Source organism: Agelaius phoeniceus, chromosome 14 (assembly GCF_051311805.1).
Source record: "Agelaius phoeniceus isolate bAgePho1 chromosome 14, bAgePho1.hap1, whole genome shotgun sequence".
Lineage (NCBI taxonomy): Eukaryota > Metazoa > Chordata > Aves > Passeriformes > Icteridae > Agelaius > Agelaius phoeniceus.
Window position 1 is genome coordinate 7,152,662 of NC_135278.1, and position 72,089 is coordinate 7,224,750.

At 41.0% G+C, this 72,089-nt stretch overlaps 2 protein-coding genes across 3 annotated transcripts; one reads left to right on the forward strand and one right to left on the reverse strand.

Annotated features, from left to right (window-relative positions):
• Positions 1-22,922: 22,922 nt before the first annotated feature.
• LOC129125975 (uncharacterized) lies at positions 22,923-48,081 on the reverse strand. Its single transcript, XM_077186164.1, has 10 exons — positions 48,031-48,081; positions 47,019-47,862; positions 36,029-36,204; positions 31,354-32,260; positions 31,013-31,191; positions 30,504-30,653; positions 30,121-30,199; positions 27,028-27,157; positions 25,254-25,469; positions 22,923-24,706 (listed from the first exon to the last, which is right to left on the reverse strand). The coding sequence occupies exons 1-2, from the start codon at positions 48,079-48,081 to the stop codon at positions 47,068-47,070; spliced, it is 846 nt and encodes a 281-aa protein (XP_077042279.1). The 3' UTR covers positions 22,923-24,706; positions 25,254-25,469; positions 27,028-27,157; positions 30,121-30,199; positions 30,504-30,653; positions 31,013-31,191; positions 31,354-32,260; positions 36,029-36,204; positions 47,019-47,067.
• On the forward strand, positions 46,715-51,507 carry SLITRK2 (SLIT and NTRK like family member 2). Of its 2 annotated transcripts, none has more exons than XM_077186034.1 (2): positions 46,715-47,001; positions 48,043-51,507. In XM_077186034.1, the coding sequence occupies exon 2, from the start codon at positions 48,086-48,088 to the stop codon at positions 50,654-50,656; it is 2,571 nt and encodes an 856-aa protein (XP_077042149.1). In that variant the 5' UTR covers positions 46,715-47,001; positions 48,043-48,085; the 3' UTR covers positions 50,657-51,507. The 2 variants fall into 2 exon arrangements, with proteins under 2 accessions (XP_077042149.1, XP_077042148.1); XM_077186033.1 differs by lacking the exon at positions 46,715-47,001 and adding an exon at positions 47,366-47,503.
• Positions 51,508-72,089: the final 20,582 nt, after the last annotated feature.

Genomic DNA, 72,089 nt, shown 5'->3' on the forward strand with positions numbered 1-72,089 from the left:
TTTACACAAAGATTCCACTTGAATACACTTGAAATGAGAGAAGAGCTTTTTTAGTCCTGCTGAAGCTTTCAGACCAGAATCTCAGACTACCTGTAAATGATTTATCCAATGAAAATGTAATTGAGCTTTGATTGCTGATCTCTCTGTAGGAAATGGAGGCTAATCTCTGGAATCAGAGCAGTAAACAGAGGTGAGCTGGACCCTGAAGCTGATTGTTATGTTTCTTGCTTTAAATAACTTTTGTTTTCCAGTAGAACAGATTTGATAGGAAAGGATTGGACAGGCCCCCCACTGGTTGCTTAGAGTGTCTCATAGTAATAGAAGGTTTTGCATTAAAATGCTCTTTTCTTCAAGAGCCAATCTGCCAGTGGGTCTGTGTGACAGATGATATGTGCACGGGCAAGGATGGTTCAGTATTGAGATTTTGACTGTATTTCCATGTTTATTTCACAGGATTAACAATTTTTTATCAGGGACAGGGGCTGTGGATTATGCCTAGTGCTTGTACTCATCACGGAGATGTGTCTTGTGCTGCATTCCAATGTGGGCATAGAAATGTCCCTCATGATTTCAGAGTCTCTGAAAACCACTCCTTATTTTTTATCAAATATAACCTGGTTGGGTTTTTTTTCTTGCTATTATTTACTGAAAACTCTGAGCTGAAAAATCTCAATTCTCCTATCTAACAGAGCTATATAAAATACTTGCATTTTACATGTATTTTTACTTGCTTCTCCTCTACCTTTCTTGTTAAAAGATTATTTTTTGAAAAAACTGATTTGGAGATTCAGGAAGCAGGGAATAAAGTTTTGCTTTAATTTATGGTTGCCTGCTCCCTGATTACCCCAAGGAATAACCTTGTGAAAGAACTTTGGTTTTTTATCTGATCCTCTTGCCTTTGTGCAACTTCCAGTTTAATGATGAGAATAACATTTTGCTCATTTGGACAAGATGTAAAACCTTGTTGTGGGTGTTTTTCAGACTGGGTGAATTTCAGACAGAAAAAGAGGAGGGCTTCTGTTTATTTTTCTACCCTTTACCATGATCTCAGCTCAAGAAAGCACCTCTACAAGACAGGGTAAAAGGGTGTGCTCAACATTAACCTTGTTCTTGAAATCATACTAGCACCAAAGCCAAACAAAGGGAAGGCATTGTTTCATTTTTAGAAGTTACAGAGTGGAAGTGTCTGCACTTGCATTAATTTTTTAATTTATTTTTTTTATTCAAAATACCATTAGCCCTCTGAGTTCAGATATTTGGCTTTCATCCTTTAGCCAAAACATGCCCATTATGCCTAAAAAGCCCTGAAAAGGCTCTTTAGCAACTGTGCACCCCAATATGAAGTCAGGGGTTTTATATTGCCTATTATACTAGAGATAGTAACCTCATCATTGATCCAGGACAAATATATATTTTTTTAAAATAAAATAAAATAAAATAAAAATAATAATAATAAAAAAAGTAAAAAGCAAACTTGTGTTTGATAATGGCTATAGCTGGAAGGTCTTATAGAAGGTGGCATGATTCCATTGATCATTACTGCAGCTAAGCTCTAATGAAACGCTGAGGAAATTGAATTTGCCAATTTTAGTTACGTGCAACTTAATTATAATTGATTTAGTGCTAATGCTGCATATCTCATGGAAAAGTCTGACTGGGTAAAGAATTTCTTGTAATTCACCAAAGCTCTTTTGCTCCTCCAGTTTTATTTTGCATATAGTATCTTTTTAAAGACAGATACTTTGATTATTATTGCTGTGCCATGAGTATTGTCCAAGTACCACATGAAATGTTGTCTTATGCCTGCAGATCTCTCTTCATCAGACCTGGCTGTCAAAACTGGCCGAGTAATTGGGACAATTAAGGTGCCCCTGAGATATAATTATCCTTTATAATTTCTCTATATGTTTAAGAAAAATGATGATTGGCTCACAAAAACAGGTTCCCCATGGTACAATGAGAAAGAGGATACTGGAAAAGAACAGATCAGCTTTACTCTCCCCCACTTAAATAGTCCCTAAAATAATTATAGCCCAAACTCTTCCTTCTGTGCCAGTAACTTCGACCACAAAGCAACATTTTAAGTATGTGTAGACAAAGAAATGAGGATGATCTCTGTTCAGAGCATCCTTTGGTGTATTAGATCCTGGTAATGACTCTCAGTTGCTAGTGTGAGGAAGATAAATGTGACAGCTGTTTTCCCATGCCCCACTGACTCACTATTCATCTAGTTAAGTACACAGACATTCCTCTGAGATCCTCTGCTGCCTCACAGCTCCTCCGAGGCTGAGCTGCCTTATTCCCACTGCCACAGAGCGAGAACTGACTTGGACAAACAGAACATCTGACCCTCATGATCTGGGCACTTCATGGGCAGAGGCTGGAGGCTTCCGCCACATCTGGCACCAGGACACTCATGAGGCCACAGGCACGAGTGTGGCTGCCATGAAATCACCAGCATTTCCAACAGGGCACAAAAATTGCTCTGGGCCACAAATGTCCAGGGCTCCTCACTCGTTTCATTGTCCAGGTCAGAAATTTTATTCTTCCTCCCCTGCATATCCATCTGGTTATGAATTATAAAATAAAATTTAAAAGTTTTACCTTTTTTTTGTTGTTGTTGTTGTTGTTGTTGTTGTTTTAAGTTTATTGTTTAGATTGAATGACAAGCTGCTTGTAAAATGGCTTTTGAATACCAATGTACTAACACAGCACTCCCTTCTCTCCAGATTTCAAAATACAAAAAGAATACTAAGGAGTTAATATTTCCCTCAGACAACTGAAGTGTAGCATTTACTGAAGTTTCTAAAGAATGCATACATTTAAAGGACAAATATGACAGGAATAGGTGTATTCATGAGGAAAGTGTTTATACCACATTTATTTCCCCTAGGCAAGAACATTGTTTTTCCCACCTCCACAACTCAATTGTATGCATCTACCAATCCACATTTATACAATTACATTACTGAGGAAAAAAAGGTGCAGTGATTATTTTAAAGCCATGTCCATTCAACCCAAAAACAATTTTTACACTTTTTTTTTGTTGTGGCTATCAAATAATGAAATTCCCTGACATGAAATAAATTCTCATTTAAAACACACAGCCCTGCTGAAAAAGTCAGGCTTTGAAGTCATAATAAGGTACTATCCTCTCACAGGGGCTAGATTAGAAAGAGTCAGCCACAGAGAAATCAGAACTTGGTGAGAGGGTTAATTTCAGTCTCCATCCAGATCTAATTTGCCTTCTGTAGACCCTAAATAGTGTAAGTGTGCAGATTAAAGATTTCAGGAGAATTTCCTGTAGCTCAGCCCCTTGCATATTCACACAGCTCCAGCAAAGTGTGTAAATACCCAGTTTACACTGTCCCAGCTGAACAAGATGGCATTTTACATCTGCTTTGCCTGACTGCAGCACGAATCATGAGGCAGCTGATGGTCCAGCTCCCCAGCACATCTGTTATGTTCTAATGAGCAAGCAGAGCAAGAACAGCTCCTTCTTCCACCCTTTTCTCACCTGGAAAGTGTGCAGGCTTGGGTGTGCTGAGTGAGGTTGAGGGGCAATTTACTCTACCAGCAGCAGAGACAAAAGCTGTCTCTTGGCAGCAGAAGAAAACAATGAGTTTTAGATACTGGAGGAGAGCTATGTCCAGATTCAGCCAGCCTGAGCTATACCAGCTTTTGCCTCACTTGTTGCTTGGGTCTGGAATCACCACATTAAAACCACAGGGCCAAAAGGGGCTGATCTGAGCCTTTCTCATAACTTCCAGTCATTAAAGAGGTCACCTCCATTTTCCATGGCAATTATGGCCCCAAAACTCCTTGTCACCACCTATCCACCCACCCCAGAAAGCCTCAGAGGTTTTTAAGGTTTGGTTCTGCAAGACAGAAAATATTTTGTGCTTGTCCTTTGTATTTTCCTCTGTGAGTTTTCTTGGTGTCTCATTCACTTGCTTTCCCTGGACTGAATGGATGCAAACACAGGAGGCACAGAAATGCTGTCTACATTGGTAGGCATGGACCACAGAGGGAAAGAGGGTTACTTGTGCAGTCAGCCAGGCTCAGATGCTGAAAATTTCACTTTTCCTTGTCCCCACACTAAATGTGTGTCATACAATTCATATCTGACTTCAGCACTTGCTTACCTTGGTTACACATAAAAACGTCAAAGGAGGCTCTGGCTGTGTTCAGTTCCTCTGGAGAAGCCATTCCCAAGGTAAATATGTTCAGCATGTTTGCCTTGTTCTGAGCCTGTCCTAGCTCTCCTATCACTTTGTCAACAGAAATACCCTTGGGCAAATTTGACCCATTGTGCTGGTAATGCAATGACATTTAGATTGTAAAAAATATATTAAGCTGCATCAGAGGACTGTGCTCATCTTCATATAAAATATTAACTTTCCATTTGCCTGTGGGAAAGGAAACACCTCAGAGCAATTTCTTGGGTCTTGTAGCAAAATAGCAGCTAAAAAGCTGGAATGATATGTCCCCTGAGAAGTGCTCCAAATGGCTGAAAGAAATGTCCCCCAGTGGCCAGCTCCAGAGGCTTTCTACAGCCACATGAACAAAATATACTGGTGGTATGTGCCCTGTTCAGCTGGACTCTGTTTCAGTTTATTTTGTACCATTTTACTGGAGTTTTGTAAGAATTATTATTCAGAGGGGTTTCTAAAGCCTTTCTTACTAGTTGGCTTTTGTCAGATGTGATGTCAGTTGATACAAGGTGTGAGAATATGTTGACAGAGTGAGGTTTTTGATATGTTAACAGTTCAATTTTCATTATATATATTATATATTTTATATGAGAATGGAAAGGATTTGTTCTATTCCTGTTTCCCCTTGGCAGGGGCTGAAGTTGAGCTGAAACAGAAATTACAGTCAGTTGTCCTGGTTTAAAACAATTAACTGAGCCTGAAGATTCGTGAAGATGTGGACAGAGAAAAGGGAAAGGCAAGAGCTTGTGCTGCACCCAGCAGCAGGACCCATAGAAACCCACAGCAGCCCTTCCTCTGTAATTCCTCAGCTCTCTTACTCTCCACTTACAACTACAAAAAACATTAGAACCTGCTATAAGAAATTTTATTCCTTGCTTACATTTTCACATGAACTCAATTTCTTAGCCTTTATAAGTGGTTTGCAAAATATAAGCATGTGTATTTTGGTGAAGAGAAAATAGAAATTGATGGTTTTTATTTATTTTAAGTTATATCAACTTTCCCCATATATACCACGTTTTCAGAATTGAGGAACAAATAGAATGTCCAACACATGTAAGAAAATAACAATACTAATTCAACAGAAACTGTTAGAAACCACCACTATTGGGTCTTAGCCTGGCTGTGCTGAGCATAATTCCAATGAACCCTCAAGACCAGACTTTTCCTGCTTTCCTGTTTGATGTAACATGGCTGGGCCACTCCAGCCCATCTTCTGGGCTATGTAAATGATAGCAGCATTGCTATAACTGCATGAGCTGGTTTGAAAACTAATAATGGAAGGGTCTGTGAGGCAGAAATGCCTTTCAGGAGTGTGGGAGCACTTCAGCAGATTGCTGGGAAGAATGGGATGCCATCATAGTCACTGAAAAGGCCTACAGGACCCTAAATGTTCTGTATAGAACCCTGATTTCCTTGGAAGGTTACTTTAGATAAACAAAGTCCCCTTCTTCTCTCACTTGTTCGTTAAATGAGCAAATCTTTGAAAAGCCTGTGCATGATAAAAGTATTCCTTGAAATAATCTCAAACAGAATGTAGCCACAAGGTAAAATTCTAACAAGAGCAAAAATTGTTCATGCACGATTACTTTCTGACACACAAAATAGCCAGCTTAGATTTTATGTTATCATTAAATAAATAGGAACTAACAAAAAGTCCCTTTTTCTTTCTCTGTCCTTATTAATGCAGAATATATTTTGACAATGCTTTCTTTGTTGATTTGGACCCAACTCAACCTTGCTTTTATTCTGTATAATGATTTCCAGTAAGGTAAGGAGGTTATATAGTGTTGCATTTTGGATTTCACAGCTTTTTACTCCCACTTGGGTAGGCAGGGAAAGGGGAGGGGAGGGGAGCTGGGTCTCAGAGGTGACCAGAGCAGCTCCTCTGCAGTAACATGGCAGGAATGCTGTGCTGGGGCTGGGCTCACCTCACTCCAGCTAAACGGACACAACCTCTGGACATGTCATTATCATTAATCAGGATAGACTAAGGATAGACACAACCCATTGTCATTAATAAGGATAGGCTGCCTTCTGATTTACTCTGGGCAACATTCTGCTAGCACTAACACTAACCCTAGAATTACACCTTCCTCTTGAGTAAGGCCAGCAAAGCTCTTGCAGAATGTGATCTGCTATGACTGAGGATCCCTGAGTTTTCTCCTTCTCAGAAAGCCACTCCTTTGGAAGCAATGCAGCTAAAGGAAGCCTGTAGGGCCACTGCTTTTCCTTTAGTCCTGGCACTTCTGCTCCACTTTACTGGTGTGTGAATAAGAGCAAATGAGGTGCCTGGTAGAAAAGGAAGTGTTGATAAAGACATTGTTGCATCTTACCCAGGCCATCAGCACAGTACAAAGCGTTCAGTGAGCATCTGTTCCTCCCCCCTGTTATCAGCAGCCAGTTCATCTCTCCTGCCTACATCAGAGTCCCATGGCCCCACTGTTCTCCCTGTTCCCACAGGAGCTGCATCCTCCCCTTCCTGAACAGTCAGCCACTGCCTTCCAGAGTCATTCCCTTTCCAGTTAATTACCCCACTCCTGGGGCTTGGGAGGGAGAAAAGAAAGAATATTCTACTGAAAATGAGAAAAAAACTCCACCAAGTTCTAAAACTATAGTCTGTATGATTCAGTGGTCAAAGGGAATGGAGATCAGTGCTGATCTGTAAATGTTAAATTACTAGGGTACTAATCAAAAGTGTAAGTTTGTCATTCTCCTCTGAGATTCACCATAGAGTAATAAATGCACAGAACAATGCAACATCTTCCACTCTTAAAATTGCAAAATAAGTCTGAAATCTAGGTTCTGATTTGACTCTGATCCTTTTAATCTGAGATTAGTAGTTTAACACTTCCCTAAAGTCTCTGAAAATGCCAGATGAGGTCTCAAATGGAGGGAGAGCACTTTAGGGCTGACACAGTTATCAATCCTGCCCCTCTCTGCATTGAGTATTTGCAAAGTGCATCTTCACCCTCAGATTAGAACAGAGAAAGATTCAGATAATGATTATTTCAGCCACTTGATATTAATTTTGTGTTGTTATCACATATTTGGCTGAACAAACAGGTATTTATGGCAGACAAAATGCCTTTCCCTGGGCTGCTGCTCAGCTGTGGTGTCACTGAGCCCACCATGAGCCCATCAAAGAAGCAAAAATCTGGATAATTCCTCCTTTGCACCCGTGACAGGGAGTGAGCTATTTAATGAGCAGGGGTGAATTGCACCTTATTTAAGCAAGGAGAAGGAGAAAACACCGAGCCACGATTTGTCCAGCAGCTGTAACTGCACACCCAGGGATAGTGCTGGACTGCATCCCACCCCCCTCTCCTTCCAGCTGCAGGAGAACCCTGATCCTAAGAGTAAGAGCAGTTCCCAGGCTCTGGTGCAAAGTAAAGTTGCAAAACCCAGCAACAGATTCCATTCCCAGCGTGACACTAATGGAATATCTCAGTGGTGAGTGGTTGTTTGAGAGCTGGTGTATGAAAGACCAGAGATATAAATGCTACTTAAGTGCTGCAAGCTCCAAGAAAAATGACAAATGCACTGTAGTTCCTGTTATGATGATTAGCTATGAGTGGAACACACAGGTTTGTATGCTTTTTGCTTGCTAGAAACAAGCCCTGAGGGGCTAGGGAGGGGGAAAAGGAAGGTGTGTTCAATATTTCCTTCTTTTTGTTTTTATGCACAGCTGGAAATGGCACAATATGAGATGTGATCTGGGCAAGGGAGCTGTTTGGGTCAGAGCCCATGGCTGGCTTGATGGGACAGAGCACTGAAGGGGTGAGTTCTGTCACTGAAGGGGTGAGTTCTGTCACTGAAGGGGTGAGTTCTGTCACTGAAGGGTGAGCTCTGTCACTGAAGGGTGAGTTCTGTCACTGAAGGGGTGAGTTCTGTCACTGAAGGGGTGAGTTCTGTCACTGAAGGGGTGAGTTCTGTCACTGAAGGGTGAGCTCTGTCCAGGGGGCTGCAAGGCCAGGCCTGGGGGTCTCCCCCTTGGTCAAAGAGCTCTGTTAAAGCAGCTATCTCTAGTCAGGACAAACACCCTAGGGGCTCACTAACCCCTTGGAAATGGAAGTCACAGTTGTGCCAAGCCTTCTGTCTGACTCTTGACATGTTTTCAGTCTCCTGTCTGTGATTATATTTTGTACTCTTGCTTTACAGGCACAGGATTCCCTGTGCAGGATGCAGTGCTCTAATGCACTTTTTTCATAAGGCCATTGGCAGCCTTTGAATGCAGCCTGAGAAAAAAAAATGTACTGGTGCATTTTTTCACCAGGTTTCAAGGTGATCTAAGGTATTCCAGGCTATAAAATGAGAGTGTCTGTGCCTCAGTTTTGGTAAGTAAATTGTCAATGAGATAAAGGCAATATTCTTTTTTATAGTGAATTACTATAAATGTGATTTTTCACTTCTTAGAAGACCAGCATAGCAGGTCAAATAATAGATGATCTAGTAAACCTAATTTATCCTGTCTCTCTCTTTCTCTCTTTCTCGCCTCCTTTCATCACTAGGAGTTAAAATTTCACAAGATGATTATATATACAATTGCATTCTGCCATGATTTGCTATATTTTACTTCACCTTTGGGTAAAGATAGATTTTTTTGCCCCCCAAGGAGGAACTCAGTCACTTCATAGCCATAACTTCTATTATCTTCTTGCCTGGAGAGCTTAGATCTATTCAACTGTGAAATAGCTTGTCCCTGTATTATGCAACCCTGGTAATTCTCTGTTTGGCATTACTCAGAGATGCCCAGGGTGGAAGCATCAGCTCCAGGAAAGAAGGTGGGAAGTTGAATGAAGCACCAGAACTTCACAATCAGAGGCAGGAGGAAAAAACCAAAGATATTAATGTATCTTGGAAAAGTGTGGGATAAAAAACCGGAAAAATTGTCTTTGAAAATGGACTGTCTTTCAATAGAGTGTAGACTATTTCTGGAGAGTAAATCCCAGCTCTTTGTGGAATTTTCCATTATGCAACTGAGAATTTCATGACAGAAAATTTTTATCCACTGTCTAAGCTCACTAAGAGGCCTAGTTTGTATTTACACTTATGCACACGCTCACACATTATGGAGATGTCAGAAGAGATGCCACAGCTAAAGATGGTTGGTTAAAATATACAGATAAAGCACTACTAAAATCAATTTGCTTCACACTCCAATGAATTCAGACTGAATTTGGTATCCAACTGACAATGTAACTTTTTAAAAGAAAATTTAATTATGGCTTTTGTTTTTGGTGAATAACTTAGTGGCTTCCATAGGAAAATTCCTCCTCCTGCTCTTGGTTATGTCTACAGGTTGGATTAAAGCTTTCAAAATGTTTGGGTTTAATTTTCATTTAAGGTCCTTTCCACAGCCAAAGACAACTGTGGGTTATCACAACAAATCCAGTATTCTGTGTTTTGGGATTTTTTGGGGGTACTGCAGTGTTTTGGGGCAGGCTGTGCCTCAATGTGTCTGTGTGGGTGGCAGAGTGAGGCAGCAGCTGTTCTGCACTGCCTGAGCAGCACCTGGGTTTCACCTTGACAGCACATTAAAGAAGAAGGTTTGTGAGTTAATGTGGCAGCTGCGTAAAGTTTGGAGCTGTAAACAGAAAAATCAACCCCTCTGGAATCCCTGCTCAAAAGGATGGAATTTTGTACATTTTTAATAAATAAGCAGAAATGCAACAGTTCTACTACTTTTTTCCCCCCTGCTGAATCAGAATATCCCAAAACCATTAAATATTGATTCTGCTACTTGGGTCAAAAGAGATCCTACAGTCCATATCCTCCCAGGCATTCTCCAGCTAAAATATTATCTTCTTCTCCTGCTCTGCTGTTGATATAATACCCCCAGTTTAATGCTATCTTGAACAGAGTCAAATTTCAACATTTTAAATGTGAACATATTTACATTTTGGTTTTCAGAACAGTTCATAGTGAAACACACAAAGATTAATCAGTAAGTCTGCTCCAATCTCCATCTACTTTTATTTTAGCTTATTCCAAAGCAACTTTTTAGGTCAGGACAGAAGATAAACAGACAAGAAAATGTATGTTCGTTTTTGGAATGACTAGATGATGAAAAATGAGCATGGTTTTGTATTAATTGATGAAAATTTTAGAAGAAAATGTAAATAGCAGAGACTTTAGGAGGTGTATGAAACAAAGACAGATGGGTATTTTTGTGGAGCCTGCAGCTAAGTTAAATTCCGCTTTTTTAAGGGGAAATATCTCTGTGATTCCTTACTCACTTCCTTCCCAGGCATCAACTGGGAATTCACAACTTCAAAAATTTTGGTGGACCTATCCAGAACTCCAAGTCCTTCCTGATTTTGATCCAGTTCTTTTTGCAAGAACAATAATGTATTCCTTAAAATTGTTTGAATGTCAGATGGTGTTGTCTCAGGTGGCTCTGTAGAAAACATTATTTACAATATTTTTCCATTCCCAAAATAATTCAGGTACAGATTGTTTTGACTGTCTTTTTGCTAAAACACAGAGAGCATTGGAGCAAGTAAAATATAAATTTGACAGGTAAAAACAGTTTAAAAGCATATGGTTTCCTATGCTGCATCACACAATGTCATTCTCAATTACAGACACCAAATCCAAACACTTTGAAAGATTTTGAAGGTGTTTGACAGTTTAGAAACATTCATCCACATAAAAGTAGCATAATATTTTAAATTTACTGATGAAGAATGATGTGGAAATAGCTGGTGCTGATTATCTTTGTCAGTGAACTTTGGGAATGTGAAGGATGAAGTTGACTCCTTCCCCACAGCAGTGCAGTTTGGTAGAGGCTCCAAAGGAGGCAAGTGCCTGGGCTGAAACTGGATAAAGAAATTTGCTCTAGGAAAGAATACACCAGAAATGCATGTGCTAAATATCAGTAATGATATCCTAATTGGTTGTGTTGGTGAATATTTAAGTGGGAGTGGAAAGAAGTTGTCTCCTTGGAGAAGATTTCCCCTTTACACAACAAATGAATATTTCTACGTCAATCTTCCCCATCATCAGAAAGAAGGTTGTGCCACAGCACCTCAACACAAACATCCTCCTTTTAATTATATTTTAGACCTGAAATACTGGGAACAAAACAACTGGTATGGTAGGAATGGTAGAAGAACTGGGACATCTCCCCTCATTACAAATTAGGTAGTGAGGTGCTTCAACATGGAAAATTGACTTTTTGCCATCTGCAAGGCATAATCTTACCCTTAATGCTTTAGTAGTCTAATTAACATAAATGCACAAGTCTGAATAATTGCTTTGGGGTCATCTTAATTAGAACTTCCATCTTTTAATTGGCAAAGAGATTAATTAAGATATACCCTCCACTGTCCACTAAATCCCATCCCTTATATTTTGTGAAGAATTTTTCCATCTCTCCTCTAGTGCAGGTCAAGAATACTAATCCTACCTCTCTCCTCCACTCTGCCAGCTACAAAGGGAAATATTCCTCTGACATGCATACTAAATCACATGGAAACACTGGCATCTGGCTCCCTGCATTTCCTGTGAGGGGATGAGCTGTGGAAGAAACAGCTGTCACCACTAAAAGCTCACCTCTGGAATCCAGAGGTGCAGAGAGGGCAGAGCAGAGGGAGCAGAGCTGCAGGCTGGGAGGGCTCAGACAGAGCCCAGCCCACTGGACATGGCCGAGCCTGGGCAGGGCCTTGGTAGCCTGAGGAAAAGGAGCCATGGCAGGAAATTCCTGGGAAGGACAGGAGTGGAGAAAGACCTCAAAACCTTGATAGTGTGAGAGTTTTTAATGCACAACTTTCTTGTATCCAGAATGCAAAATTTCCCATTAATTTCACAGTCTCAACACTAGAAATGAGTTAAAGTACAACTGCACTGGGTTTTCAGGGGAAATCAAGTGAGAACTGGAAAAAAATTGGAAAGTGGCATTTCCAGCCAAGCGCCTCTGGCAGGTGTAAAGATTTCTGAGCTATTTACAGCCACCCCCTGGTTCTGCTGCTCAGTTTGTTTCATCAGATGGGGTCCAATAGACCTCAGAGCTCAGAGTAAATTTCATCAGCTTTTGAGTTTGCCCAGAACTTTTCCAGGCTGGGAAGAGGCAGACTTCTGCTAAAATCTGAACTACTCACCTATGCCAAATCAATTCCTTCTACACCACCAGTCAGGCAAGGACTGTTCAGGATAGTCTGGGGTCATGATGTTAATCATGAGGGATTAACAGTTAAAGTGCTCGTGAAGTAAAAAGAGTAGTTAGCAGATTTATTGCTAAATCAGGTACTTCTTACTTAAAGAGTTGAAGAAAAAGTCAACATTTCCCCTTCAAATTGGGATCCTGTCTTGTCCATTCAGTGTTAGAAGCCTGGAGGGGCTGAGTTATAAATGGTGTCTGTCCAAATCCCAGACACACAGGAGGGGGACATGGAGCTGTAACCCCACCAGAACTCCCCTGCCTTAGAGAAAGCTGGGAGAGCAGCTGAGAGTACCACAGGAAGTTACAGCTTCTTTGAGTATTTTCCTCAGAGGAAAGCATATAGATACCTGTCCCATGGACTGCTCCAACCTGTTAGGAGGGCAGCAGTGATATAAACATATTCATCTTCTTTCTCTTTTATCAAAAAGGACACATTTCTACCACAGCTGCGTATAAAAAATTAGATAAACTAGAATATGGGGTTGAGGGGATTTTTGCAATAGATACAAACTTCAAATAGCTCATAAACTACAAGTGTAAAGAGATTTTTGTTCCTAACAAAACTGTCTGTGCCTTGCCATGAGCTGATGCACCTCTTTGTAGCGTTCCCTTCAAATGTAAATTTAGAAATAGAAAATATTCTACACACCACCACCACCATGGAAAGTGTGCTGCTTCAACCTGTGAAGCTGGGCACAGAGTAATAACAACACTGTATAGCCTAGAAATACTGCACAAACCAGCAGCTGTATATTAATAGAAATATGTTTGCCTCCAAAATTATTTCAGTGATCCAGCAAAGCCTCAAGTTGCCATGATTATTACTATACCAAAGTCAGATCAGAATGTGCATAACCTCAGTTTTTCACTTAAAAAAACCCAAACCACACATTTTCTTGCAATCTGAAATTTAAGATATAAGGTAGTTCAATGTGAGGGATATGACCCAGCTGGCTTTTCCATTTTTTCTCATGGTGAAATGTTGCTAAATGTCTGGGTGCCAACAGATGAAAACAATTGTGTGAGGAAAGTGAATGTCTTTGAAGAAAATCCTGCCAGTTGAAGGCAATTGTCAGTCTGCAAACAGGCATGGTCAGAATGCTGGACCTCCCCAATTTCACAGTTTGGGGATTTATTTTCAACAGGTTTGTAACTGGTGGTCCAGCACAGTTCTTGTAATAACTCTTACAACAGCTTTGAGTTGAAACTGGAGGGCAAAACCACCATCAGTGATGAAAGGTGGTGGAACAACATTTCAGCACATTTCCTGACAAAACAGAGCCTCATGGGGGCCACACTTGACCTCTGTTAACAGAGACAAAGGATAATATGATTGTGTAGGCAATGTGCTTGTAAACCTACAGGCAAATGAGACAGGGAACCCACAGCTCTACCTCTCTGTAATGCTGACTTGAGGAAAAAAAACAGAACACAAGAGAGCACTTTGCAGCCTGGCAGGGCAGCATAAAGAGGCAGAATCCTAGAGCAAAGACAATACTTCTTATTGTTTGATTCCTTCAGCATTCAGGGGAATAGGTCTGTGTTCTCTGAAAACAACAACAGGTCTGCTTCAAAGAGCTGCTGGTGTTGCACACATATTTCTTTCTAAGCAGAAAACCCTGCAAAGGCCTGAACGTGTGGCTGAATGCTCAGGTCAAAGGAGCAATTGTTATTTTCAAGTTGCCTTGAAAGTGCCATCTAAGTGACATCACTGAGACCAGGGCCTCTGAAGGATCATCAGGGAGCTCCAACAGGCCCTGGGAAGAAATCAAAGCACTTGTCCAAGGAGGAGTTCAATATTTCCCTTTCTGAAGTGAGGAGCTCCCTCCTGACCGTCGAGCTGCTCACATTAATTCCAGCACTGCTATAACACATGCATTTGCCCTCGGGGGAAAGAAGGGGCCTTCACTGCAACATTTCCACACAGAGACTCTAAATGCAAATGGTTTGGGCTTGGGAGTGAAAGCCATGCCTTAGAAACCTGCTCATCTACAGCCCTTCCTCTCCTCTGGGCATAAATACCCCTTCTGTGACAGGGTCCTCCCAGCCCTAAATCCTGTGGGGCTGTGTCAGGGTGTCAGAGCTGTGAGCTACAGCCCAGCGTGTGCCACACAGCAGCCAGACCAGCACAGTGCTGAGGAATTGCACTGCTGTGCCCGGCTGTCCTGCAGTGATGGAGCACATCATAAAACCAAGACAGGGACTGAAGAAAAATGGCTCTTAGGAAACATGTCAGGGCTTCTTTTGGAACTTCTTCAGTTCCTTACCAAATGGAAAATGTGTCAAAACTAGAAGAGATATGAGCAGCAATTAAAAAAAATGCCATTTTTCTCTTTAATGAAGGTTATTGACTATTTCTCTATGGATATGCACTTTTATGTAGGCTCTTGTTTGGCTCTTACAGGCCCTGGATAAATAAGTGACAGGTATGTGACAATTTAATATACAATCAACATCTTCATATAGATTACTTTCCTTGATATTGTATAATTCATAGACTTTATTGTAGATCAATTATCTCCTACCTAACCTTCATCAAAAATAATCCTGAATATCTTGCCTACATCAGGAGCAGAGTAAGGCTGAAATAATTTGGGACCCAGAGTCCAAGACATGCCTTCAGGATCAGGCAGGACTTAATAGAACTGGCCCTTGTGTGCTGCTAGGGATGACCTCTGGGCTCTTTGTCAAGGAATGTGGGAGAGCAGAGTGGAATATATCTCAGCCTGTGCCAGGCAGGACAGCAGAGGAGGTGGGGATGGCTGCATCGAGGCCCCACCTGTACAGAACCATGCAGGAGCTCCTCAGCCCCTCCCAGTGGCACACTGAGCTCTGGGTGTCCTGTTTAGACCCTCTGCTCAAGAATCTGCAAGGAAACAGCCTCAAAAATGCACCATTTGAAGTGCTCTCAATATCTAACTCCATTCATCTCTCTTTTTTTAAAAAGTTTTTTTCTAAGTGTATAATGGTGTTTGGAAGCAGAAGTTCAGATTCTCCTTCTGCCAGGACTTCTTCTCTTTATTTTGGTCAGAACTGAAAGCTAATTATTTCCTGCTTCAAGAGCAATAGAGTGTTTATTGGAATGTTCCCTACAAACCTATCAGAAATGTTATAGCTCAGTAATAAATGAGCTTCCAATTAATTAAATTTAGCTCTCCATATAGACAGATCACTCCAGAAACTGTTTCTTTTTTTCTTCCTTCTGTATCAACATGAGTTCCTACAAAGCAAGAGGGAGGCATTCACAGGAGTTTAATATAAAATACCATGATTGCAGAATGTTGCACTCATGGTGAAATTCATCCTCAGTGAATTAATGTTTAAAACTAAATAGATATATTATTAGTTTCACTCCTGAAATGTAATTTCTTTTGGTACAGACTTTGCACTCACTTTTTCTTTTATTTAAGTATTCTAAAATTGGCTGTGTAAAATTGGAGCTTCCATCATCCTATAATTTATGCTGGAGAACATAATTCAGAGCAAAAATTAACAACAGCAGCCCCTGTAGATAGTGTGGTCAAACTGATCCAGATTTTGTTAATGGCTCTCTCATCTGATTTACCATTGTACATGATCCTGTCATTCTCACATGCAGCCTCTGCTGCCTGTCCAGCTGGGAAATTTCAGATTCGTTCAGAGTGGCAGAGTTGGAAGGACAAATCTGCTCAAATTCAATAAGAACAGAACAGCAGCAAAACTAAGAACTGGATGAAAAATTTATTCCAGGGTTTTAAGCATGTGTTCTGTCTTGGTAAAGATAATAGTTGTTGATTACTTGAAGTTTTACTAATGTTGGAGTAACATGGGAAAAATGACTGGATTGCTTTCTGAGATGCAAACTGAGTCACTTGTGGGCATGCTCATACTGTACTAACTGTACTTGCTTTCTGTGATCATGCCAGGTAAAAATAGGAATGCATAAATATTTATGGAGAATATTGCTAAAGGAGGCACAGCCAGAGCCTTGCACAAGCATTTGTATCAACACAAGTTCAGGGCATACTCATCCCATAAAAGGCTGCTGTTTGTGAGATAAAAGAGGAGATTTAGCCTCTGCAATTCTTCAGGTCTCCATTATCCAGGTGTTTCTGCAGTCCAACACCCACAGTTAGCAGGAGTGGTTGTACTGTTGTCACAGAATTTATGAGGCATACAGAGATATTAGTCATACACATAAGACATAGAGCCCTTTATTAAAAGCTGTTAGTGGGCAACTAAGTTATGTGGATTTTTAAAATTTTTATTTTTTTAATCAATGTGAATTTGAAATGCCTGGTACTTTTAGAAGTTATGGCTTAGCTGTGTTGCAGCCCTACCAGCCAGGCCAAAATGCAGAATGACATCTGGGTTAGAGAAGAGCTGCTACTGCACCAATTGTCCATATAGATTTCTATTGAATAAACTCCATTTCAGTGTCTATATACATTGACACCAACTATTTCAACTTTAAATGTTCTGTCCAGAAGATTACAAATGCTGATGATATTTAATATGACATTTTAAAGACAAAAGGCAGCCATGCTGGGCAGAAGTGATGGGTTAGGAGAAGGACACCAGAGTGACACAATTAGTTAAAGGTTGAAAAATAAGAGCTGCTTTGTGACACATGTATGCAGAATAACATGGAAGCTTTTTACCTTCTGAGTCACTGAGTTCATAGATTCTACAAATTATAAGGTTTATAAGGCTTAATCTAAAGCATTAGATGGTTTTGCTGAGTTGAATTTTGTTTGCACTACAGCATGCCTCTAAGAAAAAAAAAAAAATCCAAAATTTAAAAAACCCCAAAGTCCTTAAGAAATCCAGAAAAGGCTGCCAGTAATGTGAAATGTGATAGATATTAAGATATTACCTCTTTTCCTCTGTGTGTCTCTCCCTCCCCCTCCCCAGCTCAGAGGTGTGGAAGGTACCAGAGTCTGCAATTCTCTGCCAGGTATCAAAGGGGAGCTCCCCCATCTGAGAGCAGGGAATGCTGAGCATGATTCAGCTGGGAGGGAACATCCTGTGTGCCATCATCAAATGATGAAAGCTGTGGCTCTGGATTGTACTAGCCTTTGAATCTCCTGCTTTCAACCCTTTTGAGGGAAAGGCTTTGTGTATTTGTGAACCCACAGGCATGTCCTTTTGAGCTAGAAAGGTTGTAGATGATTTTCATGCTGCACAAGTTTTGTGTGACTAAATTCACTACCATGAATGTCTGGGAAGTGAATGCTTGGGACTAGAAATAAAACTGGTGCCAAGAGTCCAGCTAGATAATAACTGTGTAGGGCTTCAAACCTCCAGAGTGTGCTTAGAAGCATCTTACAATGGACCACAATTTTTTTAAATCACTTTCACTTTGTCCCTTGTGCAGCCATACAATTAAAAAGTAGGTTATTATTCCTCTCAAAAACATATCAGAGGTAGCAGGAAGGGATACTCTTATTTAACAGAGTGAATGGATAGAGTAGGATAAAAGAGAAACCCATCTGAATGCTGCTCTTCAGCTCTCAGTGAATGTGAATGGAGATTTTGGGGACTTGGCAGTGTTTTGTTCTGAAGGTCAGCATGCAAGCTACTGGATGATCTTTCTGTTTAATTCACTTGGATATTTTGCAGATCTGATGTTGTACTGAGGCTACAAGAAGCTGAAATATGTAAAAATAAATGGCATATAACCTAAAGCCATGCAGCAAGTGGCTGTTTCCAAGGTCCACCCAGTTTTGTTAGCTCTAGACTGCATTCCTTGCTCCTAAACCATTTCAATGCCACTGTGCAGTCCAACAGAAAGGTCTGACTTGCAGTGCAATAAGACTACATCAAAGTTGTGTTTCATTAAACTAAACCTGGGGATGACTAGAGATAACTACAGCATTTCACATTGTGGTGTGGAATTCATTGCAGATATTTGAAAAAGTATTCTTGATAACAAATATGAGAGAGAGATTACTGAGCAAGCAGATGCAAATGTTACTTCATTGCTTTCTTAAGCCTTGGTAGTGAAAAGTCAATAATACAAGTGCAATTAAAACTTGGGAGTCATACTTATCAAAAGAGTGAAGCCTCCAAAACTGGCATCAAAGAAGTCGCTGCTCAGTGGGTGCCCAATGTCAAGGACTCAGCCTTTGGACATAAAACACAGAGTAAATGGGATTGTAAACAAGTGGCACACAAAGAACACAACAGGCAAAGGCCAGAGTGTCCCTGACCCAGCTGGAGATATGTGCAGAGCAATGTGGCCCATAGCATTCCAGCACAGTTCTATATGTTTCATTGATTAGAATAAAAAGAAAAAAAAATCCTAAGGCTTGTGATCCTGAGTTTTGAAATGTTTCAGACTAGAAACACTCTTATTTGAAGGGGAACTCTGCTGCAACACTTCCATTTTTGTGGAGTATAACCCAGTGTTTCTTGGATGTCATAAAAATCATTTTGTTTTTTCAAAATATTTTTCAGAGATTCAGCTTGAAACTGCAAGCTGATGTTCAGATATTTTTTTCCTCTAGAATGTGGCAGTTATGAAGAAGCAGAGTTTATTCTGTGTTCTGTTGATCACCATAGTAACCTGTGCTCTCTGTATTTAATAGGGAACAAAAAGTTATTTATTTGACAGGGATGGAGTTCTGGGAAGCAATGGTTTATGAACACTGGCAAAATATTTTAATGGGACTATTTGCTTCTCAAGTTGTTAATGTGTACCAGTAATTTGCTCTTTATCTGTCATGAAGACCTCAGAATGTGGAATTGATTTAGTTAAAAGGTGTTCATTACAGTTACAGCTATTTTCTACTCTCAGCAGTTTTTAAACAAAGCTGGACAGTGCCCTGTTCAGTCCTGATTGTTTACTTATATGAAAAGCACAATAAAGGTATCTTGCTTGCTTTTGGGCTTCTTTTGTGTTCTCAGGAACCAAAGGGATTCCTAAACTGCAAACAAAAGAACGACTGACAGTTATTTATTGAAATCATGCTGTTTCACATCAGCACAGCTTCATTTTTTTCAAGCCCAAAGGGTGAGATTGCCCACCAGTTTTTAATTGCTCCTTTATTGGTGCAAATTGATTTATTTTACGAAATTACTTTCAGCGTGCTAATTGATCTTTTTGCCTGCTTACTTTTAACAGGGATCAATCCATTGATCTGCCTCACAGAAGCAGCCCCACAAAATGCAGAGGGGGCACAGATGGGGCAAAAACTGGTATCCAGTGTGGGGCAGAGGAACCTGAAGTGGTTTTTTTAGCCATCCCCTTGTTTTTAGCCATCCCCTTGGGACTGGCATCAAATCTGCCTTTGTGTTGAAACTTTCCTTGAGCAAATTTTGTCCCGGGGGAAGCTGTAGGAAACCAGGGTGGCTGCCCATGCAGGTTTCCTTTGTGAAGAGACTTCCTGCACTTTCAGTACCCTGTGGAAACACATTGTGATGTGACATATTCCCCAAAAGGTTTACAAAGGAATCCATCAGGAAAAGATGAGCTCATTAAACTTCTCATCTCTACCTGAAATGAATACTTCATTATCAAATATCATTATTGTATAGCTATAAACCACTTAATTTTTCCTACCTTTACAATTTACCTAAAGCACAATTACAAACACATATTTTTAGGCAATGTCCAGTCCCTCATATACTCTTATATTCTACCTATCTTTTCTTAAGCATTTTATCATTCTGCAGTGAACCATATTTTACAGTGAACAGAATTTTAAAGCTTGAATTTCACCAGTCCTATAGGAATTGTTTTCCCCAGAAGACTGAATTTATTTCTTCTAACTCAGGAAGAATTTTGATGTTAACTCTGAGATATTAAATGTATCAAAAACAGAAAAGGAAAGTACAGCTATTAATTCAGAATTTTCATTTTATTGGAAGCACAGGTCCAGTAATTAATATACTTATTTTATACAGTTAAATATACATTATAGCCTGCAGAAGCAGATGCAATCAATACCAAGCAGCAAGCAGAATGTGAGTATTGATTGTACAAAACCCCCTTTCACACTCATGTTATCAAGGAGCTTTTCAAACCTCTATTCTTAGGAACACCATTTGGAGGATTGTGCATATGCATGTGTAAAATGAACTGCTATTATGACTTCATCTGTGTGTGTGTTGGCACTGCAGAGAGTTTTGCTGAAGTAATAATTTGAGGCAGAAAATTGGATCACGGAAGCACAATCCAGATGGAATTGCTGAGTAAGTGCATTGTGTTTTTTCTCTCTTGTAAAGATATTAAATACTATACCTGGATAATATTTCATAAATACCACACACAGAGTACTTATGAGACAGATAGGGCAAGGCTGGTAGCACAAGCAAAAATCAGAGGAAATGTTACCTGTGATAGATGCATTTTCTAGCACAAGGAGCTCACTGGGAACGCAGAGGTTTTGCCTCAAAAACCAGGTAAGTAAAATTTTAGCAATGCTTTTTAATTCCAAAACGTTCAGAATGCAGGGGGCCTGGGTATGATGTGATTGATGCTTTAACTTCAGAGACCAGGTTCAGAATTTTCAGTGGCTTTATAGCAACCTAATACTGCACCAACTCCACTCTAAATGTTCAAAGATACAGAAGTCTCATTTTCAGGTTTATTTAGGGTAAGTCTATATAGGCATGTGCACAAAGAGACAGGCTTTCACTGGGTTCACTTTGAGATGGCCAGCAAAAAATAGCTCTGAACAATAGTCCAGAACAATCATTCAAGATCACAAATCATTCATGAACAATATAACTTTCTTAAAATATTAAGCCCAGCTGAGCTGACCGAACAGTCAGGACCAGTCCAAACACTTTAGCCAAGTGCACAAGCACAAGATTCTTGTCTAACTTAAAGCACAGACAGATAAAATTTCAATTGTCCTTGCAGCTTTATCTGCAAAACAGGATTACAAAATCTACCTTTCACAAAGCTGGGATGCATTTAAATTATGTGATATTGGATACATTGGATACAATATGAAAATCTTGGATGGGAAACTGCATAAATGCAAAGCATTAAATCATTAAAGCCCACTGTTTATGCTCTCACATTCTGATGATCAATGTATGCTTACATCCTTTTTCCAGAAAATAAAATATTCAGTTATTCCTGAGGTAATGGTGAACAGCTTGTAGAGAACTCTCATATAGGAGTTGAGCATAAATTATGCAGCAAATAATTTATAGATATTTCATTTCCTTTGGAAATGTCATCATTGGAGAACACTGGTGACAGATATCACACACAATCCACCTTTTGTTAATTTACACAGAGCCACAGTACACAGGTCACACATACCAAAGAGAAGACTTTAGCTCAAGAAAAGAAATACAACTGTAAAATGGATTTGCTTGCACAAAGGCATAAAAGTTATCAAATAAAGCAGGAAAGCAATATTGATTTTGATATAGGCACCCCTAAAGATACAGGCTTTGCAGAGTCAATAGTGTCTTGATTTAGGTTCTAACCCAACCCCAAAGTCTCAGACTCGGCTCCATCCACTTATTGATTTGTCTGGCATGCTGGGTTGGTGTTTTTTTGTTTCTTTTTTTTCCAGAAATGCTTTTCTGCTCTCAAATTTTAGCTAGCTCTCCCAGAAGAATGTCTAATACAGTCACAAAGAGCAATTCTGTTCCTTACAACCAAGCTATTGACTATGGTAATAAAAGGAAAGACAGAAGTCATGTCAGCTTGGCTTCTCACAGGACCTCACAGTGCTCCTTCATTCAATAACAATTATGTAATCAACAAGCAATGGGTAATGAATTGCAAAATATCAGCAGCCCTTAATTTTCTATCAGGTATGATAAAAACTTTATAAAGTTGGGCACTTCTTGAGAAATAAACCACCTTATAACTATCACCAATGCATCAGTTCTTTGATATTTTGCTGCATGCAATATCTCTTCTATTTTATTTTTTTTCTCTCCTGCTACCTGACATCTAAATGCCTATAATTTTAGACATAAAGATCACATGTCATAAAAAAAAAGATCCACAGAAAGAGAGCTTCAAAATGTTATTTTTGCCATTTGTAGGCAGTTGTTTACCTGATGTGCATCTTCAACACCTTTGTCTTTATATGGGGAGGAAGGGGTTTAGATAAAAGAGCACAAAGAGATGATGCAGCTCCTTTAACAAGCCTTAACAAATTTGTTTCTTATTAAATTTCTACACTAAAATTGAAAACCTTTAGGTAGGGGAAAAAAATCCCTGATGATGAATTATCAAGGAAACCAATAGAGGAAATAAAGCCATGCTTAGAAGAGATTAAACAAGTCATAAAGTTTTTCATAAAAGTAGGATGCAGGAAATAGAAGGAGACATAAGTGATTGATTGAGGTGCAAATGTATGTGTGGGCAGGAGGAAAGCAAAGGGTAAATTTGTCTGGGGAGTAAATCCATTTAGGTCATTATAGTTCAATATGGCCATGATCCAGCAAAACACTTGAGCATATACTTGGTTTTAACATGACTCACTCCCAAAAGCTGAGCTCTGCTGACTTGTTCAGACTCAGGTTTGAGTGTGATTTCATCAGCATCCTCTCTTGAATTGTGTCACCCCTCTTGAAAGCCTGTAAGACAACAAAGTGAAGGATGGAATGGCTTTGGATGGGTTATCTACCTGAAGAATCCATCCTGGACACAGCAAACAGCACACTCTGCTTTCTGTAATGGAATGGGCTTAGAAATGGAAACCTATTTTTGCAGAGGCTGACAAAGAGGAATGTCAATAGCAGCCAGAAGGGATGGGACATCAGGATGTTACAAGCTTTTATTTAATGGAAAACCATGCTGAAATTTTGAGACATGGCACATGATAAGCTGATGTAAATGGCCCAAAGTTACCATGCCTTTAGTACTTATTTGTGTGGTTGCATCAGTGGTGCCTGTGCTTGCAGGCTGCAGGGTCCCTGTGGAAAAGGACCAGCCCAGGACCATCCCCTGTGCCACAGGAGTGCCCCAGGACAGGGCAGAGCAGCTCCCCCTCTCCAAAGTGCCTCTCCAAAGACACTTTATGTTGCAGCCATTAACTGCTGATAACAAATGAGTTCTTTGATTGTTCTTTCTACCCCAAGGTTTGGTGACATTTCTGGCCAGGGCAGAGGAATGATTTTGGGAGCAATCTCACTAAATCTATGGCTCTGACCCATTAATTTGAGCTGATTATCTTGTGAAGAGACCAAAAGTTTAAATTTTTAACCCATCTTCTCATCTGTAGGACTCCATTCTTTTTCCTCTCTAAGCTCCAATCTTACATTTTCTAGGGCAGGAAGAAATAGCATCCTGGCTTTTCAGAAATGAACAAAGTAGAAAAGATTAGATACACAATACAAATCAGCGTCACCAGGTACCATATTTATTTTTCTTAACTCCCTTTCCTGGGAAATAGGATCACAGCTTTCATTAAACAATAAAATTAATTTATAATTCTCAAGATTTCACAGAAAAGCATTAAAACATAATTACTGCATTGTCACCACAAATATCACTTTGACTTCTTGAATTTTCCTCACTTTTGAGCAGTCTCTGAGGATGCAACAATTGACTTATATAAGCAATTTGCAGAATAGAGGGACCTGTTCATCTAATATGTCACAGAGTTCATTTTCCTCTAGGAAGCTTTTGCACAAGAGCAAACATCTACATATTAATAAAACTAGTATCTTCACAAGGTATTTTTTCAATTGCTGAATTTTATTAATAAGCTACTAAGTAAAAGGTTTCTTTGAAACAATTCAGAAGTTGAAATTAAAATTGGTGTGTCATTTTCAGCATTTTTATGTTTCATTTATTTGTCAGACTCTCAGTCAGCAAGATGAGGTGGGTGATAATTATTCAGGGTTGCCAATTAACCTACTTAGCAGGTCACACAGGTAACTGGCATAGATTGTGTCAAATCTCATTACTGGGATAATAATTTAATCACTCAGTGCATTGACTGAAGGCCAGAGAATTGGGAGAATAAATTAAACAGGAAAATAAAATTAGTAGCTAGAGAAGCATTATATTTAAATACATGAAAACAGTAAAATGTTAAAGCATGCTACTCACTGGTAGAAACTCAGTAAAGTCTGGAAAGGGGTCTGGGGGTACTGAGAGTGAGGGTTTTCAACCACAACTTCCAGCATGAGTACCACAAAGGGTTCTGTGTCATCTTGCTGCTGGGAATGAAGGGCAGCTAAGCCATGAGGAGGGTGTGAGCACGTGTGTTATTCTCTAGCATTTAAATAGATGTGCAGTGCAATTACCTTGGCTGCAGTGTGAGAGCCCAGCCCTGCCCAGGCACTCCTGCTTTGGGAGCTCTGGGTGACCATCCTGGCCTCTCCCCTCCTCTGCATCCCAGCCTTCTTCAGCTCTTTGTGCCTGCATTCAGAACAATGACAAAGGAATGTCAAGTAAGAGGGCCACATAATGGATAAAATAATCTTGCAGGATCTGTCAAAAAGGACAGGAGAGATGAAAAAATTACAATAAGTAATTGTCAAAGTCATGGAGTCTGTGAAAAAGCTTCTTCTGTACAATAATGCTCTGCATTTACAAGGTGACTGAGTACATGAGAGATAGGAACAGAAGAGTCTGCCTGGAAGTGGAAAAACATTTTCTGTGCAGATGGAGAAAAAAACTACTGGAAGGAACAATAACATCTTTCAAGGTGGTTTTATACATACAGGTTACATATGAGCTTGAAGCTTGTATCTGCTTTGGAAAGAAATATAACCTTTTCTAGAAATTATCAAAGTTTTATAATTCAAAATATAGACTGGAGGGAAAAAAAAACCACACACACAAAACATTATTAATGCCAAGACTTGGCTAGTCCTGAAAGTGTTAGGTGTGAGGTGTAAGGTGTCCCACAGCACAGACAAAAGTGCATGCAACTCCAGGAAAGATGAGAATATGGTGAACTTGCCCTTGTCTTCATGGTCTGTTTCAATGGTTTACTGTCTGCAAGAACAAGAGGGCTGTAAAAGAAGCCATCACTCCTCTGAGCAGTGGATCATTCAGTTTAAACATATCTCATAGATGTTATAGCCAGGAATTACAGCACACTGAGCACTGCTCCAGGACCTGTAATTTATTCACTCAGCAGGGAAAAAAGTGACTTCCATAGCAGCACTTTATAGGCCTGTAAAATAAAAAACAACCAGCATGAAAAAATATCCAGTGGGCCAGGAATGAGTGTTGGTTTGGCGAGGAATGAAAATTTGGTTTGGTTTTTACAACAATGAGCAAAACCACATGCTTAGTGGATGTGACCAGATCACTTATTTATGCTGTCAAATATATTATTTTGAATCATAAATTGTCTTGTTACTGAAAGAGAATACACCATAGCAGAAAGGCTGAGCATATCTATTCCAGTTCTGGAATTACAGAAACAACATGCAGCTCTTAAATGTCATTTTACTTGTTCCCACAGAATGTAAATGCTATAGTAGTCAATAACTTCTTAGACCTTCTTTTTTTGTTTTTTTGAAAAGACTAAAGCAGGGCAGCACTATTTGTGGATGCTACCCACTAGCTCAGGAGTGCTAGATAACAGAAACTGCATGCAGAAGAAAAATCACTTCACCTAATTAGTAGAAAACTTAACACTGATGAGCTAAACTTTCTCATTAAATTTTTCCCTGATAAAAAAGCAAAAAGCTTAACGATAATAGATTCATTTATTTAAACATAAAGCAAGAGCTCAAAATCCTGGATAAATTCAGTGTAAGGGCCTCTCAGGAGATATCAGCAGTTACAGAAGACCCACAGCTACCAGTCTGCTTTTCTGGTTCTTGTGAATATTTTCAGTGTTTTCAGCTCATTGCTATTTTTTATATATTATGTACAAAAGTTATAAATGGCTAATTAAATTACACAGGCTACAGTCACAGACAAGAGTGACAGTGGATTAGGAAACTCCATCAGAATACTGAATATTTCATTACCTAGCTATCTAGAAAAATCAGATGTTATAAATGCTTTGATAAGGCAAAAGCATTGTTGACTCATTCATTTCCATGATGATCTAGTGAGCCTTCCTTACAGAGGTTAGCTCAGGGCACTAATACAGCCTCAGCAGCATAATTCCCATTTTGGGAAGACAGGATCTATCCTGAGCAGGGTTTTCAAGCCCAAGAGTGAGCACCAGTGTGGATCTGGAGTTTCCTGCTCTGCTCTGCTGTCAGGAACCACTGCAGAGACTGGACACACAGGAACTGCATCTTCTTCAAAGATGGATTTTTCAGCATGAGAGCAGCTCTGAGTGATCTCTGGGGAAAGGAGCAATTAAAGACTTTTGGCTTCTCCTCACTTATTACATTTTCTACTGAAATAATGTTTCCTATTGTTCTCTCATTTATAATTCACAGTCAGTAATTGTCATGAGCAGCAACCCCATTAGGCTGTTGTCTTAACTCCATGTTACAACATCTCATTTTAAAATAGTGCTTTCCAAAGACACCATTATCCTTCAGTTGCAACAATCACCTGTGTATTTGTTAACTAAAAATATAATGAGAGGTACTAGCCCATATTAAAGTACAATAATACAGTGTCAGAGCATTTTGGACAGACCTGGACTGGTTGAAATGTTACTCAACACCTCCTCCCAGCAGTGTGCAGGCTTGAATATTCCTGCTCAGTGCTACCCTCCTTCATTCCCCTCCTTACCCAGACTAACCCTGACTTTCATTCACCTCTAGAGGTGACACTAATTCCTGGATGCCTGCAGAAATTGAACCGGATACCCCTGGCACACTTTGGGGCAGGGAATGGCTTCTTCTCCTTCTGGTGAAAATGACAGCTGCTCACAGCTCCTAATTTCCACTGCAAGGAAAAAGGAAAGCTTTAATCAGAATAGGGGCAGACAAGGGAAGAAGTTCTGAGCCTCCCCAGGGTCAGGGCAACAGCTCCCCAGGGAAGGCAATGCAATGGTTACCCCAGCCCACCCCAGAAGTGCTGCAGGGCAGCTGCTTTGCCCTGCTCCCCCTGCCAGCTCCCAGCCTCACCCCTCCTTAGGGGGTGCTGTCTCACTGCTCTCAGCAGCTGCAACCTTGGGGACCCTTGGCAGAGCATCCACCCAATGCCAGGCCTGGAGGGCAGGGCACTGCTTTTTTCTCCCCCTGTCTTGATTGCCTGTTTCTCTGGACTGCAAAAATGGGTTTAAATCACTGCAAGCTGCGAAGAGCCTGGACCACTCTATCCCACTCCCTAGGCAAGCATTTTATCACCAGGTTGTATTTTCTACAAATAGATACCGTATATTATACTCAACACAGAGCACAGCAATCCCTCTTCAAGCCCTGGTGAGAAGAGCAGTGCTGGAACCTTGGTCTAGGACACAAATCAGTCCCATATAACTTTCCACGCTGAAGGTGTCACTGGCTGCCTGCATCTGTGCTGGGCAGTTCTGGCTCAGGAAGTGACAAGTCTTTTGGTTCAGGGCTGCAGAACATGGCTGGTTTTTTGTTTGCCTCTATGGCTTTCCCACTGCTCACAGAAGAAAGCCTTTATCCCTCAGTAAATGCAGAGCTGAACTAATACATTGTCAAGGATTCCTTGCAAAAGCACAGTTTACTTCTCAAGATAATGTTAAAGATTCCCAAGTGTAAGAGCCTGCAACAATATGTAAAACATTTTAAATATAATGCAGTGAATAACCACAGACTTTCCATAACAATCATCATTTAGTGAATGTATAAATAGAATAAAAGCAATATTGAAGCTAATAAATGACCTCTGACACCAAGAACCGATTGCATTTCATATTACTTTACTTAACTGCCCCCTCCTTCCCCCACCAAACAGAAGCTTTATTGACAAAATGTGCTCTGGTGATTTAGTCTGTAGACTTAAAGAATGTGCAACTCTGGGAAAAACTGAATTATGGATTCTATTTGTCAGACAAGGAATGGCATGTAATAACTTAATGAACTAGAAGCTTATTAGTTGTAAAAGAGAGAAGGCGTTGTCTATCAATCTCTTTTATTTTTTACAGCTCAGAAATGTTCAGGTGGATAAGCATCAAATCCATTTCACATTTATTATCTTATGAATACCAGTATGTGCTAGAATCTCAACAAGCTAAAAAAATATATCTCAGCCTCTAGTTTAATGTGCATTTTATTAGTCAGTTCTGGAGGCTCTATTTGAAACCCAAGTCATTAGAATACGTGCTCACATATTTGGCACTTGCACACAAGAGCTACCCTGGTTTCATCAAACCTGTGGAGTGAAAGGAATTCAAACACAGTGGCAGTGACACTGACAGTAACAACTGTGTTTCAATAGCTATTTATTGCTCTATGGACACATAAATACAAAAGGACAGTAAGATGATTTTAACAAGAAACTTGGAGAGAAACCAACCAGCCTAATATAAAATGGAAGAATTGAATCCTTGGTTGTTAAAGAAGTTTTCTCTACTTTGAAAAGTACAATAATTTACTTCACTTAGACTTTCCTGTGGACCTATTTATTCTGCACGATGGAGTGACATTTGAATCATGATATTATGTGTGAATATGCACAAAAATTACAACAACAAGGTAGTTTAAAATCCATTAGATTTTAATCCATAATATCACTCTTAGCTGATATTATGTCTTAAAAATACATGGTAAAAAATAGGAATTAGCCCTAAATAAATACATAAAACCCATGTGCAAGTAAAAAAAAAGTTACATAAAGCAGGAAATTCTAAGTTCACGCTAATGCATACAGAGGTATATGTAGAACAAAGCAGTCAGGTTCTGATCTATCAGCCCCAATATTTCATGTGCTGCATAGATCCCTGTGTAATTGCAATTTTAACCCTGCACAGGATCGATCTGCTTGCTTTGATTTTCTTCTCCAGAAATAAAAATAAGCAAGGAAAGAAAATCTGCATTAATTTATGCCTCTCGTAGGCTCCTGTGGATGCCTTTTTTGGTTTATTAGTTTGTTGGGTTTTTTTTTGTGTGGCCAGCCTAGCAGCAGATGTCTTACATACATCAGGCTGTTTAGAAGAACAGTCATAGCCATTCCACTTAATCAAGTAATAGCACACTATTGACATATTAGACCAATTTAATACATTTGTTTTCTTTATCCATTTACATTTCATCTCAAAGGTCTCCAGTACAATGGGATTTTGAACTATTTGCGCTGAGCACAATCGAAGGGCCAGTAATCCAATAATTTGATTTTCTTGCTGCAGAGACCAGGAGAGAGGGAAAAGCATCTTTCTCTTGCTCCAGCAAGTGAGCTGCAGGCCTGCATTAGGCTTTTAGCTTCCTGTGTAAAACATACCCCAAGGGCAGCAGAAGGCCACTTAAACACAGCTTGGAGGGCACCACTGGAACATGGCTGTGGCACGTTGGCTTTCTGCCCAGGAGTAAATTCCAACCATTAGCATCAAACACTCATCCTGAAGCTCTCAAACTGAAATTAAATGCCATCTATCAAATGAATAAACAATAATAAAGTAGCACAAGTAAATTAAAAAAATAAATTGCAGTAATTTATACTGTGGATCATCTGTTCTGGGTTGCTGTTCCAGACTGTTCGCCTCAGATTATCTTTCAGCCTATTTTTTCACTATTAGATTTTTGTACATGTAAAACAGCCCTTGATACACAAATTTAATTTATTCATGCTCTATGCTACTCCTACTAAAAAATAGTTTTAAATAAGGCTTGTTTTTCCTATGCAAATAATTTTGTTTAATTCTGCTAGTCATAGGTTGAGTCTACATGAGTTGTGTCTAAACAAGAATACAAACAACAACAATTAAACATGCAAAAATGTACCTTTAGATATCTCAGCTGGAGCTGCACATTCTGGTTTAGGCAGTCCAGGAAAATTTCAGCCGGCTTCAGAATTGGAAAGCTGTGAATATAAAGTGAATTATCCCTTTAAAAGTGCTCAAAGGAAAAGCAACCAGTAGTTTGGGACAGATTTTAAAAGGAAAATTTTTAATAAGCAGAATTTTATTACCTAACTGAAATTTTTGCTATAGTGTCCTGGCTAAAACTTCACTTTTTTTGAAAAACAAAAAAAAAAACAAACAAAAAACCAACTCTGGGAAATGATTATGCTTTGTCTGAATCACAGCTATTACAGCAATAAATTCAGCCTTGTGCTGAGATGGGACAGTATTGCAAAGGAGAGCAAAGGGAAATATCTCACTTACTGAATATTAGTCTCATTTCCCAAAACAAGTTGACTCTTCCCAGGAACTTCTTTGCCAAAATTTCCTTAGGGCATGAAATAATTGGCTATTAACCAGTGTGTTCTTGACCCAAAGAATGGAGCAGAAAACATGCAAGTCTTGTCTGGATTACTAGAAGAAAGAAAAGAGAAATTAGAGTAGATGCGCGCTGCCGGAGCCCATGGCTCTCTCCATTTTCCCGTTGTGACTGGAGGCTTTTACCTGCATTTATAGCAGGGCAAAAGACCTGAGGAAAAGAGCAGGCAGGAAAGAGGGGAAGGCAAACTAGAACAGCACAACCTTCTCCCTTTTCAGATTTATTTTCCCTTGCCTGCTTGCCCTGCATTTAGTGTGGGGCTGTGAAAAAGGAAGGCTGCCAGCTCCATAGCATCATATTGCCAGCATAAAGGGCATCCTGTCTCAACCCGAGGCAGCAGAGAACTTATGAAAAAGGGCCTGCACCCTAAGAGGAAAAAACAGCAAAATCTTACTTATCATAAATGCTGTGCAGTCTTCTGAACAAGTGATAGTTTCCTTTTTTCCCCCTTGTACTTGGGATCACCTGGAACTCACCAAAACCTCTGAGGTGCCCTGGGTGCTGCCCCAGCGCCCCGGGCAGCCCACGGGAGGAGTGGCTGAGGACGCAGCGTGTGGGGACAATTCCCATGGCCTGGAAGGATCAAAACAAGACATTAGTATGCACCAGGCAGAGCCAAGGCTGAGCCTGCTGCTAATGAGTGCTGCACTGAGGGCTCAGGCCATGGTTTTGCTAAATCCTGTGCTCTTGGTACTCCTGAAAACACCACATCAACAGGCAGTGAGACTCACACACCTGCCTGAGAGCAGGGCAGCATTACCAAAGTGCTGGGGCAGGTGTTTGAGCCACTGAGAAAGTGTCTGCCCCTGGATGTCAGCTGCTTCAGTGGAGCTGTGCAAGTCAAGAAGTCCTTCTGGGGCTGGTTGGCCTCTGTTGCACCTGCCCTGCTGCTGGACAGGTGTGTCTGGGCAGGGTTCAAAGACTGGTGCTGGTTCATCGTGGTTCACAATGATCCCCAGTAAGTGCCTGTACACTACAGGGGACAAACAGAAGCCACAAAAGTTCTGGGATGGGCTGTGATCCCACTGGCATCACAGCAATGCTGTGCACTAGGCTGTAAGGAAGCAAGGGCAGTGGTCAGCTGCCATGGAGGCTGCCAGGGATGGATATTCAGGAAGCACAGGACAGGACATTAAAGCTGAAGGTCCCTTGATGTGAGAGAGCAGCTGAGGCACATGGAGCTGTCTGTGCCTTGGGGCAGGTGATGAGCCAGATGCCAGCTGGCAGCCAGGACCAGAGGGCAGCCCATGGTGGGTGACACTGTGGTCAGAGTCTGCTACAGGCCACCTGACCAGGAAGAGGTAGATGAGGCAAAAAACTGAAAGCATCCTCATGCTCACAGGACATCAAAGGTCAGAGCACTGCAGGCACACCGAGTGCTGTTGATGAAGCAGCAGAACACACACACACAACAATTTGCTGCTGCTGGACCCTAGCTTGGCTCTAGCTACCTTAAACAGTGCCTCTCCTGCCCTGCATAACCACTCCTGTGCCCTTCAAAGGATGGTGAGCACTACCTGTACAAACCTCCTCAGCAGTCTCCATGTTTCCTCATTGTCTTACACCCCACAAGAAGGTTCTGCAGCAGAAAGAAAGTTTCAGTCCCCCTCCAGCCTTAGCCTGCTGATCACTGTTTGATGCCCTGAAAGTGTAACACATGCAAACAGGGTGTATTGGCTGCAAATTTAGAGAAAACATTTCTTTCCATGTGGGCAAAGAGGAGGTTGTTGGCATAGGAAGTGTGTGTGTACATACACCTGGTTTAAATAAAGCTCCCCCATGATTCCAGGTTGGATTTCACTATTTCACTCTATTTCAAAAGCCTTCACCTGCCATATATCCCAAAGTGTCTGAATAGCAAGAAAGGGGTTTGGAAAAACTTTGCTGACTACTGTAAAAGGAGGAATAGTATCCCAAAGACTGTGCTTCCCCATTCCTACACCTGTGTGGCAGGAGTTCCTCTGATTTTCTTGCAGTCAGAATTCCCTGTATCACAGCATATGGCCTGCAGAACCAGTTTTGTCTCAGTTTATAAACAGTTTTACAATATCTTATAGTGGTGGAAAGATTCCACAGCAAGCAGAAAGTCCTATGGTACGTTCTAGGGATATGGGATCATTTGTAGAGAATTTGAGGGAGAAACTTTAATATATTGGGAAGAGATTATAACTTCAAACACAAATTAGCACACTTAATTTTCTTTAAACCCTATGTCCACCTTTTCAGATTCCATGAGTGCCTCAGGATCTTTCCTCACAACACTCTTGCACACACCTATATAATACCAGTGCTCTGCTTATTCTGTATTTCAGTAACTTAAACACACGACAAAATCTCTCATGCTGCAAATTTATCTTCATTGAGCTATCTTTTGATCTTGGGCATTAACTCTGATCAGCACTAAGGCAGAGACAGTCTATCCAATTAGCAGATGAAGCCTCAGAAACTCAGGACACAGCACCTCTGCTCCACTGCCTTCCAGGAGATTTGACCTCAACAAACACATTAGATGAACCCAGCCACAGCTGGCCTGCTCAGATGGCATTTTGCCAGTTAGCAAGGTAAAATTTGCTTTTGGGAGGTGCCAGAAAAGGATGGATTTAGGTCCATAACTTGCTAAGGTCTGTTAGTACAGCTTTCTTCTGACTCTAAGCAATCACATAAAACATCTTGACTTTCTTAGCATAAAAGCAACTCCTTATCAGACATTCCCTTGTATGGACTCCAAAGAACAAATAACCAACTTGTTTTCTAACATCTGCAAAAACAAATTATCTTTCAAAGGAGACTGGGTTTGTGCTCTTGTGTTCTGCTGCCAATGTCATCAAGGAAACTTTCACTCAATGGTTATACTTGGAGCAATGACCACCCTATGCTGTGTTTTCCCCTGCTCAGAGCAAGGGGCTTCTGAGCATAGATACCAAATGCAGTTCTGCATTGAATGTCAAATAAACCCACCACTTTGTTTGGTCAACAATTTCTAAGCCACAGGGGCAATCCATGACTCAGCTGCCATTAAAATTCACTAGTTAATTGTGAACAACCATACCTCAGTGCTCTGCACCTCCAGTTAATCTGTTTGTGTCTGTTTGTGTCAACTGATTCCTGCAGCACCCCAAAGATATGAGAGCAGCAATGCCAGGATTTGAGGATGTTCTGAGGGCTGGCTGAAATCAGTGACTCTCCAGATGTTCTTGGATGCCTGAAGCAGCATCAAATGGGGCTGTACTGAAGAACTCTAAGGTGACAGCAGGTGTGAAATGCCTCAGTGTATTTCATAAGAGTGAAACACAGCTGGGATGGACAAGTAAAACTCCAAGATCTCGTAATGGTCCCAATAATTTCTGAAGCTAAGCTTGACTGATTGTGTGGCTTCATTCACTCAGCATCTCCAGTGGGTCACTAGTGCTGAACCCAGTGGGTGCTCATGTAAACAGAGCACTGAAACACCAAGAAAAATGCAAGGACCTGTGTTCTTACAGTAGGTTCTGCTGGCCTGCCTTTGCCCCATTGGGAATCATCACACTGTGGTTTGAGGGTTGGTAACAGGAGAGTTTGTGGGTATCAAACATGACAGAAGAGTGGGATCTTCAAACCACGCTCTAAAACTGGAGTTTACCCCACTTTTCTTCAGCATTCCCACAGCAGTCCCTCCTCTGTGCCTCTTCCAGTCTGACTACTATTTTTATTAATATTTTTTGGTGTGACATGATTGATCAGAAGTCTGTCTTGTCAGTCTCTGTTCCTTCTTGCTCTTTCCAAGCATTTTACATGCAGTACAACAGATACAAACCAAGAGCCAGAGCTAAGATGAGAAGAAAGGGATCATAAGAACAGAAGAAAAGAATCAAGAAGAAAATCCTGCAGTCCATGGAGAACATTGCCATTTCGTGACTGAAGTGTGTTGTACAGCAACAGGAAAAAAGCCACAGAAAACTTCTTTAATCTAACAAGGAGCAAGGAATGCCATTAGAATGAGAAGAGCCATGTTATTATGCTGACATTGTAGGGCCTTTCTTGCACTTGCTCAAAACCCTTCCTGCCTGGATTATTGCTAAGGGTTAAGAGAATTGAATTTTACTGAAAATAACTGAGAACCCAGTTATTTCTGAAGAGATGTGGGAGAAAGGGCTGGAAGTGAATGCAACACAAGGAAACCTGGAATGGGGAGGAGGACTACAAATACAAATTTACTCCCCTGCAAAATCAATTCATCTAAAATTGAGTAAAAGAACAAGATGATATCTCCCTCCTCCCTCCTACAACACATTCTATTCCTCATGTATATTGACATTGAGGGGTAAGCATGATAAATAGCTCTATTTTCAGTAACAAAAAGAAGAAAGTTATGAGAGTGACTCCAGCCTCAAACCTTGCATGGTCTTCTACAAGGAGACTGTCTCTGCTGGCAGTGCTAGGCAGGCTTTAGGGACACAGAGGGGATGTTTTTGCTGGCCCACAGGCAGGTCCCTTAACTATTGTTATCATATCTATACAGAAATGTTTTCATGCAGCCAAAAGCCAAAGGAGAGTATTTACCTTTCTGAATCAGCAGTAGGGTCCACAGCAGATTCATTATGGGAACTTGAAAATAATAATTTAAAAAAATGGCTTCTGAAACTGCCACCTTTTTAAAAGAATTTTTAAATGGTTATGCCCTAAACTATTTTTTCCTTTACTCTCCAAACACAGTGTAGCCAACTGAAAATCAAATTCACATTTAGTGCTTAAGCAGTGAATAATGTTAGCAGTCGGTTAAACAAAAATAAAGATTAACTGTGCAACTCACATTAATATATAGTAATATCTGATGCCTAAATTTTAACACAATGTCAAGCACTATGCTCATTTTTTTTAAATGAGAATTAGAGTCTGTCTATCAAAATGGCTTTTGATAAACTCAAAAGTACATAATTTTTTTCCTGTAAAGGGAAAAGTGTATCTGAATATACCAACAAAGTTGAAGGTAATTAAAAAGCTTTTTAAAAATAGGATAAAAAAATATAGATAAAACAAATCCAGTTAATCCTTTTCAGGACCTAATTAACCTTAAAAACGAAGTCTCCAGCCTTTCCCATGGATTTCAATGCAAGGGAGAATGTCCCAGGGAGAATGCCACAAACTATAGGTCTGATTTAATGGAGTTTTGATTGAGGATAAAGGCAGAAGAGTCAGCCTGTGGTACCCTCTCTTTGCACTGAAAAGTGTCCAATTCCAAAGGCAAATGCCCTGAGCTCAGCCATCCCAATTAAAGTGTCAGCTGCTATTCAGCATAAGCAAAGATAGCACAAAGAATGCAAAAGAATCAGCCAGTACAGCATATTTACAAAGGCAGCACAGCAATTGGTGTTGGTTAGGGCACAGCAAAGCACAACACCTGTTATTTAAACAAACAGATGTACATACTTACATGTATATATTTGCTCATACAGAGCTCACACACATACAGATATCACCAAAAAAATTGTATAAAAAGGAGTAAAACCACTTTGCTTTCTCTAGGATATTCTCTTGAATCTTTGTATGAACAGTAGTGGAACTCCAGCTGAAGCTGCAGTATCTTGATGTTGAAACAGTGTCTTCTTGCTGCAAGTAAAAAGTGTTAAAAAGAAATATTCAAAGACCAATTTTTTTTCACAGGCAACTACAACAACTCATCAGGTATGCACAGCACACATACACCCTGATCTTACACTGCTGTCAGCCTGCCAAAACCCCTGATGGCTCTGGAGGAATTTCTGTGCTGAGATCAGGATCCCACAGGGTCATTCCCTGCAGTGGTGCCTGGCACAGATCTCCCACTGCCATCTCTGGAGGCTCTGCCTCAGCGCTCGTGGCACTCTGCTGCATTCAGGTTAAATCACCTGAAAGGCTCCAGCTTCCTCATTTCACAAATGCCTACCAGTTACTGTATTTTTATCAGAGAGGACGAGAGTGACAGAGGGAATTCCCTGCCAAAGGTTATCTCTGAGTGCATGGTGTGTGTCCTTCTGCTGCCACATCCAATCAAGCATTAACGCTGTTCCAGGCAGCCTTCCCTGGGACTGCCCCTGTGGGGCCAGCAGGAATTTCTGCTGCAGCAGGGAGGACAAGCTGGGCTGGCACCACAGCTCCGTGTGGACATGGTCAGCCTTCAAATGCTTGTGGAATGACCTTCCAAATTCAGCTTTCCAGTGCTACTGTTGTTTCCAAGAACTAAAGAGACACAGCCCATCGGGCTCTGCTCAGCAAGAACAAAGCTCACCCAGAGCAGTGGGAATCCCCCCAAGTCCTCTGTGCTGGTTTGAAATGTCCCAAGGAAAGGCCATGGATGCTCTGCTCTTCCCAGCCTCCCTGGGGAGTGCCAGCACTGACTCTGGGGCTCACTGAAGGAGCCACTCTGGGGGGTTTGGACTACAATGCTCACACAGAAGGAGCTTCAGCCACTTCTGTGACCCATGTGGATCAAAATTACAGGGGAGGCTGCAATGTAATGTGGGGTCATTTCTGCTTCCTCTTCTCTGACAGGAAATTCATTCCCAAAAGCTAACACAAAACATTCATAAAGTCCTTCTTAAGCTCTTGAAGATCCACCTCAATTTCCTCTACAACAGCTAGAGTGGGTTTACAATAAATGAGAATAAACTGGTACATAGCCCATGCTCTTGTAATAGGCACAATGATGGACTTAGAGCTCTTTTCAACATTTGTGGAGCCAGATAACCCAAACTAGCAGCAAGAGGATGCCACCATGAAGCATAATTATTTTATAGCCCCTATTTAATTTTTGGAATATCAAAATTTATGACAATCACTAAAGCAGACTGATTAAACTCTAAGCGTAAACACACCATGAAACAGAAGTTGTTTTGCTGTCATCCCAAGTAAGCATCTATTTGCAAAGTACATGGCAATATCAAAGAGCTCTCTATTGATTAAACTTTGAAAATAAAATTGCACCACTTATCATATGCTGTTTGCAAAAATGCCAATCATTATAATACTCACATAAGCATTCTGCGTCTTCCCCCTGAACTCGTTAAATTTATTACTGAGACTCTATCCTGAGCTGCCTACATGTGGAAAAAATATCATTCAGATAACGCATTAACATTTATAACCAGTATTTAAAGCTGTGCATGGTGCCATCTCAAATGATAAGGGTCTTGTCAGCATTTCCAGGATAAGCCTCATTTCGGGGAATGGAAGAAGGGAGGGAGTGGCAACTCTGCGTTTCAGCAATTTTAAATGACACCAACAAGAAGCCTGACATACAAGTTGTCAATCTAATTGTTCCCATCTTTCAGAGATAGGTGCATCTTTCATGTCCACATTCAGTTTAAAAAATAGCAAAATTCTCACTACATCATTGTAAGCTACCTGCAAAGCTCTGTCATCCTGCTTGTGCATACAGCATCCCACACAATTATAATTCTAGATCTAAGCCTTCATATTACAAAAGCTCTTAAGGTATGGAACAAAAATGATATGACCCCCTCCTCACAGTTATACTTGCACTCTAGAGGAGAAAGAAAGAGATAAGCAAAACAGCTAACAATACAACAATGAGGGCTGGTTCATGACTCATATTATCAGATGTTCCTGCAGTATCAAAATACTAATGCTGAATACAAATTTTAATGCCAGAAAGGATAAAAAATAAGAACCAGAATTTTTGGGGTGAGAAACTCACAGGTGCAATGCATCTGCCATGAGCCCAGTTCTGCTACAGGTACCATGTAAACTGTGATTTGCTGAATGACACCTGTTAGCTGTGGATGTTTAAGTATTCTGCCAAAAGAAAAGATGTTTAAGATATCTTTATTAGTACAAAAAAAATGTCAAAAGACAAAGGTAGTTGTCATAAGGTAAGAGAGGCTTCTGAAACACACATCTCTAAAAAGGAAGGTATTGAAGTGTTTATACTTGAGATGACCACTGGACAGGTCATAAGTAAATATTTGCAAAGGAGGGACCTCAGCTCTATAGAATTCTAAGGGCATTTGTAACACCTGCTAGAAATAATAAAGCCAAACACTTCTGTGTGCAAAAGCAACAATATTTCTAATCAGAAAGCTCAAATGCTAACCAGTGTGATGGTTGTAATGCAAAAACACTCTGAGCAAATATGTGTGCAAATGGATTTTCCAGATTCCAAGGTGCAGTTGATTACCAAGGCTAACTGAGCTGTCCTCTTCTCCTCCCAGCTTTACTTGCTGCTCAGGCACACAGTGGACATAAAAATCTCCTGCTGTGCAAAGGACTTTATTGCTTTACAGGAAAAAGACTAATAGATGATAAAAAGAGGCCATATAAAGGATGGGCAGTTGTTCAAAAATTATATGCTTTGGAATGGAAAGAAATGTCAGAAGAGCTATGGGATGCATACACACACTTCATATTGAGGCCAAAGCTGTTCCACTTCACATGGGATCCCCTGGGCTGGAAAGGCACCACACAAAGAACAAGGTCCATGCTGTACAGCTTTGGGCACACACTTATCCACGGACTATCCCACAGGTTCAGGTGTCCCCCACCGCCCCCTGGCATTTAGGCTGGACAGCAGGTGACTAAATGTCTTCAGCATGCAGACCCCAGTGACTGCAATAAAGCAGAGATATTATTCTAACTCCTTCCCTTCCTATTGTCCTTTCAGTTAATGTGCACGTTTGGCATATTTCTGATTTGCTTTGGAATGAATCCATTCAAGCCAGAGATGGCTCTGAGGACAGCCAGGAAAGCAACTCCAAGGCCAGGTAAACAGCAATGTTAGAAATTTTGACACCAAGCAATTTTAAGCACCATCAGAGTTTGACCACTGTCAATAGCAGAGGAGACTCTGAGTATGCCTATTTTCTACCCACCTACATCTCACCATAAAAGATCTTACTAGATACTCAAGATTTGTGTGTCTGTGTGTAATTCCCCAGGGTAGAAGCCAGCTGGAATCCTGGCCCCATGAAGCCAAAGGGAGATTTGTCTGTGGCTGAAGTCTAGGTCAGGATTTTATGTACGTTTATTTTGTGCTTTGTGCAATAACAACTCAGGGAGCTACTTCAGATGCCAAATAAATTTTGAGGTTTCTGTGGAATTTGAAATACTTTATAAGTGATTCTCCCCGACAAATTAATGCAGCCACCATTCTCACAAGTTCTAATTGTCTCATCAATTTCTTTTCATGCCACTTGCAGTTATACATCATGCTTCAAAGTCAGCATGTGCACAACCAGCCTCCACAAGACAAATATTATAGGGTATTTTTCAGGTAAATGATTACTGCTCAGAGACAGTGAAGTTTCTGGCTAAAGTGATGGGGAAAAGACTGCAGAAAAGCAGGGAATGTTTTGCTTTACTTTAAAATTGAAGTATTTAGTTCTCAGAGAATTAAATTTTTTATCATTGGAAAAACTTGTGTGTCAGGATAAAAGCAGTTTAAAAAAGCAAAGCGACAGGCTACACGTGGAAGCAAAAGAAAAGAAAAGATTTATTCTCAGCACAGTGTTGCTGTCCAGCCACTTCCTAGGATGTAGGTCTTCATTAGTGGTTGCTCTAGAAAACAAACCTCCTTGTAACAAATGTCATCTCCTCCCTCTCTTAGCTTTTAGTGATGAGCAGACATCACATGGTGTGGAATATCCCTTTGGCCAGTTCACAGACAGAGACCTCTAAGATCATCAAGTCCAGCCTATGCCCTAACAAGTCAACTAGAATAGCACCAAGGGCCATGTCTAACCCTAACAAGTCAACCAGCCTATAGTACCAAGTGCCATGTCTAACCCTAACAAGTCAACTAGAATAGTACCAAGTGCCATGTCTAACCCTAACAAGTCAACTAGAATAGTACCAAGGGCCGTGTCTAACCCTAACAAGTCACCCAGCCTATAGTACCAAGGGCCATGTCTAACCCTAACAAGTCAACTAGAAGAGTACCAAGTGCCATGTCCGGTGCCATGCCCAGCTGGGGCCAGCTGCCCTGGCTGTGTGCTCTCCCCAGAATCCTCCTCCTGCCCAGCCCAGTGAGGGGAGAATGTTGGAGAGACAGCCCTGAGGCTGTGGGAGTGCAGATCAGCAGCAGCCAAAGCTCTGGTGAATTATCCAGCCCCTCTGGCTGCCAGTGCCCAGCCCAGCACTGCAGGGGAAATGAGCTCCGGCTCAGCCAGACTCGGCTCAGCGAGGCCAGGCTGAAATCTCCCACCTGCCTGGGGCAATCCTCAGTTACTTCTCCACTGATGAGTGGGAAACTAAAATTTCTCAGAGCAGCACCTTTCAGCAGATTTGGTTCCAAACTTTTGTGAAGGGGGGGGTACCTTGACTGAGAGCCAGACATGCACATACCCTCTGCACATGCAGAATTACACTCCTCTTAGAAACCAGGTGAAAAAACAAAAGCCAATGATTACCCAATTCTTTTTTCAGTGGGCAGCTATTCACAAACAGCTCATGGAATGAATTTAATGGAAGGAACTTTTGGGAACACATGGAGTCTGAAAAAATGCTGTTTCTTTTCTACTCATCTCATTTTTTTCTGAAGCAAAACCAGAACTATGTGACCTCTGTGCATAATGACAACTCAATGACACAGCTCTCATTCTGAATGTGGAATATGAAATGCTCACCATGAACTGCTCAAAAATAATCCTCAGGCCATGATTATTCATAGAAATTATTTGGTGAGTAATTTCAATTAAATAAATTCAAGGAATCAAGAAAAATAGGCTAAACTAATAGAATGCATTATTTATGATGAATAATTCATTTGGAGGAACTTTCTCCCACTATTGCAGAAAGCCAGCTCAAGGCACAGGGCACTGAAGTCTCACTTAAGCCCTGTTTTGAGGTCTTAATTGGGGGCTTTCATGATGAATCACTCCAGGCTGGCCCTCTGCCCAGGACTGAATTTCACCCATTGCTCCTGCTCCTCACATATTTCTAGATATGTCATTAGCACAGTGGAATTTGTATTCTTTCAACTTCATTGCCATAAAAATGATGATATGGAGAGATTTCTTTATGTTCCTTTTACTACTAAAAACTAAATAGAAAAAACTTCTCACATCAGCTCACCAGACTTTCAACAGTGAAAGTTCATCATACCCATACATCAACTGCATTATGCAAATATGAGGCCCCTGTCCACTGAAGTAAGGCAAGAAGACACAATAATTTAAACAATACTCTCCAAATCACTAAAAACACTTGTGTGCACTTGTGCTTACATGATGGGACATTTCCAGTTAAAAACATTCACAGTATGTAACACATAGATTATGACTCTGAGGAAAGCTGGAAAAATGTACTTGTAAATGGTAGAAATTACTGTGGACACACATTTGAAACACAATAAATAATACATCCATTGTTGTTTTAAGGATGGGAAAATAAAACCCCACACTTCTCTTTTTTTTTTTTTTTCAGCAATGCCAGCACAGAATATCTATCATCAGGAAGATTCATCTTGTTGTTCCTATCAGAGAAAAAGAGCCATTGACATGATGAAACAAAGCACTTCCAAAAATATTTAAAGCACTCAATAAAACCTAAGTGCCGACTTTGAAGCTAAGCGTTTGTTCAAAGATCTGATCCAAATCCCACTGAAATCAGTCAGAGTCCTTCCACTGACACCAAAGGGCTTTGGATCAGACATGCTACTTTCCTGAATAGGATGAAGACATCCATAAATATTAATTGTCTCACAGTGCTCTGCTGGGTCCTATGATAAAAAGTGTGAGTGCAGTAGGGGAGTGGATATTTGTTTTTCTAGGCAAGAAAGAAAAAAACTGGGCTAAATCTAAACTAATGGTCAATTGTTAATTGCACAGTGGTGAGTCTGTCAGTATCCCCAAGCACAGGCTACCAGGGATGCCTTCTGACAGGCAGCTTCTCTATCACACTTCCTGCTGAAACCAATATTACTGCCATTATAACACACTAAATTCTCTTCTTAAGACAGTCAGGATTAATGATACAAAAAAATCAGAAACTGGTAGTTCTGCTGTTGCAGTTTTTACCACTAGGGTAGAATCACACTGTGCTGCTATAAAACAGATTACCCCAGATATATTGAAACAAATCATGATGTAGTCTCCTTGCAAAAAAAAAATCAAGTTGCAGTTAGATAACAGGTCTCAAAAATGCCTAAACTTGGCCAGGGTCTGAGTCCTTGCAGGAAGCAAAAACTGAGGGAAGAGTTAGAAAGCACACTAATTTTAAGTCACAGTTCATTAAATCCTTTCATTTATACAATAGGTAGTCATGAAGTGTCAGGGAACAGCACTCTGAAGTAGGCCAGCCCTCCATATGTTTGCATGGCTGGGAGAAATGGAGCTAAAAAGCACATCTGGAAACCAGAGAAATTCCTTACAGTTGATGGCACAGGCAATCACTGATTGCCAGCAAAAGCAACTCAGCAGGCACCACCCAGGCTGGAGTGCCCCTCTGCCCCCACTCTGGCTCATCCAGCAGCTCTCCTTCCACCAAGGCTTCATCCCAAAGGTTCCCTCCTCTGCCTCTCTCGGTATGTGTGGCTGTGGCTGGGCAGCCCAGGATGGACACAGGGCCAGGAGGGCACAGGCTGCCCTCTCTGCCTCTCCTTCCTCCCTGCCTCTCATGCTCACCCTCCTTCACCATCCCCTGCTCATTCCTGGCCCAAAGAAAGGGGAAGCCAGAGACTCTTTCATCCTGTCCTTTACAGCACTTCCCAGTGCTGCTGGATGAGATGAAACTGTGGATCACAAGTAACAATTATTTTGCATACTGTTCACTGCTAAATCTGGGAACTGTTGATTTCCTTAAGAATTCCTTTTAAATGATGCTCAAAAATTCACTTTACAGTATAGGAAAGACCACAAAAATGTACATAATTATGGAAGTAGAATATCTCCAGCTACAAGGAAACACACATATGCACAGAGAAAGCAAGAATACAAGATACTTGTTGGAGAGCAGTGATGATTATCTCAGAACCCTAAAAGCTTACATGGAGTAGGCATCTCATATGCAGTTCAGGATTACAGGATGAGGAACACAAGATCAGCAAATACCTAGATTTACAAATTCCCATTGTCTTACTGCATCACCAATCATGTTGTGTCCACAGAAATCAATATTGGCTTCTACTTCTACTATATGAATAAACACTTCTTTACTTGCCAGCAGCATCCAGGCTACCTTAATAGATTCTAATGACCAGTAAAACTTATATCCTACCCTCCATCCAACTCACAGAGTTTTTGCTTTGTTTCTTGCTGCCTTTATTTCTTTATTCCATAGGACTTGGTGGATATGTTTATTCCTTCACTTATATACAGAGAAGCAAAGCCAGAAAAACTGATAGGTAAAGATGTGTAAGTAGTGTTTAGCATCCACCTGCAGATACAATGTGAAGAAAGAAAATTATCTCCACATTTTTCCGGACTTTTTCTTCTCCTTGATATTTACTCTCCCAGAAGGACAACAGCATGATGTGCACTAGGCAGGAAGGGTAATGATCTGTGCCAAATTTTATGTGCTTATGCTTCATGCTGTGGTCTGGCTTTTTTTTCCCCTGCCAGCAGACAGATAAAGTGGTGGCTTCAGGACTGTGCAGGAGCCAAGAGCTGCACTGGTGTATGGAAGAGCACAGGACTGACAGACCATGTGAAGCAGGTTAAGGCTGGCAGCAGGCAAGTATTCAGTTCATACTTGCTCTGCAGCTGTCTGGGAGTGCCCCCATGGGAAACAGGTAGGGGATAATTAAGGGCTCTTAAGCCAGCAGACAAGGATATTACAAGGATAAACATTTCCAACTGAAGACAGCTAGATGCAGAGTTGTAGAGAAAGCCCAGTCTTTTACCTGTGGGGGATGAAACCTATTGGAACAATTTACCGAACACAACGGCAGATTTTCACCATAGGCAATTGCTAAAATATGCCTGGCTATGTTATTGGGTTTCATTTTTTTTCTTTTTCCTATGAAGTATGATCTAGTTTGAACAGGAATTAATTCAAATTTAGCTGATGGCTTGGGTTATGCAAGATTCAAAAGCCACAATGGTTCTATTAAGTCTCATAATCTATGCATCTGTACTGAGTCTTCATGACTCTGCACAAAAAGGAGCATTGAGGGAGCACAGCTAAATATTTGGGACCTCCACAATGCTTACAAATCAGGCATAACCTTGAGTTTCCCCAAGCCCTCATGGGCTGCTGTACCAACCTGCCTCCTGGCCTTTTATCCCTGGAAGCTCCCAGATAGTCACAAACTGGAAATATTCCTCCATTCAACATATAAAATAGAAAGGCCTTAAAACAGGTGGAGGAAAAAAGCTGTTCTTTTATACTCTGTTTTTAATTGAAGGGATTATAAAACACTTCAGGCATGCTGAGAAATCAGGACTTTGTTCCTAAATAAAAAGCTGAAGCTATTATTTTTTTTTTAATCCTTGTTCCTCCTCCTACAACCATGGTTATTATATGCATGCATTTGCAGTGTAATAGAATCAGTATCATCTCTGTGTCTTATTGCTGTTGCAATCCCCTAACATGCTGTTCCTTCCATCCCACATGAATCTGGTAATTACTGCTGAGGCATGCCATGTGTACGCTCTCCCTTCCCAGGCAGCAGCAGCAGTGCCACAAACACATTTCCCACCTATCAGTAAACACAAGCAAGTGGGACAGTGCATGTTGCCTCATAAGCCAATTCCAGGACATGGTCCTTGCTCACCAGAAAGCTGCACCTGGCTGAAACTCATGGACATAAAACAAATGTACACTCTGAGGCAAGGGAAAATTGCACTGGAGTTACTTGTGCCTTCATTTTTGCTGTGTTGGAGCGAGCCCTGTGAGAGCTGGCAGTGCTGTGCTGGGCTGCTCTGTGAGATGTGATGGAGGGAGGTTACAGGAGCCTCTGTGTGCCTCTGTGTGGGTCAGGTGTGTATGAATATGCTCCCTTCTGAAAATAAAAACAACAAAAAAAATCAACCTGGGTCTCCTTTTACCTTCTCTTTTTAGGCTCATGCCCCCAGACTATGTTAGAAAGAGCTGAAAACAGGATTTGCTACAGCCTGTAACTAGTCCAGTTTTGCTCCCCAACACCATATCCTCATGTTTAGAGCAGAAAACAAGTAAAAAATCTCACAGAATAATAATCTGGCTGCTGGTGTATTGGTGTTTTAAAACAGCAGATCTGCCACACAGATCTTTCCTGATCTTAGCAATTTTTGCTCCTGAATTCAGCTGGATCAAGAGAGTCAGAATGGAGCAGCTCTGAGTGCATTTCAGAATCCCAATCTTGTTGAAATTCACAGAGCACCACACCAAAAGCGTGCTCCAGTGTGGGATGCTCCTGCTCTTGTCACAACCTTTCCAAATTTTAGATAGGGAAGCTGCAACTGTTTCAATCCCAAACGCAAACTCCAGCACTATTCCTGTCCAGGAGCACTGCAAAGGCATCTGTGCTGGCTGCTGCAGGATGCTACCTTTTCCAGCCTCAAGAAGAGAGATAAAAATAGACAGTACATTTCTGCTGCTCCTAAAATGTGGGCTCTGATACATAATGGCTAAAGAATACCACAAGATGACAGTACCACTTTTGCCAATTTCAGAACTCTTTTGGCAGCAAACCTTTACATTCTAGAGACTAAGTGCATATAATACCCTATAAGAATCTGGCAATAATGCACCCTGCCCTGCTAACACTTTAAAAATTCCCTGTAGAGTGCCTTTTTGTCACCTCCCCGCAGTGTGAACCCAAAGTTTTACCTTTAGATAGAAACCAAGAGCAGCCATCCTTTCCCATCACACAGATCTGTGCCCAGGGCATGGAGCTTAAGCAAAGTCACAATAACCCAGATCCAACATCTTGCTCTTTTTAAAGGCAGCCAAACGCTACACCACAACATTTCAATGGGGCAGTGGGGCTCATCCAGCCAGTGGGGATGATGGTGTTAGATGTGGTTAAATCTGCCTGCTCAGTACTCGGGGCAGCGTTCCAGAGGGTGCAGGGATTCAGGCTTGGGACTGCCGCTGCCTGGCAGCCCGGTTTGGTGGAAGGTGTTGAACTTGCCTGAACGTGTAGAACACCAATGTGCTGGGCAGAGCTCGGCACGGCAGTTTGGGAAGGGGGCTGGCTACTCCAGCCGGAGCGGGGGATCGATGCTGATGCCAGATCAGGATTCGCAGCACCGCTGCTCGGAGAGCCAGATTGTGCATGTGTGTGATGTGTGATGTGTGATGTGTGATGTGCGCGTCTGTGCGGCGTGTGCGGAGGATGTGTGCGGGCTGTGCGTGTGTCCCTGTGCGGTGCGTGTGTGTGCGGTGCGTGCGCGCCTGCCGGCTGGCTTTTGCCAAAGGAGCTGCTTGACTTGCTCTCTATTTTGAGGGCACGGATTCAGGGACTCGGGGCCAAAAATTCTCCGGACCCAGGTAAATCCGCTCGTTACCTTATTCCCCTTCCCGGCTCCGAGTGCCCGCGCTGTCCTGCAGGTGCTGTCAGAGCGCTCCCGCGAAGAGCGGCCGAGCCGGGAGCGGAGCCGGCTGCGAGAGCCACCGAGGGAAGGGGGGGACGGGGACTGGGACAGGGGGGCTGGGAAAAACGTGTCCCCCCCGCCCCCGGCTGACGTCAGCGCGGCTCCGCGCGGGGCACCCGGCAAAAGCGCCGCGCCGCGCCGCGCCCCGCGCACTGCCCGCGCTCCGCGCCGCGCTCCCGCAGCGCCGCCGCTCTCGGCCCCCGCCCGGCCCAACTTCCCGCACAGCCGCGGCCGGGACGGGCCCGGCCGGGACGGGACGGGACGGCGGCGCCCCGCTGGGCTCCTGCTGAGGCGTGAGCGGGCGATGCCGCTCGCCGCCGGGCGCCTGGCTCCCGGGGCGCGGCGGCTCTCGGCGGCGGGCACTGCCCCCACTGCCCCCTCGGGCGCCCCGAGAGCAGGTACGAGCGCGGGGGCGGCGCGGGGAGCGCGGGCTGGGGGCGCCGCTGCGGCGGGGAGGGCGTGCTGGCAGTCCGCGTGTTCCCCGGTTTAAGATGCTGTCAGTCCGCGTGTTCCCCGGTGTAAGATGCTGGCAGTCCGCGTGTTCCCCGGTGTAAGATGCTGGCAGGCGCCGGGAGCCGGGCAGCCGGGAGCGCCGTGGCCGTGGGACGGGCAGCGGGGACGGGATCGTGCTGCCGGCGGCCGCCGGGGCGGAGGCGGCGGCCGCGACGGGCGGGGGATCGGGCGGAGAGCCCAGCGCTAGGGACCCGGGTTTGGGGAGCTCCCCGACGGGGCTTCCCCCGCAGCGGCTCCGCAGGCGCTTTCCGAGAGGAAAAGAAGGGAGGAGGAGGGGGGGATTCCAGAGGAGTTTGGAAGTCGCTGCCTTGCAGCTCCCCTTCCCCCCCAGCCTTCCGACCTGCTTTCGCTCTCCCCGTGCAGCCCCTGCTCCCGGCAGTGTTCACTGGGGATTTCTTCTTTCTCTCCTTACCTGTCTCAAAAGGTTTGACTGTAGGTACCAAAGCGGGGATCGACGGCGCATAAAGATGCTGAAGGGTGCTTGGTTGCTCAGTTTGTTAACAGTGGCTGGGATCTCGTGGACAGAGAGTCGCAAACCTGCCAAAGACATTTGCAGCAAGAGCCGCTGCCCTTGCGAGGAGAAGGAGAACGTGCTGAACATTAATTGTGAAAACAAGGGATTTACAACCGTCAGCCTCCTCCTGCCGCCCCCGTCCAAGATCTACCAGCTGTTTCTCAATGGGAACGCACTGACCCGCCTGTTCCCCAATGAGTTCGTCAACTACTCCAACGCCGTGACCCTGCACCTGGGCAACAACGACATGCAGGAGATCCGCACGGGGGCCTTCAGCGGCCTCCGCACCCTCAAAAGGCTGCACCTCAACAACAACAAGCTGGAAGTGCTGAAGGAAGACACCTTCCTGGGCTTGGAGAGTCTGGAGTACCTGCAGGCCGATTACAATTACATCAGTGCCATTGAAGCGGGGGCATTCAGCAAGCTGAACAAGCTCAAGGTGCTGATCCTCAATGACAACCTCCTGCTGTCCCTGCCCAGCAATGTCTTCCGCTTTGTGCTCCTCACTCACCTCGACCTGCGGGGGAACCGGCTGAAGATGATGCCTTTTGCCGGTGTGCTGGAGCACATTGGAGGCATCATGGAAATCCAGCTGGAGGAAAACCCTTGGAACTGCACCTGCGACTTGCTGCCACTCAAGGCCTGGCTAGACACCATCACCGTGTTTGTGGGTGAGATAGTCTGTGAAACCCCCTTCAGGCTTCATGGGAAAGATGTGACCCAGCTCACCAGGCAAGACCTCTGCCCTAGAAAAAGCTCCAGCGATTCAAACCAGAGGGAAAAACACCCTGTCCTCTCAGACCCACACATCTCGAGGCTGTCACCCACAGCCAACTCTGCCATCAATCCCACCAGGGCCCCAAAAGCCAGCCGGCCACCCAAAACTAGGAACCGCCCCACCCCCCGTGTCTCTGTGTCAAAAGACAGGCAAATATTTGGACCTATCATGGTTTACCAGACAAAGTCTCCTGTGCCCATCACCTGCCCAGCTGGCTGCATCTGTACGTCCCAGAGCTCAGACAATGGCCTAAATGTTAACTGCCAAGAGAAGAAGATAAGTAACATCTCTGATCTGCACCCCAGGCCAACCAGTCCAAAGAAACTTTACCTTACCAGTAACTATCTGCAAGTCATTTATAGAACCGATCTCACAGAGTACAGCTCTCTGGATTTGCTACATCTAGGAAATAACAGAATTGCAGTGATACAAGAAGGTGCCTTTACAAACCTCACAAGTTTACGCAGACTTTACCTTAATGGCAACTACCTTGAGGTTCTGTACCGATCCATGTTTGAAGGGCTGCACAACCTGCAATATCTCTACCTAGAGTACAACGTCATTAAGGAGATCCTGCCACGCACATTTGATGCTCTGAGTAATCTTCATCTGTTGTTCCTCAATAACAACCTGCTCAGATCCTTGCCTGATAATGTCTTTGGAGGCACTTCCCTCACCAGGCTCAACCTTAGGAACAACCATTTCTCATACCTGCCTGTGAGAGGAGTCTTGGACCAGCTCTCGGCTCTGATTCAGATAGACCTCCAAGAGAACCCTTGGGACTGCACGTGTGACATCCTGGGGCTGAGGAACTGGATAGAGAAAGTCACTGACCAGAACAACCAGCAGTCAAGTCCCCCTGTAGTTATCAATGAAGTAATCTGTGAGTCTCCCACCAAGCACTCTGGAGAGCATCTGAAATTCCTGAGCAAAGAAGCCATCTGCCCAGAGAACCCCAACTTGTCAGATTCTTCTGTGCTCTCCATGAACCAGAACACCGATACCCCCCATGTCGGTGCCTCACCCAGCTCCTACCCAGAATTACACACCGAAGTTCCGCTGTCTGTCCTAATTTTAGGCTTGCTGGTTGTGTTTATCTTGTCTGTTTGTTTTGGGGCAGGTCTGTTTGTCTTTGTCCTTAAGCGCCGGAAGGGGGTGCAGAGCATGCCCAGCAGTGCCAACAATGTAGATATAAGTTCATTTCAGCTCCAGTATGGGTCTTACAACACTGAGACCCACGATAAAACTGAAGGACATGTTTATAACTACATTCCCCCTCCTGTTGGACAGATGTGCCAAAACCCAATCTACATGCAAAAGGAAGGGGATCCAGTTGCCTATTACAGGAATCTCCATGAGTTTAGCTATAGCAGTCTTGACCACAAAAAAGAAGACCCCACCAGTCTTGCATTTACCATCAGTGCAGCTGAATTGCTGGAAAAGCAGTCCTCACCAAGGGAACCAGAGCTCCTGTATCAAAATATTGCAGAAAGGGTCAAGGAACTCCCCACCGGAGGATTAGTTCATTATAACTTTTGTACCTTACCCAAAAGGCAGTTTGCCCCTTCATATGAATCCAGACGCCAAAACCAGGACAGGATAAATAAAACTGTTTTATATGGAACTCCCAGGAAATATTTTGCAGAACAGTCTAAACCTGAGCATCCTTTACTCCAAGGAAAACTACAAACAGAACCAGACTACCTCGAAGTTCTGGAAAAACAAACTGCAATCAGTCAGCTGTGAGGGGGGAGGTGGGAGACAAAAGAAAATTTTTTAAATGAGCTCAGCATCATATTTCTTTGAGTCTGAACTCAGTACTGATGTCATCTGTCGCATTCCCAACATTTCCACTTTTTTAAATCAGAGAAGGAGTGAGAGAGAAAAGGAACCCTTGCAGCATAGCAGGGATGTGGTGTTGCTTTTACAACGTCCCTTTAAGTTATTTCTATATCTCTCTCCTTTTGACCCTTCTCTAGGAACTGTCATTGCAAATGTATCTTTCTGTAATAGATCTTGCATAATTTTTTTTTGATTTTGAAGGAAATGAGGAAGGAGTCTTCGGGGTTTCTGTTTTTTGTTTTTTTTTTCCTTTTCATTTCAAAATGGAAACTTAATGTATTATGTAGAAGATCTCCAAAGATCTTTTTTTCCTGGACTATGACTTTCTTTTGTAAATAATAATATACAGTACTGCTGTTTCAATTACCAACTATAGCCACTGGGCGTCACTTTTTTGTGTTAAAGTGCCTTTGCACTTTAAGTACATTATTACTTAATTGTTGCTCTTAGCTTTGATAAATTGAACCTATTTTAATGTGTTGTATTTTTGAAATTAAAAAAAAAGTTGTAAAATAGATCTATATGTCAGCTGCATTAAATCAGAAGGTTTGATTTATAGGAAAGCTGCCCTTCTTTAAATGACTCTAGTTCTAGGACTTTACAGACTCAAATGTAAATTATTGGGGTGTTTTTTCCCTCTAGGTTTGTTTAGAGTGACTCACAGAAATCAACTGAGAGGATTTAGCAATGGACTAGAGGTTATCAAATGCCTCAGCCGGGAATAACAGCTCATTAATAAAAGATGTTTAACACAATGTCATAGTGAACTGAACAATTAATGTCCTTCTTAATACATTGCATTGCAGCTCTAACACAGTAATGTTCAATGGCTTAAGATTATTTTCATACTTAACAGAACATTACTCATAATATTTTATGCATTGGATTAGGTATTTTTATACATTTTGGGACAGAGTTTATATTTGTAACTTTTTGGACTGAAATTAACATGTCTTCTTCTTGCCAGATACATATTTTTTTCATAAGCAGGGGCACCAGCAGGGGTCATCCCACACTTCATTAAATTTATTAACATACAGGCACATGAACCAATGCCAAAGGTAAAATTTGAAGCCGGGACTCCAGAGTCCTCCAACTGAAATCAGTATGTGCATCCCACTAACTTTTGGTAGTCTGAATTGTGTCTATGTCTGTGCTTTTTGCCTCTAAAGCAGAAGTAAGACTGCAATAATTCTAATCTGTTAGAGAAAACTACTTTTAAGTTCACTGTCTTAAATTTTATAAAATGTTTTAAGTTAACGGAATTCCATTCTCGGCACTGGTTTTCTTAAGCCCATCAGTGAACAAATGCAATGAGTCTTCTCCTTTCCCATTAACTCAGGCCTGTTTTGCTTCAAGCTTTATGTTATCACCTTCAATTTGCTTTTCCTTCATGGAGAATATTGAAACCGTTTTTATTAACAAGTATACAGTCAAACTTTATTAAACCTTATTAGCTTCTAAATAATTTTTAGATGCAAACATTATTGTGCAATTTAAACAAACAGCCCTTATTTACAACAAAAACAGTTTTGTTTTGTCTGTTCTAAATCCTTATGCAACTGGGATGGTGATCTGCATATAAAGTAGGCCAGGCTTTTCAATTCCTTATTAAAGCAATTGATGGGGTCTGAAAGAAGCACACTGTTTCCTTTTCATAAATAGGTTACTGCACATAATAATCCTTTATTATCATGCAGAGATTGAAGTGGCCTCTGCTGACTGATTTTTAGAGCTTTACTATAGTTAATAATACAGTATCTACAACTTGGAGAAATTGTCAGCAATAGCATTTAAGCTATAAATAACTACAATCAATGTTGTTCTAATCAGGACTTTGCCAAAAGGAAGTTGCTTTATATTTAAGAGCTAAAGAGGCTTTGCATGTGTATTGCCAGATATCTGAGTCACTTAGTAAAATGCCTTCTAATGATTTATGTGACATCTGAGTACATTAATATGCTAACATGTCAATTCTTTATGTTTAGAATCTGTAGCATCTATGGCTGTTCATTAGATCAGGTTTAAAATTGAAGTGCTACAATGAACTACTGAAGAATCAGTCTTCAAAATGGTCTCACATCAAGAGGGAGGTGAAACGGTATCACTTTAGTTGAACTTGGAAAATTTGACTGGAATTACATCCATCTTTGAGCAAGGTACTTGCTTGAAAGCTTCCAGTACTGATTGTCTTATTATGGCTCCTTCCCCTGGGTAATTAAAAGCATTTATTACTGAAACACTGAGAAAAGTATAAGTATTATTTTAAAGTTATTAACTCTTTCCAGGTATGAATTTAGTATTGTCTGCAGAACAAGTACCATGTTACATCTGGCAGCAGCTAGGATATTATTATTAATTATTCTCCAGTGAGCAAGAACCAATTACAAAGGTTTTTTCCCTCAGAAAAAAAAGCTATTTTTTTTCAACAGAAGTGTTTTCAGTGTTCTAGTGTTGGCAAACAACAAAGATAGGGAATTGATTCTTTTAGTAACATTACATTGTTTGGGTTTAGTTCTTTAGTCTCAGTACTTTGATGTTTGCTTTGGTGGCACAGCCATACTTTACAGAGCTTGCTGTTGCTTTACATTTCCTTAGGTTTCCTAGTGGAATCTATTTAATGACTAGATTTTATTTTGCATCACCAGTACCAGCTAAAAAATTATTATTGCTGTAGATCTTTTAGGTTTGTTTTTATACCCTTCAGCTGACATCTTTTAGGCAATTCTTTTCATAGAGCATCTAGGTGAAAGAGAAGATTTTTCTCAGTTACACTTAAAGAGATTTGTTTAACAGGGAAAGTGTGTCGGCAGCTGCTGTATAGAAGGTCTCCACATTTCTTCAGCTGTGCTGCCCTGGAAGCTGCTGCTTGTTAGGGGAGAGCTGCTTGCCTGAGTCCTGGTTTGATAATGGGTCTGAAAAAAAATTTCTTTCAGAGTTTCAAAAGTTGAACTGTGACAATTATGTAACCAGGTTAGCAAAGTTGTTTTTATTCCCTCAGGAAAATGGGGTGCAAATAGTTTTCTTTCTTCATAAGTTTTCTGTTGTGAAAGTGAACTTAATGACCTTTACAGAAACAGTAACAGTGCAGACTGAAGCACTGTTCAAACTATGCAGTTTTTCTAGTGAAAATGAGGAGTGCAACCCTTCCAAAGCATGAATCCTTTTTTTTTTTTTCTTGTCAGACCTTTCTGGGTAAGTATTAGATAAAGTTTATCAACATATTTCCCTTTTTCTCCCTAGTGGCAGAAAAAATGTCACTTTCTAGAAAAAGTGTTCTTTGTGTCCTCAAGCCTGCTGCAGAGCCACTCTACGTGCCCTCCTGGTGCTCCTCCTTCCTGCAGTCTCTGTCTTCCATCAGATTTCACCTTTTTGGCCTCCAGCATTATCAGTTCCTACCCCACCTCTGTTATCTGCTTCCGAAGCTCTCAGCCTGCCCCAATGTTCCCACTTGCCTCTGTCCTTACAGGCTGTCTATTCCTTCCCTAGCAAGCTCTGCAGGACCTGTTCCAGCTCTGAAGAGAGCAGCTGTCCCTGCTCCACCCTGAGCTCAGTCCTCACCTCCTGCCCTGCCATTGCTGAGTACCCCTGTATCAAATGAGAAACCTGGTCTCAGTAGTTTTCCTGGGAGCTGTGCTGGAGGAAAGTCTGCTTAGCTGTTCCCTCTTCCCCTCACTGGGCAGAGAACAGAAGCCTAAAATCACAGAGGGTTTCAGTTTCCATGCAGGATTCCCCGTGTGCCAGCCTGGGGCAGGTGGCATAGCCTGTGTCTATGCAAGCAGCTCTTCTGAGCAAGAGCAAATGGGTGAGCTTGCTGAAACCACTGCCATCACATCACTCTGCTGTCATTTTGGTGAGCTGTCTTCAGCATGAGTTAATCTTGCCAAAATTAGCTACTAAAATTTTAAACTCAAACTGGTTGTGTGGTGTCTCTAGAGTAAATAGCAAAGATACCAGGCCATTCAAAGGGGATTTATTCCTGCTCACAATACAAGGTGTGAATTGGGCTACAGATATGCCTGCTTTCTTCCAGGAAGTGTAGAGAGGATGGATAATGAGTGCTGATAACAGCTAATTCCCACACAGAAAATGGTCAGGCTGGGCTGACTGCAGCTTGCACACCCACATACAACATCCATGCTCTGCTGAGTATCTGCCCGTTTCTACTCCAAGACATTTTTTTCCTGTCCATGAGAGAAGAATTCCCTGTGGAGTTTAAACCCTGCTTTGGTCAAATGCACTGACTTTTTATAACACCACCTTGTGCTATACAGTAGGTGTTAGTTTGGGTTTCTTTCTCTTCCCACCACCACTTGAATTTGTAAAATAAAAGTCGCATTTATTAAAAGTTTGAAGCTGTAATTAGTAATGTCAAAATAAGGATACCAACAAGTTAAATTGCCTAAAAAAAAAGTCTTATAGAATACTGAGCTTGTATAGGAATACAATAATTTTAAACTGCTCATGAGTGAAATGAGATACTGGAAATGTTAATGAAACTTCTTAGGCTCTTACAGGCTAATCACTGATACAGTTTGTGATTTTACATATTACTGTTTTTGCAGACAATAAACGTCATTTAACAGAGAAGGAAAAAAACCAAAACTATTTCCCAAAGACCTCCTCCAACAGTAGAACTTCAAAATAACATAAATTAACTTATGCAGATGATGTGACACTTCTTGTGCATTTCCCATCACTTCTTCTAAGCGTTCCAAAGAAGTACAAAAGTTATTCTTTTCTAAGAGGATCATTAAGTCTGTTTGGATTATTGATCTCATAGCTTTTCTGGGCACAAGGCCAATCATTTTGACTAAGGTTTTTAATCCTAGCTAATGAGGGAGGTGGATTAAGGAGAAGGTTTTTGTTGTTGTTCTTTTGTTCTTAAAGGGTTGGTTGGATTTTTTGAACCAGTAGATTGACATGTTTATGAATACAGATGAATAGATCGTTTTGAATGAAAGAAATGTTGGAGTGGCAGTCAGAGATGCAGTCATTCTCAAGACCAAATAGGCTCAAGAGTATGAGTGAAGTTTGAAAAACAGGACATCATAAAAGTGGTTTTCTTCCTGAGATCATAAACACAGAGGACACCGCTGTGAATACAGCAGCAGATTCTGGTACATGCTGTTAACCATTTGGAGGGATGAAATCAGAGGCCAGATGCACCTCCAGGATCCTTGAGGACAGACTGAAGTGTTCAGGGTTTGTTCTCATCCCTGGCTGTTACCCTGTGTGCACACCTATATTAGCACTGCTTCTGCATTCAGTTTGAGAAAGCAAACAAGGGGAAGTTTGGAGGGGCAGAGCTATTTGCAGTATATCTGAATGGTTCTTATTTCTGGCCTTTAAAATTAAATTAATTAACCATTGGTGTATTTAATGCCATAGACTTTTAAATTCTGAAGTCCTTTGTAAACTAAGTTCTCAGCAAACTTTTCAGATCAGTGAATGTAGCTACTTACAAGTGAGCAACACAAAACATTGTGGTTGATCTTATGAAGGAAACAGTCAAGGTAATGTAAATACATATTTGCAGTATAAAAAATTACATCAGCATTACAAAGTTATGCAATATAATAACGTCAGGATTCTTTGTGGTGACAGAGCAAGTGTAGATTTGTGTCTTGAAAACACAGGTTGTGTCTTCTTGCCCTGCTTGTGCATTGCTCTCCAGAGCCAGAACTGTTAATCACCAGTTATCTTGTGAGAAGGAGGCAGAACAGCCTTTTTAAAAATGAACTCTGCATTAGAAAAAGCACAGCTAATGTATATAGACCTGTAGCAGTTATCTCCTCTTGAGATAAGACATATTTCCATACAAAAGCCTGGAAAAAATCCCCTTGAGATTGCTGATAATGTGACAGAGTCTATTTTAGAATATCTTGATTTTAGTTCTGAAAGCCGCTCATCTGAGAGTTGGAGTGTGAGTTAAGGCATTTTTTTGCCATACTATGAAGTTTTGTCCTTTTCCCCAGGGATTTGTTACAGATTTGATGCATGCCATCATCTTAGCCAGATAGCTGAAATGAACACAAATTTTTTTGGAGAACTGTGAAAACATAATGACTACATAAATTTTATTCTAATCACAGAAGAACATACAACATGAGGAAGAAAAGCTGTCAGAGAGGCTTTTAAAGATTCCAGGGTACAGTCAAATCGGAGGAATTCAGGTGTAGGTGCAGAGCACCTTTGTTACTTTTGCACCTGAGTGCCTTCTGTGGGATGCCCTGGGATTGGCACAAGTGACAGGAATCTCACTAAATAAGAGCAATCCCATTGAGCTCCCCAGCTGTGAGTGGCAGAGGGGAGGGAAAATGCCTATGTCCTTCTTACCATCATTTAAAATGCCATTGGGAGTTTTCCAGACTCAATTCTCATTCCCATAAATCTGAAGTCGGCACACTCCAAGTTTATGCTTCAAGATCAGATTTTCAGTAATGTTTGAGTGATGCAACCTTTTGGCTATCACATCTCTTACTCCTGGGTGAGGTTTTGCTTGGAACCTTTGGTTTATTCTATCTCTTCTAAATTTTAATTCTTAATTATTCCTGACTGTGTTCTTGCTACTGCTTTCAAATGGAATGAGCAAAATATTTGGTTTTTCTTTATCTTATTTCACAAGTAGCCAAGTTCCTCATGTGTCAGGCAGCTGAGACTTGAACAAGTCAGAAGTTTCAGAAGCTCGGTGATCCAGTCAAGTGAGCAAAGCTTTACCCAAAGTCTTACTGCTCCCATCACATCTGCTGTGTTCTGCTAAGCTGCTGATTTTATTCAGATGAATTCCAATTTGAAACACATACACGCTAATAACTATCTGTGTAAAACCTTATAATATTCAGCTTATAATAGAAAAAAGAGAGGGAGTTAGAGGTTGGGAAAAGCCTTTCAAAATTCTGGTTTTTTTTCCTGAAGGTTTCAGAGGGATTTATTATGATTACTAGGGAATCAAAAGGAATTTTAACAACAGTGTTGTGTAGGGGTTTTTCTTTTTTGTGTTTTTTGTGTAAGATAGTGGAGGTGGGGGAATGAGGGAAAAAAAGGTAGATTATAGTTGTCTTAACTGTCAAGATGTTAAAAGGAGACTACCAGAAAACTAAGGAGTTCAGAGTTTATGACTCAAAGAGCTTACAGAAATGCCTACTTTTCTGGGGAACATCCAAAGCAAACTGGTACACAGGCTGCTTTCCTAAAGGCTAAGGGAACTGGACAGGCTCCCTTGGAGAGCTGAGAAATCCCAGCCTTAAAGTTAGAGAAGATTTACTGTCATTCAGATATAAGCATGGCTTATGTGAAGAGATAATGGAAGTGGGGAAAATGCTTCATGCTGCACTTCACTCCTTAATTAGTGTATAGTTTGTAGCCTGTGTTTTCTGTAACCATATTTACCATCACATCCAACTCATAAGCTACTTACCAGGGCTGAGTGGATAATTCTTATATTTATTGATGTGGCCTTCCTTTCCATAATGCAATGTTTACAAATATTTTTGATGGTGGCTTAAGTTTGCCGTGGCTTCTTTTTGCTCTCCAAATAATGCATGGGGATAATTCCTAACAGTAGAGTCTTAATGGATATTTCATAGTGAAAGCCTAAAATTGAGCTACCAAGGACTTTGTTTATGTTATCTTTTTTTTGTTTTGTTTTATTTTGTTTTGTAGATAGTGAAGCAGTGGCCCTAGTTAAAAGCTCATTTGCTGGGAACTGAAAAATAATGTTCTCTTTTTAGTTCTGCCAGTGACCTTGCACAAGGCATACCTGTGTCCCCATGCTTTAATTTCTGCATCATTAAATAAGGAGGATGATACTTTCTGCCTTAGTCTGGTGGGATTTACTGATGAGAAATGTTAAGTATAATTGTTTTTCAAAGCCTTTATAGCTTCATCCAAATGCAGTAACAGTGTACTGCTTTTTTTCCCTGGCATATGTTTTTCTGATCTAAGAATGTGGTGTCGACATGTCAGATTTAGTTTTGTTTTCTGTCTTTGCAGTTAAAAACAGACCATGAAGATTACCTTGAACAGGGAAAAGATACTGTCTCCTTGTAAAATTATATGTGATATATGGAATAAAATAGGGAGGCAAAAGCTACAGTTTGTTTTTAAACCTTTCAAAATACATAGCACCCCATCTCCTCAGTTTTCCCTCTCTGGCTGAGTTGAATCACCTTGCCTGTTTCTGCCCTATAGAATCCCTTCAAAAATAGTTCTCAGCATACCAGTCATTTTTTTATTCACCTTTTTCTGTGTGAACTCAGTTGGGCTATTGCTGACAGTTCTTACGCTGGCAAGCGAGCCAAGAGAGGCTCTGAGTGGCAGACAGCTGCTGAAATAAGAGCCTGGCACTCTGGGGAAAGAAAGAAATTCATTCAACTTTCCTTGTCAGCCTCTTCCCTTCCTCTTTAACTTCTTTCTTTCTACTCTATAGTTACCATAATAATTCTCTTGTCCATTGAATGCAGACTGTGGGCATATTTTCCATATATAGCCCAACCACATACTGTAAAATCCAGCTATGTGTAGGAAACCCCAGCATTTTCCACAGCCAATCTTCCATGGCATGATGCTTCCATGAAAGAGAGCTGATTTCTAAATGTAGGATTAAAGAATCTGTGGCACCACATCTATTCAACACAACAGAGACATAACTTCACTTCAGCTTTTAAATTTGCTTTTGATTAACCTACTAAAATTCACTCACTGGCTAGGCTTTTTGTTCTGCTTTATGTTTGGATATTATGCCCATCTAAATTTTGAGAGTGTGAAGACTGATGATCTCCTTTTCTTGCTGATTCATGAAGTGGGATGTGAACAATTATTCCTGGTTTCTAGACTGCAAGTGACATGGAGATTTTTGTCTGGATGGGGCAAGTGCTCTGATCCCATGCACAATTTCAGACTTTCATACTTCTAGATGATTGGCAATTGTTTAGAAACTATTTATGTAGAAAATAAGATACATGGTACACCCACATTATTTCTGGCTGTGCAAGGTAAACCATCTGTCCTGGACCAGCAGAAGTACATCTAAAGAGGTAATTCAAAGTAGTCCTTAAAAATACTTGTTATTCTTAAATTCTCAGAGAAATCTAAATCAAGGAAAGTAAATATTCAGTGATCCTTTTAACATGCTCATCTTCAGAACTTTAGGGGATTATTTTTCTCTCCTTAGAAACAGAGTTTATTATTTAAGGAAGGATATCCAGACCCTCACCTGCTGTAAACAGTGCTTACTTCCATAAACATCACAGAACTTGTTTACAGTAGCTGAGGATGCAGCTGTTTTGTCTTGTGAACCCCTTCACTTGAGCAATCAGCATTTATTCAATAATGGATTGGTGCTGTGAGTGCACTGTGTTGTTCACTTTGATTCCACTGCTGTAGAACCAGTACAGTTTGCCACTGCCTTGGAATTTTTAGTCACATTTGAAAAGAAAGAGATCTTTGAAAGTTCAGCACCTAGTTCATTTTGGGATTCAAATGAGTAATTTCTGTACTAAAACACTTTGGTTGATATGTTTATACACTTGGTGCTTCACAAACCCTTTTAATTTTCAGACCTTAAGAGTTAGTAATACAACACAAGTGAGGCAGCTAGGCAGATTTTGTGTTCTCCTTTTGGGACTTCTTGCTTATTCCTAAAGATCAAAGCTTTTTAGCAGCTCTTGCATCCCTATTCTGCCACCCTCAGAGTCTGGATGTGAGTCTGTAGCCAATTGTAATTGCACTGTAACAGTAAATGTCCTTTCAAAGAAAACCAGCAGCAGAGTCCTGAGATGCACAAAGTCACATCCAGAAAGTCACATTTTCCCAAGGAAGGCCACAGCTGTCTCTTTTTCTTTGTGAGCAATACATTGACTTAATCTAAAATACATTACCTTATTATCATGCAAATATTTATGCCACATTAGAATCAGACTGGCTTTCTTTGCCATAGATAAGCTTCCTGTGTTACTGCAGATAATGAAAATCCAATTTCTGAAAATGTTCTCTTGTTGTTTCTTTTTTCCTCTGCTTTTTATTAGTGAAGAACTTGCAATTATTTGCTCTTATTCAGATGTTCCAGAGGAAGAATTGAAGTCATATTTCCCACACATTAAGATTCTGATAATTGAAATTCACTGCTTTCTCTTCTTTCTATTGCCTTTAAATAAAGGAAAGTACTAGGGAAAAAGACTCAGCTCAGTCTGGAATGACACAAGTGCAAGTCAGGAATAACTGAAAACAGTTTTGATCACCCTTTGAAATCCTCGATTAAGCAATTTTGCTAATACTCAAAGAAATTCACTGGAACCTTTTGATTTATTGCACAATAGGTAGAAAGCTGCTTTTCTTCTTCTTCTGCCTCTTACCCTGCCAATGGATATTTGTTCTGTAAGTAGCACTGACATGAAAAGTCTGAAGTTGTCCACTTTTCTCCCTTTGACCAAAGTTCCCTTGGTAAACACAGTGCCATGAGGAGACCAGCGTTAATCCTCTAAGTTTAGCTTTGTGAAAAAGCCACACTGAAAGCTGTGAAAGCTTTGAGGGAAATGAGCAAAACTTTGCAAGCCTTGCCAGCATCTTTCCAGAACACTTCCCATTATATGAGATTCCAATTTAATAATACCCTTAACAGTTTCTTCCATATTAATAAAATATGAGCATAGAAATAACAATGACACGTCCCCTTCACTGAAGGAACTCCACTTAGCAACATGGGTTGTGATGTCGATTGCAGTGCCCGTTCTCTGATCTGTTGAATTTTGCTTATTAACTGAATTAATTGAACTGATAAATTGGATTTTGCTGCCTCTGGGCTGAGTAGTCGGTCTGAGTAACTGCTAGGCTGCTTCTGCAAAGGGGAAGGAAGGGACAGAAGAGGAGCTGTGGGGACACAAGAAGGAACAGAGGGCAGACACAGAAGCAAAGTCTTGAAGAGGTGTTGAGGCCATAAAAAATGAGAGCTCTGCCCTCCTGGCAGTGTTCCCCACACTCACACATGGAGACAGGCTCCTGCAGCATGGCATTCCCTCCCACATTCCACAGTAAGGCTTTGCTGGGTTTCAGCACAACCAAACCAACACTGGGCACCTGGTCTGTGTGTTTCCCCAGGACCTGCTTGCAGGGCAGTTGCCCTGGGTTGATGTCTATCCATCCAAATCTGTCTGCCCTCTCTCAAACTTGGCTAATATGGTGAGAAATCTAATGGTCTGGTAGAAATCCCATTCTAAGGGCTTGGGAATTGGGTTTGGAGAGCTCTGTGCTTCAGCTGTCTGGGAGAGTGGGAAGGACACAATCAGCTTTCCTCAAGAGAGTCCTGGGAGCCTGCCTGACACTCCTCATCTCAATGCACTCAATAAGATGTCACTATCATTAAGGACAAGATAAGGAAGATGTCTCAACAAGGGCACAGAGGAAGGTAAATATTAAAATGGTTATATAAGAGGAAGCACTTGGTGTTGGAGGTCAAAGAGGGCTCCAGTGGTGGAGCAGCTGGCATAGGGACTGGCATCCCTGAGTCCAGCCCTACGTGCTGCTGCTCTGTCTGTGACACCAACACTGCTGCTGCCAGGAAAGCACAGAGCTGAGGTCTCACACAGTTTCCAAAGGTTAGGTTTCTTACATCCTTACTCATCCTGATTTGAGTTCTCCAAGATTTTTAGAAATGGTGAAACTCTACTGGGTGAAAAAATGTTATGTAGTCCCCACAGTCCCATGTTCCTAATACCATGTTATTAACTAAGAACTGTTTACCATGGTATGGAAAACATGGGGGACAATTACTTTAAATAATTTAGCTCTACTCTGTTATTATTCCAGCACATGTATTCCAATACATTTTGCCTCCTCTATAAGTAGCCGTGTTCAGAAATCAATCTGCTTTTAAATGGGGGGTGGGTGTGAGTTTGGGGAGTTTAATAAAAACATTAAATTTCTAGACTGAGATAGACTAAACTCTTCCAAATATATGAACAGGACCATCCTGAAAAAGAGAAAGAGAGATGAGACTCCCCGATGATCTCAAAAGTGAAAGAACAAATGAGCCCTGTCTTCCTTATTAACTGACCCTGGCTCCGAGTGCTTTTTGATAGCACTGATGGCAGAAAAAGCACTGGACTCTCTGCCCTGAGAAAAAAGTGGGTCACATAGCACCACCATCAATTTTTAAACAAAGTTACTCCCTTAGAATCAGTGATTGTTCTCAAAAATTGTGCACTGCTCTACCCTTTGAATGCAGAGGAATTATTATCACTTTACCAAACATGGCAGTACTCTGCTCTCTAGTCCAGTGCAGGAGGAGATTTAAATTCCAGTGACAAAAGGAGAGGGTCCTTTGACACTAAGGATTGTTAGCACTGATGCCTCCACAGATGATTCTCTATAATAAATGTTGCTTTCTTTGCTGCTTGATTTTGTCATTCATGTGGGATTCATGTCATTTAACAGCAGCTACCTAAGCATGAGGTATCTTTCCTAGTTTAATTATCAGTGTACTTTTTATAGTTAGCAGAAGAAATCAGTCCCATTATGAGTTGATTCATCTCACCCACCTCAGCAAATTGCCATTGTCTGTACACTGTGTATGCCTTTGTGAGTTAGACTAGTCCCCAAGGTAAATTGATAGCTAAAAGTCCCACTGAACAGGAAATAGATGAAAACACTAAAGCAGGTTTTTCTTGGTTTTTTTGAGTTACATCGATATGGATCTTCTAGTTTCTTGTAGAAACACATGAATTTCCTATGCTTTAATGCCAAAAGTAAAACTCTTGTCAAGAGAAAAAAAAAATCAAGATAAAGAAGAAAAAATATTCTGATTTTTTTTTTATGAGAAGGGCATATTTTTAGTGGTATGCAGCCCCCTACACCTCCTTCCTTTATGTCTACTGCCACAAATTCTCAGTGTTTCCTGAGCCTTAAATCTCCTCCACCCACCTCTATGCTTGAAAATACTCAGCTCATATAATGATGTACCAAATTTTCTGTTTATGTCCAGATTCCTCCTTTGAAAACTATAATTTTAGCAAGATTTAGCTAATCCTGGGATACCACATAGATTCCTAAGATATAGATCTTCATGTCCTTTCCTACCTCCTTCCAGGCAATTGGGCTTTTTCAGATTTGTAGTCACAGTTAAAACAGAGGAGCCACAAATGAGATTTTGTATCAGACTAATTGTCAGTGGCACCCCACATCACACCAGCAGAAAAATCACCTCCTCTGCAGCTATTAAAGGCCTCATTTGGATATATTTACACAGAGAGAAAAACTCAGCAGTCTTTAGAGTAACAAAGATGTTTGTGCATCTCATATATTCAACTTAAGTTCTCTTAATATATATGAGTATATGAATATATATGAATATATGAGATGCACTCTTAAGTGCAGGAGAGGGAAAGATTTGGAAGATGCCAAGAAGTTCCTCCCGTGAGGGGCTCAGGGTGGGTTTGTACTGAATGGTGAACAAGCAAGAGATTCCACCAAGCCCTGAGTCTCTGTGTTGATCACTCTGAGGCAGCACCAGCCATGTGCAGTTGTTGTGAGTATCCAGCAAAGTATTTAAAATTATTCTGCTTAGCCAACCATGGCTTTATGATGTGCTGTTTATCATAACAGTTGCTGCTTACAGAGAGTGACCTCGCTTTGCTCTTACTCACCAAGACAAATCACTCTATCCTTTCTACATGTCCTTTTATAAATAAAAATGCCCGGGAGCAAAAGGTGGCATTTTCAAAAATCTTATTGGTATAAGTGTTGAACCACACCATAAATTATCTCTTTAACATCTGATCATAAAAGAAATACATGTATTTTTTAAGCAGCTCATTTATTTTTGAAGCTCTGAGCAGTTCTAGAAGGTGTCTAGAACTTTAGAAGCACAGACATGAGGGGCTGTTGTTACCTAGACAAGTCATGTTGAGTTTACAAACTTTGGGGATTTATCTCCCTTGGCAGTATTTTGACACCAATCCTATTAGTCCAGACAAGCAGTGCCTCAGTCAGTTAAGGAACACTCTGTTCCAGGAGGAAAGACCTGATCCCCTGGGGCCTCCATCCCAGCTCCCAAAATGAACCCAAGTCTGAGTAGCAGACTCAGTACTAGCAGGATTTTCAGTGTGCTCACATTAGGGAAAAGGCGCCTCTGCAGCCATCCCACTTTGTACAGTACAACTTCTCCTCACCCCTGTTGCAGAAGTCAAGGAAAGATCAATGGTCAATCAGCTGGGGATGTGACCCCCTCCCCTCACAGGCCTTCCTCCATCCACTCTTTCTGACTGGTGCTGACAAAATGTGTAATACAATGCATAAAAAAGGGCTTTCCTGGATGGGCTATGATCTTAATCACACAATCAACACCATTAGTCTTCATTTAGAGAGCAATGGATATATTTTCAATGGCAAGTACATAATCATTCTTTTTCATTATTTGCTTTCTGCAGTAATAAAGATGCGTATTTTACTCTTCTGTTTTGTGCTAAGCAGACAGCCTGAAGACAGACAGAAGGACACTGCAGCCTGTATTTTTGCTTTAGGTGAGCCCTTCTTGTGTCCTCCTTCACACACATCCACACTTCTCTCCTTTATAAAATAAATGAACCAACAATAACTATCTCTATTTCTCATTTATGTTGGCTCCACTAACAGAACACTTTCAGATATCAACTGATCAAATGGGGCAGTTCATCCATGCAATAATTGCATAATTGTGAGTTTTATCCAGAAGAACTCTAAGGAAGATAAGGATTTCCCCATGGGAAAGTTATACACAAGTAGAATGTAAATGTGGCAAATGCACAGCAATGCATGCCATTCTCCTCCTTCCATAGCAAGAATCAAAAACTGAGAAACCAAGTAACTTAAAAACCAGTTCTTTGACATTCATACAGATGAGTCATATTCATTACAGAATTGTTTCTTTTTTTGCTAAAAGGGGGTAAAACTCTCAATTAGATTCTATCAGCTGGTATTTAGAGTTCTAAGAAAGAGCTAGTGAAGGGTAAAATATGTCTTGTTATTGTTGCTCACTGCTATTTGATACCCTTCACTTTCCACTCTGAAGTGTGCTAAGTATGAAGGAAAAGTCAGGTTGTAGGGACAACTCTTCTAAAACGCAGTCCATTTCCTTCCTTCCCCTTCCTTCCCTTTCCTTCCCATCACAAAAGGATTAAATGCACCCACCAAAGTTAGTATAAGTCAGTTGCACCCTTTTGTTGCAATCCTGTATCACTAAAGTCCATGTAAATTCAGTAGGAGCAGGAGCAAAGACTTTATTTGACCAACAGTGGTTTATTATAGGAAGTTTTAATTTAACTGAAAGTCCTCCCAACAACAAAACAGTTTGTAAGGAAACACTGAGTTTGTTGCTGAAAAGAGAATTTTAAACATGCAGTATGTTCCAAGCCACTAGTTTGTGGTCTTGAATAATTTCCCTCTGAAATTGAAGCCATAACCATCCCATTTTATGCCATGGTTAGTCAAGAATCTGCCTTTTGGTATTTAATATCTTCAGTTTGTATTCCTGAAAAATAGACAAACTCTTTTTGTCACTGACTGACTTTATTATGGCAAAATAGGTATATGATGTTTTGTATTTAGCAAGTTTGTTCAGTTATTTCCCATTTACTTTATCTTCTATTAAAGTTATTACACTTCTTACAAGATTTCCATTAGACTAGAAGGTTTAAAAACTACTGCTGAGCCAATACAACAAAAATTGTATTAAACAAAATAAGGAAAATATTAACAGGACCCTGAGATAATTATCTCTGATCTCTAAGCAATTATTTATGTTTTTTAATTACTGATAGGATGAAGATGTTTGAAAACAGAAAAAACAGTTTATCCTGCTTTTTGTCTTGTTTTCTGGGCAGGGTAAAGCTACCTAATACACAAATATAAACATTTCAAGCAAATATGACAGAATGAGGACATTATGGTTATGATACCCTACATATATTTGAAACTCTGGGTAGGTTCAGTAGGATTGCTGCAGTCTCTTGAAATACTCACAGTTAATTCCATTCTCTGAGTAAGAGAGGAAAGGGCAGAAATCACTTGTTACTTAAGTATAAAATAAGGAAACCCATGGATAATTCAGAATCCCAATCACCTGAGGTGAAAACCCAGCTTTCCAACCTCCTTGTGCTCACAGTGGTGGTGCTGCCCAGTGCCTCTCACAGAGCAGGGGCTGTGCAGCTACGGGGCCAGAGCCACTTTAACACACTCTGACATGGCTGGAATGGCAGCCCCAGCCTCCTTGGAGGAGTAGGAAACCTTCTGCTCATCTCAGGGACTCACCCAGCTTTCCTGAGTACCTGTACACTGATTGGAATGGACTTGGGACCTGGCTGCTGTCTCTGAACCTCATGCTCAAAAGAGAGATTAGAAGTGTTGAGCCAAGTCACTGAGAAAAGACTCTCTGTGTCACATCTGATGCCTAGAACAGGACTAAAGAGGATGCTGGATGTGTCAGGGTCAGGCATGGATGTAAGAACTACAATCCTGTGTCCTGCAGTGGGTTACAGAGGTTAGCTTACACTGATCTTCCTTTTTTTGCTGCATCTGTTTCTCAATAGAATAGCTTTCAAAATAATTAGTTCTTTTCAGTAAGAACCTCATTATTATGATGCATTTGATAAAGCCTATTCCATGTCCTTAAAGGAGCAGCAGCTGTTTAATGAATTCTTCCAGACTACTGGTTAACAGGTCAGGGTCATCTGCATGGCAGAAGAGTTGGGTTGTCTTAGTCCAAAGACATCAACAAAGTGAAAATGGAAATCACACAGCAGCAGCAATGGCTCCATTAAGTAGGACAAGGAGTAATGACTTTAAACTGAAAGAGAGAAGGTTTATATATATATAAGGTTAATATATATATATTATATATTCGATATTAGGAAGAATTACTCGCTATGAGGGTGGTGAGGCCCTGGCACAGGTTGCCCAGAGAAGCTGGAAGGGCTGGAGGTGTTCAGATCTCTGCCCACTTCATCCCAGTGTGGATGGGGCCCTGGACATCCTGGTCTGAGTGGAAGTTGTCCCTGCCCATGGCAAGGGGTTGTTACAAGATGGCCTTTAAGGGTCCTTCCAAACCAAACCATCCTATGATTCCATATGAGTATTCTATAGATATATAAGATGTGGTTAATATCATTCTCTCTACAGTGTTGGCAATGTAAAGGAGTTATTGTTTTTTTCTGAGAAGCTTGAATCTTTATAGACACACAGAAGGAGACTAAAACTTCTCATTAATACCTGGGATTATAATGAAGCGAGCCAAGTGTGAATTTCCTACAACTGATTTGGATTATACTTACCAAATCAAGAATTACTCTATGGAGAAGGAAATTTTGTGAAACAATTGTACAATATTTCCGGAATAAAAGGAGAATCAGGCCTACAGGTTAATTTTAAAACACATTTTAAGAAGCAAGCAGACCTGATCAAATGTCAAGAACCCATTTGTTCATGTGAGATTTGCCAGCAAAAGGCTCTAAAATCACTCAGGGCTTAGTTTCTATTTCACAGGTCTTGATCATATCAGTGAGCTTCATGCTGTTAGATTAACTTGCACACTGAACTTTCTGAAGAGAGAAGGAAGAAAAAGATAAGGGAGGAAAAAAAGTGAAGAAAAGCCTAAAATAAAAGCAAAGGAAATAAAAAGTATCTGGAGATGGAGTATAAGATCTGTCAAGAATAAGTTTTGCTAGGATTTAAAAGAAAATTAAATAATGGAGGTGGGGGAGGATGCCAAAAGATGGTAGGGGAAAACAAACATTCCTGATTAACAAGAAAAGAAAATGAGAATTTACTGGGACTAGCAGAGGGAAGACAAAGTACTCAGTATTTAGCTGTCTCTAGCTGCAGGATAAGACAAACATCAATGCATAGATTTTGCCCTGCTAGCTAAGTAGTGATTAATTCCATTCCATTTAAACATTTTAAAGTGTCCTTTACTTATTGACAGAGGTTGTGATCTTCCTGCTTCTGCCTCTGTGGAAAATGCTGCTACAAATGAGGTAGGATCTACTCTTTGCTCAGTTGTATTTACTTTCCTTATAAAATTAATTTAAAAATTGTCACAAGGTCAAAGGAAAATTTGATGTTCAGGCTATCCTGGATCAGATCATTACTGCTAAAATTATTAAGATCCCTATGGAACTGCAGTAATTTACACCAGTGGGGAATTAGGACTCTGTTTAAGTACAGCCTAAAGCAGATACCTGATAGAACTATTACAATTAAAAGTGACATAACTTCATTGAAGTGAGACTATTGTCTGTGCTGAGACCAATGGAGTGCAGTTATGTGAACCAGGTTCTATATTGCTTCACACTAATAATTAACTTCAATATACCTTTTCTTTTTACACTAAATTTCAAAAACAGTAATGTCATTCATTAAAGACCAAATTTCCTCTAGTTGAATAATACTCTTGTTTATGTTTTTCTTAAATTTTGGTATAATTTTGCTTTGATCTATGAGACACCTTTTAATGCACATTGTCCAGACCATAGCTCCACCAAAGCGCTGATGTTGAAATACTGCCATGGATTAATTTTCAGGGAGCAGAGGCGAAGTGCAAGAATATAGGAACACTACACTGGCTTAATCCTGTAGTTCACTTAACCTTATAATCCTTTCTCATTTCCTATCAGTGGCTAGCACAACAGTTCTTTAAAATCTGTGCTGTAATCAGTCTTCCCCACTAAGTATTTCCTTACTGGGATAAGCATGAAAATGAAACACAGCTTATTACCTCTTTCAAAAACAATTTTGAACATCCTTCTTATTTTTATGCATTATTAATTGACTAGACTCCTTTTGAATGTAATTAAAGTTTTGCTCCAAATGGCTGTTTTTTGGGGTTTTTTTTACAAATAAAGGTGTGGGGTTTGTTCAGAGTTCTCAAATTACTCATTGCTGAGGGAACTTTTCCCTATCAGGTCTAATTATAGTGTTTTACATGTTATTCCCCATCCCATTCCTTATGGTTCCTAATGTCTTTTTGGACTTCTGGCCATCAGTAAAGACTTCATTAAGCTGTCTGTACCAACATCCAAACCTCTTTGCTGAACTCAATAATTCATTCTGAATCCTTTGCTCTTTCACAGATGTTTTATGCTTTGCCTGGGCTGATGGTGAGTCTGGTTTGTGGTCCTGGTGGAGCTCACCCATCATCCCATGGTATCAAACAGGACCACGAGGCCACTGAGCCTGGAAGCTCTTCACCACATAATTGATGTTAAACCAGAAAACCAGTGTGAACATCTTTCCATCCCTCACACATAAATCAGTCTTCCTTTGTGATAACTGACCCATATACACCTACTCTCAGCAAATTTTGCTGCCTTCCTATTCATCATCTTTTTCAGGACTTGTTTAAGTATATTAAGAAATTTTGTACCTGATACACCAAGTTTTTCTTAGTTTTATATTTCACTTGTCAGGAAAAAAAAATCTTAATTTTCTGGCTTCTTACATATAAAATCCCAAGCTTAATATTTACATAACCTCGAAGACACTCTGTGAAAATATAAATACAATGAAGGTCAAGGAAAATGTGTTCTAGAATTTTTACATATTTTTTTATTTCTTGATTCCCATAAAATATGAATCAGTATTCATGATGAATTTATGATTTCTTTTATTTTTTTCCCCAGTAACAGAATATGTTCTTATAAAGAATAATTTTAGACTAAGGTATGCACTGAGATGCAGTTTGGAACTATTAAAGTGCTTTAGAAACAGCAGAGGTTACAGTGCAGTATAAAGGTGCTGAGAAATCACTGGTTCACTTTGCTCTGAACTTAAATTTCCATTGGTTTTACATTTTTCCATCTTAAGAGGAAAAAAGGGTTAAATTGTTATTGCAGGTAGTAAAGAGAGAATGCAATCTTCAGAAATGAGCTTTAATTATAAATGCCTTTTTGGCCATCATAACCAGAATCTAGCACAGTATGGCAAATAAACTTCTAGGCCCTTCCTGCATTACACCAGATAATAAAGTGTGGCTGTTCCTGACCCTTACAGCTTCCAAGATCCCTTGACCAACATTGCTAAAAGGAGAAGACAAATGCATCATGGAAATGGGAAGAGGAATCAGCCAGGCTACCTCAAATATGAGAGAAATAATAGAAAACTTTTGTAAATTGAGTTTAAAATCAGACGAAGGTCTGGAAACCTTCACAATATATCAAAATTCTAGCATCTCACTAAACATGCACATAGAAACTAGGAAAACTTCCTACAGCTTCTGTGTGCAACTCCCACAGATGGAATGGCATTTGGTACAGGAACACCAATATTTTTATAGTAAAAAAAGTAAACAACAAAAAGATAAGATTTCTCTTCCTGTATTTGACAATCCAGGAAATAAAATTGATTCAATTTACAGGGATTTAAAGAATTTAAAGTATTTGATGAAGATTTCTTATCTGGCTTACACTAAAAAGTAAAGAATGCATCTGTAAAAGCATGTAAGAAAAGGTTTAATGCAGGTCTCTACAGAACATGATGATGCTTCCCTGGGAGTCATTCACGGGTTTCCTTCTTAACTGTGTGTATTGTAGGACTAAGCACAACTGCAGGGAGACCATTCACAAATAATGCATGATCCCCTGCTATTTACAGCTTGTTGAGTTCATGGGATGTGAATAATCAGCAGAGCTCTGGGAACACTAAAAACATTCTTTTTGTTTAATATTAAGCCATGCTTTCCACTGACCAAGTGTCCAGGGCTAGGCTGTGCCCCAGAACCTCCTCCCATCCTGCAGTACTCCCATCTTGAGCAGGACCTACCTGGGGCTCAAGAGGCCTCTACAAAGAACTGTTCAGGGTTATTGAAGGGGCACCACCACGTCCTGCTTGGATCATAGGTGCTTTACAGCTGAACATGAACTTTGCAGACATTTTTTAAAAATGAACCTTCGTAGACTGCAGTTTAAAATGTCCTCACTCTTCCCTGACCTCCGGGTAGGTCTGGTTCAGACACAGTCCAAGGAAATTGCACAGTGGTGCTGCCTACAGATAAAATAATCCGTATAAAGGCCATAACCTTCCCTAATTTGTACTTGGAGGATAATTCAAATAAGCTTTATATAAGCTGACAAAGGGGATTTTTGGCACATTTGTAAAGTGAAATGTCTTAGTTAATGAATTAAAAACTGTAAAACTGTGTTTGTGTATACCTGATTTTGTTGAGGTGTAAGATTTGCTTCAGTCTGCAAAATTCAGAGTGGTGGAGAGGAACAGCACAAACTCAAACCACCTGTAAGTAAATTAATTCATCCTTTGGAGGCAAGTGACCATTCACAGCTTTTCCTATTTGTACTGCACCATTTGCCACTATCCA

Bases quoted from the DNA above. Each gene is read 5' to 3' on its own strand.
- LOC129125975 (XM_077186164.1), bottom strand. From the start codon at position 48,081: ATGCGCCGTCGATCCCCGCTTTGGTACCTACAGTCAAACCTTTTGAGA. The intron at 47,863-48,030 runs GTAAGGAGAGAA...CCTCTCGGAAAG, and splicing joins AGTCAAACCTTTTGAGACAG to CGCCTGCGGAGCCGCTGCGG.
- SLITRK2 (XM_077186034.1), top strand. From the start codon at position 48,086: ATGCTGAAGGGTGCTTGGTTGCTCAGTTTGTTAACAGTGGCTGGGATC.